This window comes from Sorghum bicolor, chromosome 1 (assembly GCF_000003195.3).
Source record: "Sorghum bicolor cultivar BTx623 chromosome 1, Sorghum_bicolor_NCBIv3, whole genome shotgun sequence".
NCBI lineage: Eukaryota > Viridiplantae > Streptophyta > Magnoliopsida > Poales > Poaceae > Sorghum > Sorghum bicolor.
The window spans coordinates 14,524,195-14,596,283 of record NC_012870.2 but is presented as its reverse complement, the minus strand read 5'-3'; the positions used below and the strand labels follow the sequence as shown (position 1 = coordinate 14,596,283).

Here is a 72,089-nt window from a genome sequence, read left to right as displayed (position 1 = left end):
CACACTGTTAATGGACCAAGACCTGCAGTGTCTGGAGTCAACCGTGGTTTCCCTCGCAACAGTAGCAACACCAACAATAATAGCCAGACGATGAAGCAACCTCAACAATCCTATGGTAGAGCCCGTGTAAACCATATTCATGCTCAGGATGCTCAGACTGCTTTAGGAGTGGTACTTGGTGAGTTCTTAGTCAATTCAGTACTTGCAACAGTATTATTTGATTCTGGAGCATCACATTCCTTCATATCATCAAGTTTTGTTGAGAAGCATCAAATACCCACAGTACTACTAAAGTTACCCCTAATAACCCGAACACCTGGGTCTGACATCAAATGTCATCTAGGATGTTCAAATGTAAGGATCATTCTAAGTGGGGTAGTTTTCTTAGCAGACTTAGTAGTGCTCAAGTCCAAAGGAATAGATGTTATCCTTGGAATGGATTAGTTAACCAGACACAATGGAATTATTAGTTGTGCAACCAAAGAAGTATCATTAGTTAACCATGAAGGGATTAAAGTGAAATGCCAAACCCGAGGGTCTAAAGTTAATCCAATGGTCTTCAATTTGGATGCAAGGACCATAGAGGAAGTACCAATAGTGCAAGAATACCCTGATGTATTCCCTGAGGAACTACCTGGAATGCCACCAGACAGGGATATAGAGTTCATCATTGATCTTAACCCTGGGACTGCCCCCATAGCCAAGAGACCTTACAGAATGGCTCCGGCAGAGTTAGCTGAACTAAAAGAGCAGCTAAGAGAATTGCAGCAGAAAGGTTATATCAGACCTAGTTCTTCACCATGGGGAGCCCCAGTCTTGTTTGTGAAGAAGAAAGATGGAAGTATGAGGATGTGTGTGGATTATAGGTCCCTAAATGAAGTCACCATCAAGAATAAGTATCCCCTACCAAGTATAGATGACCTTTTTGATCAGCTTAAAGGAGCCAAGTATTTCTCTAAGATTGATTTGAGATCAGGTTATCACCAGCTCAAGATCAAGAATAGTGATGTTCCCAAGACAGCCTTTGTAACCAGATATGGACAATATGAGTTTACAGTGATGTCTTTTGGATTAACCAATGCCCCTGCCTATTTCATGAACCTCATGAATAAGGTATTCATGGAAGAGTTAGATAAGTTTGTTGTAGTCTTCATTGATGACATACTTATCTACTCTAAGAGTGCTGAAGAACATGTGCAACACTTGAGAGTAGTGTTGGAAAAGCTAAGAAGACACAAGTTGTATGCTAAATTCAGCAAGTGTGAATTTTGGCTTGAGAAGGTTGCATTTCTAGGCCATATCTTGACAGCTGAAGGAGTTGCAGTTGACCCTGAGAAAGTAGAAGCTGTCTCCCATTGGCAGCAACCCACCAATGTGAGTGAGGTTAGAAGTTTTTTTGGATTAGCTGGATACTATCGAAGGTTTATAGAAGGATTTTTCAAGATAGCCAGACCCATGACAGAGCTTCTTAGGAAGGATAAGAAATTCACTTGGACAGAATCATGTGAGAAGAGTTTCCAAGAGTTGAAGAAGAGACTGACAACAGCACCAGTGTTAACTTTACCAGACATTCACCAAGATTTCATCATATATTGTGATGCCTCAAGACAAGGTTTAGGATGTGTTCTCATGCAAGGAGGAAAAGTGGTTGCTTATGCATCCCGTCAGCTTAGACCTCATGAGCAAAATTACCCTACCCATGATTTGGAGTTAGCAGCTATAGTACATGCTCTCAAGATTTGGAGACACTACCTCATTGGAAACAAGTGTGAAATCTACACTGATCACAAGAGTTTGAAGTACATCTTCACACAGTCAGACTTGAACCTAAGGCAAAGAAGATGGTTAGAATTAATCAAGGACTATAACCTTGAGATTCATTACCACCCAGGAAAGGCCAACGTGGTAGCAGATGCCCTAAGCAGAAGGTCATATGGTCAGCAGTTGGTGCCTAAGAACACTCACCTACAAGAAGAGATAGCACAGTTGAACATGCATATAGTACGCCAACCTCAAAATGGCAGTCTGATGGTGCAGCCAACTCTTGTGGAAGAAATCAAGCAGACACAACATAAGGATAAGGATCTGATGAAGATTCATGAGCAAACTGGAGAAAATAAAGCTCCATACTTTAGAGTGGATAACAAAGGAGTATTGTGGTATAAAAACAGGATTTGTGTGCCCAAGGAGGGAAAGTTTCAAGAATTAATCCTTGATGAAGCCCATAACTCAGCTTATTCTATCCACCCTGGTGCCACCAAGATGTACATAGACCTAAAAGAAAGATATTGGCGGAATGGCATGAAAGCTGATGTGGCACGATTTGTTGCACAATGTGATGTATGCCAAAGGGTTAAAGCAGAGCATCAGAAACCAGCAGGCTTGCTCCAGCCATTGCCTATTCCTGTTTGGAAATGGGATGAGATAGGCATGGATTTTGTGAATGGATTACCCAAAACTCTGAAAGGAAATGACTCAATATGGGTAATAGTGGACCGCCTTACCAAGGTTGCTCACTTCATACCTGTACGCACCAAATATAGTGGAGACAAGTTAGCCCAGCTATATGTGGATAACATAGTCAAATTGCATGGTGTGCCAAGTAGGATTGTATCTGACCGAGGTACCCAATTTACCTCTAAGTTCTGGAAAAGTTTGCATGAAGCTATGGGAACCAAGCTAGATTTTAGCTCAGCTTATCATCCTCAAACAGATGGTCAGACTGAAAGAATAAATCAGATTATGGAAGATATGCTAAGAGCATGTGTGCTCACGTATGGTAAAGATTGGGAGAAAAGCCTAACTTATGCAGAGTTCTCCTATAATAACAGTTACCAAGCTAGTTTGGGCATGTCACCTTTTGAGGCCCTGTATGGAAGAAAATGTAGAACCCCATTGATGTGGTCAAAAGTTGGAGAACGAACCTTGCTTGGACCAACCCTTATAAAGGAAGCAGAAGATCGTGTAGCTGAAATCAGAGAAAAATTGAAAGAGGCACAATCACGTCAAAAGAGCTATTCTGATAAAAGAAGGCGAGAGTTATGTTTTGCAGTTGGAGATTTTGTGTATATCAAAGTCTCTCCTATTCGAGGAACTCGAAGGTTCCAAGTTAGAGGCAAGCTAGCACCTCGGTATATTGGACCATATCAAGTATTACAGAGGATTGGAGCTGTAGCCTATCGTGTTCGGCTACCTGAAGAAATGTTAGATATACACAATGTGTTTCATGTCTCCCAATTGAAGAAATGTCTCAGAGTACCAGAGGAACAAATATCGCCAGATACAGTTGATTTACAAGATGACCTAAGATATCAAGAAGTGCCAATAAAAATCCTAGACACAGTCACCAAGCAAACTCGAATGACAACAGTCCGAATTTGTCGTGTTCAGTGGAGTAGACACACTGAAGCAGAAGCAACATGGGAAAGAGAAGATGCCCTGAGAAAAGAGTTTCCCCATCTATTTAGGACCCAGCCGAATCTCGAGGACGAGATTCCTTTTAAGTGGGGTAGGTTTGTAACATCCCAAAAATTCACATTCAAAAATCACTCGCATTAAAAATTATTTTCAAAATATATTTCAAAAACTATAAAATAATTTGAGCTCTATAGTATCTCCATCTAATCCATCCATATTTATTTTTCGCGCACAAATAACAGCAAGGACCAGCAAGCTTACATGCAAGAAAACATAGCAGTGCACCTACACGAATATATATCTCATGCATGCATGCAGGACGAGCATGCACCGTCCATTTACATGCACCTGTATGCAAGGACACGGTGATTAGGCACCGTCCATTTGCATGCATCGTGCATGCAAATTAGGCACCGACCATGCGCTACAGTAGCATTTTAATGGCAACGAGCTGAGCACTCTGGTCTATAAAAAGGCACTCTCGGGTGCTCACTCTCACCACCCGAGAAACACGTTCACTCACTCGCTCACTCGCTCTCACTTCGCGTATACCGTATACGACCATACGCACAAGCCGAGCTCGACTGTCGTCGCAAGACGAGGTGAGCAGCTCATGAGCATCTCCTTGCTCTTCTCTGTCTTTCTGTAGTATTTTTCTGTATTTTTCCTTGTATTTGTCTGTACCGATTCACTGCCAAGAACTCCACGAGTAGAACCATGACATACAGAAGAGCTCTAACGACCCCTGCTAATTTCTCTCTAACCATGCACGTGTGGGCCATAAGCATTAACTCTAAATAGTACATGCATGCATGCAACATGCACTACCAGCCAAAATTCATCTTGTGAAGCATGTATTTCTTAATCATCGTTAGCCTTTTTCGCATGATTAAAGTCCGGCCATTTCACAAATGCCACATGCTAACTCTGATTTTAATAATTCTTTTTCCTAAATTAATCTAAAATCATGATCTACTGTAACACCCAAAAATTTTATTTATTTCAAATAGATGAATTAAATTTAAATAAATTTATTTTGTGAGCATTTTCAATATAGGAGAATAAATAAATTTGGAGAAATTAAAATTTAATGTAAGCTTAGAGAAACATTTATGTTGCAATCATGCTGGAGCATTTCTTTTGTGATGATTGTTTTAAAAACCAAAATATCTTGCTCAAGAAAATATTTGAAGAAAAGAAATTCATTTGGAAATTGTGTATAAAAAAAGGAATCCTTTCCCTCTCTCCCCCTTCCTCTTTTCGGCCTTGTAGCCCAGCAAACCCACCCCGCGCGCCCCATCTCCTTCCTGGGCCGCGGCCCAGCCGCCTCCCCCTCCCTTCCCCCTCTCTGGCTGGTGGCTGACGGGTGGGGCCCACCCACCCGTCAGGACCATCTTCTTCCCCAACCGCCGCCCCCGCTCTTTCCTCTCTCGGATGGAAACCGCAAGGCCGAAGCCCGCGCCCACGATTCCCCCCCCCGCGCCCACGATCGTTCCCCTCTCCCTCGCGTCTCGGTTAGAAGAAGAGGACGCCCGCGCTGAATCGCCTCTCCCCCTCCCTCATTCGCCTCGCCTCTCTACTCACGCGCGAGCTCGGTGGTCCGCCGCAAAAACGCCGCTGCGTTTCTCCGAGCGCCGGCAAGCCAACCGAGCCGTCTTCGTCCTCTTTCTTCGCGTCGGTGAGCGCGCCTCGTCCTCCTCTACCTCTTAGGCTTTCTCCCGTGCGTTGCGGTGCTCTTTACGATTGTTTCCGCGAGCTCCGAAGGTGCCTTCCATGGCGGCTCCGTCGGACGCCTTGCGGGGGAAGTTTTTGGGCCATTCCGAGGCCGGGGATGCCTTCCCCTCGCCCTCCTCTCTCTCTGGGAGTTTTTGGATTGGGAAACCGAGCTTTGTAGCGGGATTTAGGGTGTCTCCGGCGAGCTCGGGCCGGCCGGCCATGGAGCCCCGCCGCCTCCTTCCTCCCCTCCGGCCAGGCGCGCCGCCCCCTTCTCTCTCTTTTCCCCCTTCTCTAATCTCGGCCGTCCGTTCGCGATCGAACGATCTAGGGCGTCCCGTACCCCTTCGGGGGGGAATTTTGCTTAAAGAGCCCCTCCCAGATTTCCAAATTCGGCCGCAGTCCTTAACGCCTTCGAGTAAAATACGTTTTCTCTTTTAGAAAACGTATTATCCGTCGGTTAGGTCAAAATACGCTTTCGGGAAATTACAGAATTGCCACTGAACTTGTTTTGGTCATAAAATATTCGTTATAGCTCCGATTTGACCCGTTCAAATTGCGTTAGATTCATAATTAAATTCTCTACATGATAGTACCACTGTTTCTGTAGTTTGCCACTTTTTAATTTCAGGGTTAGGTTTAATTAATTAAATGCCTATAGGAAATCGCCGAAAAGTCATAACTTGGTCGTTTTAGCTCTGATTTTCGTGATCTTAGTATCTATGTGATCGTAGCAAAACGTAGGTTCTGTTTTTAAAATATTTTATTCATTTTTTATCTGTTGGTGTACTGTTCTAATTAAATGATTGTTTGCTTGTATGAATGAACCTGGATGCGTGTTGTTGTGTGGTATCGATCGAGCGCAGACGGTGACGTGTCTGTGGGTGATCCATTTTACTTCGAGGAGCAGCAGGACCAGCAGCAGTTCCCCTTCACCGAAGGCAAGTATAACATGGGTTTCCCTTGTACACCTATTCACTTAATTAATTACGCATCTGCATGTGTCTAATTTTGATTACCCTAAGGACATCCTAGCTACCTGACTAAATATTTATGACACCTATGGGAAGAATGCATGTGGGTAGTTTTGCTAGTGCTTTAATTAATTGAAACCTTGCTATCACTCTGACTTTAATGAATATGATGATAAATGTTGGGAAAAAAGGGCTATGGTGCAATTGACTTCGGTCGGGTTGACCTAGACCCTCCGTAAGAACTTCTCTGTAAGCGACAATCCGGGACTTATAGTGCAACCATGATGGTTATATGGCTCTAACTTTAGCTTAGTAATAGGATCTCATCTAGCTGGTTAGAGGTTACCCGAAAGGGCGCAAGAGGGGCTTGCCACTTTGGGTATAGAACTGCTTCTGTTCCCGTGATGGAAATGTGCCATAGGAAAGGGGGTTCTCTATATCTGCCTGCCGAGGAAACCTCGCGGCCCTAACTGGTTAGACGTGGCCTATGGAAGGCTTCATAGTGTTCTCTGCCCGCTCACCTTGGCAGTGTTAGTGGGTCTTGCAAACCCCGGGCATATGGGTAACACGACTTACGGGAAAAGTGCACACCTCTGCGCAGAGTTTGATCAAACTGGTATACTAGCCGTGCTCTCGGACATGAGCGGCCTTGGACCCTTACGGAATAGTTGGGTGTTGATGGTTATGGGAAATAACTTATGAAAATCTGACGCATTGATCGTGATTATTAATGTGGTTTAACCGTGATGGTGATGGTGTTAGCCGTGAAGGTTAACAGTGTTATTATCGTGTACTCATTTGGGCTAATCGGGAGCTTAAGCATAATTGATGATTAAATAGGATTAAAACATTGACCAATTAAAATGCTAACTGCAGTAGCCAGTGTCTGACCTTTTTGAGCCGCATAAAATCCTATGCTATGCTTGCGGAGTACGAGATGTACTCACGCTTGTCTTTATATTTCTTTTTGGACAAAATCCCGGATGGGTAACAGATGACAGCTACTACAAGGAATTCTCTGAGGACTTCTAGGTTGGTGATTCCCCAGTCGGTCGTCCCTGTGTTGGAGTTATCATATCATAGCTAGTTATGAGATATATTTTCCGTTTGTCGCAGACTTTGATATATTTGTGTTGTAATAACGTTATGTAAGACACTTGTGATGATACATTTGTAATTTGTCGACTTGTGTGCGCGACAATTCCTGGGGCGCACATGAGATTATTGTACTCAAATTTATCTTTAAATTTGGGTGTGACCTCTACCTCCCATATTAATTTCATGATTTTTGTAGCTCATTTTAATTTATATGATTATTTATCTGTGCCTGTTGTCTGTGTCGTTCGTCGCGTATTTTAGTTGACGGAGTGAACGAGCCGGAAAACGAGAACGTTGGAGACGAGTACCGCGAGTTTGACGCCGAGGACCCGGACTGTCAGCAGGAGTTTGCCGAGGACGCCGACGGAGGCAAGTCCAACCGATCCCCTTTGATGCATATTGATCCTATTTTTAAACACAACCCGTAGAAGCCGTTTTAAATATTACATGTACGATATATGTACGAAGTATTTTCGCTGCTTAGTTAAAACCTGTTGAATAGCCATCCTTGAATTGATATTACCCGGTAATTGTCTTGTTCGAATCTAGGAACAAATAATATGCTACGACAGAAATATCATTATTTAGTATGCTTAGGACTTGTTACTCATCCTGGATACTCATCGCTATATTTTTCAAATATAATGATTTTAAAAGTAAAAGATGTGAGTGGTGAAAATAAATTGTGGGTATTATGAAAGGGTTAATGAACAAGTTATAGATGTGATTACTATGGAGATGGAGCGGATGGAATCTCTTTTGGGGATGCCCTGGTGTTGTGGCTTATACCTTGCGGGGTTAAGCGTGAAGATATCCGCCTTGTCTCGATTAAGGACTGAGTTGATGATTCATCTTGCCTAACTCATTTATCGTACAACCACTTGCCTTGCATGGGAAAGGCTTAGTCTAAATCTCTCTAGTTAGTATGGCAATCACCTGGAGGCAGGTGTGCAACGGGACACTAAGTGATGTATGTGAAATTGTGGAAATATATGAAAAGAGCTTTGTGAATTATTGTGGTATCATGAGATGTGGCCTTAGTGTTCCCGTGGTGAGCGCCATTACTTAGCTATGGAGGGTAATGACTTTGATGGATCTGTGCTTGCACGACGGTGTAAGTTATGGTATCCTACTTGTGGGAAAAGTGTACAACCTCTGCAGAGTGTAAATCTATCTGGATAGCCGTGTCCGCGGTCTCGGACGGGTTATGGTTTGGTTTCAACAACTAGATGGGATGGGATGAGTGAAAACATGAGAGTGAGTGTGATTTTGGAAATAAATGGTTGACTGCCATTGTGTTGTGGGAACAAGGGTTCAACAACACTTAAAATTATGATCAAACCCCCATTTTCAGAAATACTATCATATGTAGAAAAAGAGTTCTTTTACAACAGTATTTGTGAAATGAAACCTTGCATGTGTAAAAAGATAGCTTTATGCAAATAAAACTAAGCCTCATCCTTGATTTATCCATATGCATATATATTGTTATCCCCTTCCGTAGGGTAAGGTTGGATTTGCTGAGTACTTTGTACTCACCCTTGCTTTATTAAACAGAGGAAGATCCGGACTTCGATCCCGAAGTGGCGTTCGAGTAAGGTCGTGTCTGCACCCAACTAAGCCTGTGGCATTGGGACTCGTCAGATGTTCGATGGCGATATCGTTTGTTTCTGGGTCCTTTGGACCTATGTTGTATTTTGGTGTCTTATTATTATCGCGTGCCTTCCTTGTTCACGCTTTCCAAAACTACTGCGCTGAAACTTATCTGATGTAATAAATGTGTTACTAGCCTCCTGGGACTAGTATTGTATCACATTTGAGTTCCTGGTTTACCAGAGGCGCTTCAGGTACCATATCACTAAAGCAGGAATTTTTCTCTTTGCGTAATAGTCTACTTCTTCTTTAGAACCACTTGTTTTTGAATTATGCGGGGTCTTCTTTTTGGTCTTCTTTCGCTTCTTCCCCATCGAAACAAAGGCTCCATTGTCTTCCTCATTGTAATCTTTCTTCGTCTTGTACCTACTAGCACCACAATTTGGACACTCTCCAAGTTCTTATAATCGTCACCTCGGTATAGGATACAATGATTTCTACACGCGTGGATCTTTTCGACACCCATAGTCAGCGGACTGATTAGCTTCTTTGCATAGTATGTGTTAGCACGCACTTTGTTCCCCTTTGGAAGCAGATCTCCAAGAACACGCAGAAACTCATTAAAGCTAGCATCTGACCAGCCAAATCGAGCTTTTAGCACCAAGAACTGAAGGACAGATCTCAGTGTGGTGAATTCATTGGTACAACCCTTTGACTCATCATACAAATGCTCTGTTGCAGCCTTCTTTAGTGCCTCCATACCCTTTGTAAAGAACATTGACGGATCGGAATGACGATGCAACAAAGCCTCGAAGAAATCTGCTTGTTCGCTTTCATTTATAAGTCCGATGTCGTCATCCACATCTTGGACGCCAGCTAAATCATCATCACTATCATCCCTTGTAGCTGGATCTGGGACGTGTCTTATCTCCTGCTCCGGGTTTCCTACTGCACGAGGCGTGGAACTACCCTCTCCATGTTTGGTCCAAATCAAGTAATCCTTCATAAAACCTCGGCGAACCAAATGAGAATTGATTTGGTCTGCGTCCTCAAATACAACAATATTTTTGCAGTCAACGCAGGGGCAATATATGTACTTCCTCTTCTCACTAGAAGCATGCCTCTTGGCTGTATCAATGAACCTACCAACCTCCAACTGGTATGACGAATCTAATCTTGACAAGTTATACATCCATAACGCCCGTTCCATCTCTTCAACTGTATATCAATAATAATGATAATGGTAAGACGGGTAGTCCATTCAAAATTACATGAAAATATATGAGTTAATATAATAATTTTATTTTTCGAGCTATTGGATCTTGTTTTCTTAACTTTTGAGATTGCACACATGCACACCGAAACCGGCCGCGCCGGCCCCCGCGCGCGCGCCTGGGCAAAGACATGCATATGCATGACGATATATCGCAAGCAATTAAGTTTGTCGTCGATCTATTAGCTATATATATATAGCTAAATATATGAATCCGAAATAGCTATATATATATAGCAACCTGCAGCTAATATATATATATATATATATATATATATATATATATATAAGAGCATGGAAACCCATATAACTAACCTTTCTTTAATTAGCCACGCGCACGCGCGCGCATGCGCATGCAGCCGCCCTTTTCGATCCGCTGCGCATGCAGCTGCTCAAAGCTTGTTTCGATTTCGTGTTTTGGAGCTCTCCAACAGTCCCCACAAATGGTAGCGGCCGGTCGGTCTCAGAACTCCCCGAAGAGGAAACTGCTGCAATAATTGTTGGTTGTTGGTCGTACGTAGTATGTCAAGACGACATTGATTATTACAAACGGCTCACATTAAAAAACGATGGTATAAATCTCTATTTACAAGCGAAAAATATTAGAAGCGGTCTCTCAACTACAGCCGCTAGTGTAACTTATGTTTCTTTAGGCGGTTGCATTAAAAAAACCGCCAGTAAAAACCGCCAGTGTAAATATGTTTCTTCAGGCGGTTTCTTAACGAAAACCGCTGGTAGAAAATATGAATATTTACAGCCGGATTCCTTTAACAAACCGCTTGTGTAAATTTGTTTATACAGGCGGTTTATGTCGTGGAGCCCATCTTCTTATTTCTACTGGCGCCTGGTCATCTGCATCCGCTGCTAGAAAATGAGGGTGCCGCTACTAGAAAGCTGTGTTGTACTAGTGTTCCTCTCAGAAAAGAAAAAATATATAATTTTTTTGGGTACCCGTGAGTTCCCTCTGAGAAAAAAAAGAGTTATATATTGCTGCATGGAGAAAGATGCTGCTAGCAAAGACTTCATCACCCTGTAATCACGGAGGGACTGACCTGATTTTTTATATCTCCGGGTGCATATGGTGGCCTTTTAATTTGTTCTCTCTAGCTAGTGCCCTCCCCTTTTTAACTTTGTGAAACGTGTACAATTCCTCTATGGTCCCGTACTCCCACCATGACATCCCCAATCATGAAAAAGGATACTACACAAAAGGGAAGAGCAGATAATAATTTTATCTTGCATAACAAATAGCATAAATAACTGAAATTATATATATTGCCTACCTTGATCCTTGATGCGCCTCATATCTATACATCTCTGCTAAGGCCCCTTTGGATCAAAGGATAAACAGAGGAATTTTAGAGGATTGAAATCCAATATAAAACTTTCCTATGAAGCACTCCATAACAAAGGACTGGATTTCTAAAAATTGTATAAAATTCCTATAGAACGACTTGTTCCATAGGACCAATGGATGAATTATATCAAGAGGTTCAATCTCATGTAAAGTTTCTTTTATGTCATTCTCTCTCATTGAATTTCTATATTTTTCATGTCCATCCAAACAATCGATTTTGCAGTTTTCTATATTTTTTCCAATCCATAAGATCCAAGATATTAGAGTTCTGTATTCATACGTTTTTCCTATTCCTATATTCCACATAGGCCCTAAGCTCCCTTTTGAAATGGAGGATTTTTATGTTTATATTTTTTTAATAAAAATAAACTGATTTCTGTGAAATGACTGTACAATTTATAAAAAAAATCATAGCGTTACAAAGGATCCCTTAGTCAGAGCACTAGAGCAGGTTCCACTACCGGGTATCCTCATGACCTGGAGGTACTCCCTGCCACACTTTTAACAAGGACATATTCATCTTCCTTGATATATGTACTACCACTATTTAAATGATCCTTTTTTCCTATAAAACATCAACAGTATAGATCATAATTTTTTTTATGAACAGGAGGGGTTGACTGCCAGTGCATGTTAATATTAAAAAAGAGGCTACAAAGAAAATAAACATTTCAATGAAAAGTAAACAAAGAAAATAAGCACGATTACATGAGATTTTATAGTGGGCTCTATACAGGGAAAATATATGCTTCATTTTTGCATGATGGATGACTAGAGCAAATTCCTTCTTGAAAGTGTGAAAGTCTTGGTTGTTTTTCTTTAAATATTCATTTCTTCGAGAGCAAGTGCTCCAACTCATGAGGATGATGATCTATGAAAAAAGGAACAAGCTGAAATCCTCTTAAAACTTTCTAGGATACCGGCTATCGAGGATCAGCATCCTTTTTTTTTTTGAGAAGAATCAGCATCCACTAGCTAGTAGCTGAAGATTCACTAGGCCCGGCCCAATAATTCCGAGCAAAGACACATCGAAGCAACAAATATGCATGTTTAGAATACATATATATGGGCTAGGCCTGACTAGGTGTGCTGACCAGGTACCTTGAGACGGCATAAAATTTCATACCTACATCCATATCTACGGGTAAAATTTTGCATCCTTACTTGCCTTAGTGTTAGCATAAACATTTAAATGGACTAAGTGAACACCTCTCGTTTAGCTATTTATTCGAACTAAATACCATTTAAATGACTAAACAATGATTAAACAGGATAAACAGACACAACAAGCATGTAGCGTGGCAAGTTGTGATGACAAACTAGAAAAGCTCTTAGACGAAAAAAAAATCGCCACGTGAGTGTTAAATAATTAGGCAGTTTTCAGATTAAAATTAGAATATAAATCATAACAAATACAAGAACTAGATTAAGCATAGTTTGTGTACTAGAAAAAGAGATGGAAGGGACCTGATTGAGTGCCTGCACCAGAATGAAAGCAAAGCAGTGACAGGAATTTTGCTGATCCAACTCATCAGAAAAGCCGTTCAAGTCGCACGATAGGGACAGGGACTTCCAGCAGATGAAGTTTAAGGTGAGCAGCAGGTTAGGTCGCTTTGGTTCACTGCATCCGGCGATATATGTGCCAGCAAGTGCGTCGAAGCCTGCCTGTCTGCCAACTTCTTTCTGAACTGTTTATTAGTTAGCCTGATAGATGACAGGCGATGTTGCTGTCATTTGGAAGCTAATCTCCCCGTTCGGTTAATAGATAGCCGTGATTCCTACGGGAACCGCATTTTCTGCTTCTTGCATTGCACGGCCCTTCATTGACACTGTTTTCTTTATTATTATCAGAATTAGAATTTCACCGACGCTGATGATTCAGTACTACTATAAAGCGGGTTCAGTGAATGACACGGCGCGGTGACGCAGGAAGCAGCCACCAGCCGTTAGGGGAGCAGGTAACAGAATTGGCACTTTCGTATTTTTTCTATCAGTCAACAATATTTTTCTCTTGCAATAAACAGTACTTTCAGACATGACTTTTCAGACCAGCGAACATGCTAGAATTTCTCGAGTGGCACAGGGGAATGAATATTACCAAGCTACCACTTTACCTGATGGCTACCATAAGCCACAAAGGCACAATGCAAAGGCCAAAAAAGAAACTCTTAACAAGATTTTTTTTACATGTACAATATGCCATATCACTATTTGAAGTTACTTTTCTAGATACACGTGGTTCTTATGTCCAAAAAATACATAAAAATCAAAAGCCAAATGCGTACTGGAAAGTTTAATTTACCTGCAAAATGGAGTATACGTAGCGTAAGTATCTGGATGAGTAGCTAATTAATGTTGGCAAGAAGAAACAGATAACATGCCGAGACTATGTTTGAATGGAGAAAAATAGACGTTACTCTGTATTTTAAAGTATCTAACATCGATAGTGACATTCTTTCTTGTGGCATACTAGTTATTAATAGTAGTACATTCTGAACTGATGCTGCCTTGATTGCAGAATGGACGTGATTTCCCTGCTAAGTAAATACGGATTAGATTATGCGACCCCTCCCACGGCTCCACTACTCAAGAGCAACTTTTCCAGGATAATGGGCAACTTGGAGCCTGGCCGCCATCCGCAACTAAAGTGGCCGGCAAAGCTGTCCGTCCAACGCTCCAAGCAAACATTTTCCTTAGATAATGATAACAAACATTTTCTGTTGTTTGTTTGGGAAAACATCTATTTGTTAGATAATAGCCATGGAGTACACCACTGTTCCCATTCGATTTCTCCTGAAACACAGAACATTTTGCCACTCAGTAACAAAAGTATGGCTGGTCAGTACTCAGTAGGAATGAATTAAACTGAAATGACTGTTTCAGCTGGTTTACTTGGCAGTGTGGCTAGCCTACCTAATATAATGAAGCTGGCATGTACACTGACTTGGCATATTTCAGTACCTTTTAACATATTCGATATCTAAGAACTGGACGACATGTGTTGCTCGATTTGTTTTCTTTTAGCAGTAGGTGATAGAGATGCACATATCTAAGAACTGGACTTTAAGATCTATCAACCTGGTCTCTTTCTGAGACGTTTAGAGATGCGTTCATGTATTGTGTTTCAGTGTTTATCAAAAGGGACCTCTGTTTCCAACTTTTCATATATAATATAATAATTAATTTTTTGCGAGCATATATAATATAATATAAATCACTTTTTTTTCTCAAAGAAATATTTGATTCTTAATAGGTCCGCTGCTTGTCTGTGACCAGCTGGTTGACCTATCAAGCATATGGTGGGGATTAGATTAATTTGAAGATTTCAGATGGTTCACGTGTCAGTGTCCTATTAATCTAATCGCTGTTGGTAGATAAGCTAAAATGAAGGCATCAAATTGACTTGTATCAACATTAAAGAATTGCCGTCAGTATCAAATTGCTGGTTACTCATAAGCGAAGAAGAAATATTTCTCTTATAGAAGAATGGCTAGAGCACCAATTGTGATCTTCTTCTTTTTTTGTATTTTTTGGTTTCTCAAATTCTACGTTAAGCCGTGGCAGAAAGTACTGTTGGCTGATTTGTTATGAGAGAAAAACATTGTTGAATGACTTGCACATTCGGCTGATAAGCTTAAGCGCCCTCTCTTTTATTCTATTATTAATATAATTAATTAGTAGGGGGGCTACCCCTTTTGTTTCCTAAAAAAACTACACTATTGATGCTTTTTGGCCACTTTATAATTTTCTAGCTAGTACAATTTTTTTACTAGTACACCCTTCGACGCTGCAAATTCTCACATTTTTACAAAGCTACTTATCTTTTTTTTAGAACACACAAATCTACTTATCAAGCTACTGATTTTTTGGCTCTACAAAAAATAGGCTTCAGTTTTTTTTTATCTAGGATATCTGAAAAATATTTACGATACTAGCCTTCAAGATTCTTGTGTGAAATATTTTGTGGAGTTATTATGATATAATTTTTAACTAAAACATCATAATGTGAGGTCCATTACATAACGGAGACCATAAGAATGTTTATGGAAATCCTTACCGCATGACCAATCTTAGATAATGCATAATGTCATTTTGGGAAAATTAAAATGACCCGATTAACACTAAAAAAATACTGTCCCTCAAACTTCTCTAGGTTTGGTCAAAATTATAAAAAAAATTACACAAACACCTATAACATCAAACAAGTTTCATTAAGTATACCATGAAATATATTTTGATAGTGCATTTATCAAAATTGTACTCCCTCCCTCTTTGACTGTCATTCTGGTCATTCTGGCAATGCAGTTCAATGCACTTGGACACACGCAATGTCCACATTTAAACAATCTTTGCTGCACCAGACTAAAAGCTAAAGCGGGATAGGGGGAGTATATGGTAATATTTTTTTGATCAAAATCGAACAAATATCACTTATGACAAATTAAAGCGACTTATGTTTAAAATGGAGGGATCATATTAAGTGAAAAAATGTTCAAACCGAGCTCTAGTCTGAACATCATGTTTTTTTCAACCAGAGGGAGAGAAAAAGTAAGTCTGTTGTCACCAAGACTCCTCTCCCTTTTTATGATTTATATTTTCTCACTCCTTTTTTTGTCACATATTCTTAAGTTTCATCACCAAGAGGAAAAATCTTTGGAAAAAATAATCCAAAGAGTAAAATACACTGGTGGCCCTTTAACTTATCGCCCTGTGCCATTTTGGTCCATGAATTTACAAACGCGAAAAAAGCCCCTAAACTTGTCAGCATGTGCCACTTTGGCCCATGAACTTGCAAACGCGAAAAAGTGCCCCTTGAACTTGTCGATCCGTGCCACTTTGATCCATGAACATGCAAATACAAAAATAACACCAGCTGCATGGCACTGTTCTGCCACGTGGCCGCCTCTGGTAGGCCATGCATGGCACCGTTTATAGTGATGATGTCAGCACTTCTTTTTAAATTTACGAAATTGATATATTTTTATTCGTAGCGTCAAATATATCAAATAATATATCAATTTTAATCGCCTCGTCGAGCTCTTTCTAATGGTGTACTCCGTTTTGTTGTTTGAGATAGTTTTATTTAAACATTTTGTACAGGTTGATATCATCATAAAATATTTATAAATCAATTTTCATAATTTTTCAATATTTATTTTGGCCTACAAAAAATCATAAAAGTTGCATTATTAATTAAAAAAAGATAATTTTAAAACAAGCAAAAATTATTCGTTTTCTAGGTTTCATATTTTTCCTAGGCAGAGTACATCATGAAATGCTACAAAACATTTCATGAAAAATTCATGAAATGCTACAAAACATTATTCGTTTAGCATCATCACCATAAAATGATATATTTGACGCTACGAATAAAAATATATCAATTTTGTAAATTTAAAAAGAAGTGTTGACATCATCACCATAAACGGTGTCATGCATGGCCTACCAGAGGGGGCCACGTGGCAGAACAGTGTCATACAACCGGTGTTATTTTTGTATTTGCATGTTCATGGATCAAAGTTGTCACACCCATATTTTAAGAACAAAATAGGATGCATAAAAGACTCATATGTGCCCCAGGAATAGTCGCACACATAAGTAGACAAATCTCAAATGTACCATTGCAGTGTTTATTACATAGCGAATTATATATTGAATCACATAGTCTCATACAAAAATGATAGCATAAAGTAAACAACGCTCTCGACGGAAGCTCCACACAGGGACACTGTTGACTGGTTGACTCCAAACCTAGTACTCATAACGATAATCTTCATTCCAGTCATCTTCATTATCATATCCTGAGGTGTTGGAAAATTGCAAGAGTGAGCACATATCGTACTCAACAAGTATAACCAAGGGTTCATGAGGCTCAAATAGCTGACACTGGTTTGACTGCAATTAGCTTTTAATAGTGGATAGCATGTTCATAATTAATGAGCAGTTGTCAAGGAAGCATAAATAATCCATTAATCCCATGATCAAGTGTAAGCATAATTAATCTCATAGCATAAACGATAATCAAATGAACATAATAACATAATAAGCTCATCATCTTAATGTAGATGTCCCCAAGGCCGCTCCTGACCGTGAGCTCGGCTAGTATACCAGTTTTACACTCTGCAGAGGTTGTACATCTTTACCCATGAGTCATGATTTACCCTTTCGCCCGAGGTAGCTAATCTCTTAACCCCCTTCCTAGGGAGGTCGGCAGGGATCACTATGAAGCCTTTCAAAAGTTCGTCTAACAAGTTAGGGCCGCAAGGTTTCCTTTGCGCGCAGATATAGAGCCCCCCTTCCGATGGCACAATGACTCGCAGCCTATACTCATACAGACAGAGGCCACACTATACCCAAAACGGTTCAGCCCCTCCGCCCTTTCGGGTAACCTCTAACAAGCTAGAAAAGTGCTTCATACTGAGCTAAAGCCAGAGCCATAATAGCCCTCATGGTTGCACTGTTATCCCGGGTGATCACGTACAGACAAGATCTCATACAGTTATATGTCATTCTTTTATGTTCATTGCATAGCTATTAATCATCTTACAAGATCATGGATTATATCAAGCACTAGCACATCTACACCAAATGCATATCAAGTAGGTAGCAAGGAATACAGGTAACAATCATCTATGATTTTGCTAAGGTCGACAAGGTGATAGCATGCATATGATATATATATGTATAGTTAATAGTGAATAGGTAACACGGATGATCCCAAGTTATACTTGCCTTGATCAAAGCTCTCCTGAGCCTGCTGGTCTTCAAATACTTGATCTTGAGCACCAACGTACGGCTCACCGTCTAATCCCAATCATCAATCAACAACACGCAATCCAATGTAGACAATCATACACGAAGCAAACAAGATATAATTAGAACAATACACCAAACAGTGGTAAAACAAATATAAAAGTTTATCAAAATATTCTACGCAGCGCTACGATCACACAAACGTAAAGTTCACGGAAATCGGAATTAAAACGTGAAAGATATGAATTTTCTAAGATTTCCTATAAAGAAATAATTAATTAAATACTACTGCAGAATTAAAAAGTTTCAAAACAGTAAACTAATATTTCTAACATGTAGAGATCGTAAATACGAATACAACGGAATTTGAATGGACAAAAACGGAGTTAAAATGAATATTTTATGAGCAATCTAAGTTCAGTGGCAGTTCTGTAATTAGCTGAAAACGTATTTTCGTTTAACCGACAGAGAATACGCTTTCTGAATTTGGAAAGCGTAAACCCGCTCGGGGCGCCAAGGACCGCGGGGCAATTTGTAGAATTATCCAGGGACTCTTTAACATAAGTGCCGGCGAAGGGGTAAGTTGTGTTTGGAGCCGTTGATGTCCGATCCGAGGGCTGAGATCGCCCCCAGAGGGCTTCGACGGCGGCCGGCCACCAGGGGGAAACCTCCGGTGCGGCGGCGCCATGCGAGCCGCCGAAAAGCTCGCCGGAGCTCCACGGCTTCTCGACTCCGCGCACCAAAACTCAAGCCGAGGACACCGGGGGTGGAGAAGAAGCTCGCGAACTCACCTAGGGTGTTTCTACGGCCGGAGAAGGTCCGAGGGAAGGAAGCTACGCGCGGCGGCGGTAGTTTTCTCCGGTGAGATTCAAATCTCGCGGCGGTTGCGGCTAGGGCTTAGAAAAGGTGCTCGGTTGAGGAAACGTGACCGCGGGGCGAATTTGGGACTTTATAGAGGCGCTCAAACCACGAAATCCCGGAAGAAACGGGGTTTGTTGCCTTCTACGCCGGGAGAACCACCGAGTCCGGCTCGGCCACGGCGCGCAGAGAAGAAGGAAGAGCACTGGCGCGTGGGTCCCACGTCGCAGTGAGAGAAGGGGCAGGGCCCAGCTGTCGGCCAGAGAGGGAAAAGAAAGGGGGCGCGCCTGCTGCCCGGCTGGGCCGCGGCTTGCTGGGCCGCGGGGAGGAGGAATTGGGCCGCGCCCGGCCGTGAGGGAGGGAAAAAGGGGCAGGCCGGGGCTGGCTACGGCTGTTTTTTTCTTTTTTTAAAAAAAAAACTCTTTCCAATATATTTTTCCAAAGCCTTTTCAAGGAGAGTTTTGAATGCAACTAAAATCAAACAGAAGGCAACAACACAAAATTAAATATGCACCAGCATGAAATGCACAACCATGTTTTCTAAAATTATAATAAATTTTAATTTTGACCAAAACTATTTTATTCACTAGATTCAATGCTCACCAAAATGCTTAATTAAATCAAATTAATTCCTATTGATTGAAAACAGATTTTTGGGTGTTACAAACTCTACCCCCCTTAAAATTATCTCGTCCTCGAGATTGAACGGTGCTTACTCGAACAGATATGAGTATGACTTCCTCAGATCATCCTCTCTTTCCCAAGTTGCCTCTGCTTCCGAATGCCGATTCCACAGTACTTTGCACATTCTGATGACCCGACTTCTAGTGACTCTCTCCGCTGTCTCCAATATTTTGATCGGATACTCTTCATAAGTGAGTTCACCTTTAACAGAGAGTTCTTCCAATGGTAGTTGCTCCTCAGGTACACGCAAACACTTCTTAAGTTGTGACACATGGAACACATCGTGCACACCAGACAAACTTTCAGGCAATTCCAACCGATATGCTACTTCTCCACGCCTTTCTAATACTTTAAACGGACCAACATACCTTGGAGCTAGCTTTCCCTTCGTATTAAACCTCTTCACACTCCGCATAGGTGACACTTTCAGATAGACATAATCACCCACTTCAAAAGCCAGCTCTCTCCTACGCGTATCTGCATAGCTTTTCTGACGAGATTGAGCAACTCTCAAGTTATCCCGAATAGTCCGCACTTGTTGTTCTGCATGTCTAAGCACATCTGTCCCAAACACCTGAGTCTCTCCCGTCTGATTCCAAAACAAAGGTGTCCTGCACTTCCGACCATATAGGGCCTCGAACGGTGCCATCTTAAGACTTTGCTGATAGCTGTTGTTGTAGGAGAATTCTGCATATGGCAAACTCTTGTCCCAACTAGCCCCATACTGCAAAGCACAAGCTCTCAACATATCCTCCAATATCTGATTGATCCTCTCAGTCTGTCCATCTGTCTGTGGATGATATGCTGTGCTGAAATTCAACTTGGTTCCCAACGAATCATGCACTGCTTTCCAAAAGTGAGATGTGAATTGAGTACCCCTATCTGACACAATCTTCTTAGGTACCCCATGCAAACAAACAATTCTCTCCATATACAGCTCAGCTAGGCGTTCTCCAGTGTACTTAGTTTTAACAGGTATGAAGTGAGCAACTTTAGTCAAACGATCTACTATCACCCATATTGAGTCATACCCTCTCTGTGTTCGTGGTAAACCCACTATGAAATCCATACCCACTTCTTCCCACTTCCATTCCGGAATCTTCATTGGTTGCAACAGTCCAGCTGGCCTCTGATGTTCAGCTTTCACTCGCTGACAAGTATCACACAAAGCAACATACTCAGCTACATCCCTCTTTAAACCATACCACCAGTACTTCTGTCTCAGATCTAGATACATCTTAGTGCTCCCAGGGTGAATGGAATATGCTGACTCATGAGCCTCTCTTAGAATCGTATCACGAATAGCCTTCACTTCAGGAACACATATCCTTTTTCCAAACCACAATACACCATTGTCATCTATTCTGAAGCCTGGTGCTTTGCCTAGTACCACATTCTGTGCTATCTCCTTTAGTTTCTCATCTTCTAACTGTCCTTTCAGTATCTCTTCCTCTAGAGTAGGAGTGACCTCAATTTCCATAGCATTTACTACAATTCCCAAGTTCAGGTATGCAAATTCAGCACACAACTCCTCAGATTCAGGTGTCGCTTGAAGCTCATTAGCATATTTCTTTCTGCTAAGTGCGTCAGCTACGACGTTCGCCTTTCCAGGATGGTAATGCACTTCCAAGTCATAATCCTTTATCAGTTCCAACCATCTTCGTTGCCTCAAATTCAGATCTGTCTGGGTGAAGATGTACTTCAGACTCTTATGATCAGTGTATATGTCACTCTTATGCCCAATCAAATAGTGTCTCCAAATCTTCAATGCATGAACCACAGCTGCTAACTCCAAATCATGAGTAGGATAATTCAGTTCATGTTTCCTCAACTGTCTAGATGCATAAGCGACAACTCTACCTTCTTGCATAAGAACGCAACCCAAACCCAGACGAGAAGCATCACAATAGATAGAGAAACTCTTACTCAGATCTGGCAAAACCAACACAGGTGCAGTAGTCAATCTCTTCTTGAACTCCTCAAAACTAGCTTGACACTTATCAGACCACACAAACTTAGCATTCTTCTCCAATAGAGCAGTCATAGGCTTTGCAAGTTTTGAGAACCCTTCAATGAATCTACGATAGTAACCAGCTAAACCAAGAAAACTGCGAATTTCACTTACATCTGTAGGTGGTTTCCAATTCAACACATCTTTCACCTTACTAGGATCCACTGCAATACCACCATTAGAGACAACATGACCAAGAAAAGAAACTTCCTCCAACCAAAACTCACATTTACTACGCTTAGCATACAACTTATGTTCTTTAAGTTTCTGTAAGACCAATCTCAGATGCTCAGCATGTTCTTCCTTGGTTTTAGAGAATACCAGAATATCATCAATAAAGACCACCACAAACTTATCAAGATACTCCATAAATACTTTATTCATCATGTACATAAAGTAAGCTGGTGCATTGGTCAAACCAAAAGACATAACTGTATACTCATATAACCCATACCTTGTTGTGAAAGCTGTCTTTGGTATATCTGAATTCCGAATCTTCAATTGATGATAACCAGAACGCAAATCAATCTTAGAGAACACACAAGCACCTCTTAGCTGATCAAATAAGTCATCAATCCTAGGTAATGGATATTTATTCTTGATAGTGACCTCATTAAGTGACCGATAATCAACACACATCCTCTGACTACCATCCTTCTTATCAACAAAGATAACTGGTGCACCCCATGGTGATGAACTAGGACGAATGAACCCTTTATCTTGCAATTCCTTAATTTGTTTCTTAAGTTCTTCTAGTTCTTTAACCCCCATTCTATATGGTCTTTTAGCTATGGGTGCAGTACCAGGTAGTAATTCAATAATAAATTCAATGTCTCGGTCAGGTGGCATACCTGGCAATTCATCTGGAAAGACATCCGGAAACTCATCCACTACCAGATTCGGAGGATCAACATCATCAGTTAGTTGGTTCACTTTAGCTGTGAGTGGTGCTTGCATTGTTACATCAACACTGATTCTTTCTCCCTTTGGTGTTGTCAGAGCCACTACTCTCTCTTTGCAATTAATATTTGTCGCATGTTGCTTCATCCAATCCAAACCCAAGATCACATCTATGCCTGAGGTTCTCATAACCATGGGACTGATAGGAAAATCTACCCCCCTTAAAGAAAGACTTGCTGAGGGGCAACGTAAGGAAACTGGTATAGTCCCACCCGGTGAATTAACTAGCATAGGTGTTTTCATTGCAACTAGTGGAAGGCTATGAACCCTAACAAATGCTTGTGATATAAAAGTATGCGAAGCTCCAGAATCAAATAAAACTGTAGCAGGGATAGAGTTGATGCTGAACGTACCCATCATAATCTCTGGTCCCTCCTGAACTGTCTCCGTAGCCACATTGTTCACTGTTACTGCATAAGCAGTAGACTTCGGGTTGTTCTGCTTGTTAAACTTCTCAGGACAACCGTATGACATATGCCCTTCCTTTCCACACTGGAAACACCTCGTAGGAGTGTTGGAAGCACTTCTCTTCATGGGGGTAGCGCCTGAATTCCCGGTGCGAGGCGTTTGCTGATTAAACTGCTGCTGTCGGGAGTTACGTTGTTGGAATGGAGGACGTTGGTTCCCACTCTGCGACTGATTCTGGAACCGCTGGGGTTGCTGGTTACGGTTCCACTGACTAACTGGTCCCTGGAACCTCTGCTGATGGCCTTGATGAGAACTGAATCGCTGACGGTTGTTGCTCCCAGATCCTTGTGCCAGCATCCTTCTCTTCTTATCCTGACCCTTCCGCATATTATCAAGCACGATGGCACGATTCACAAGAGCTTGAAAGGTAGGGTAAGTGTTTCCTGCCAACTGCAACCTGAGTTCATAGTACAAGCCCTTCATGAATAGACGCTGCTTATCAGCATCTTCCCTGACATCATTCGGAGCATAGCGAGCCAACTGTTCAAAGGTGTCATGATATTCTGCCACAGTCATGGAGCCCATCCTGAGTGATCTGAATTCTTCTTGTTTGAGCTCCATCACTCCTTCATTTATATGTCGAGCTCTGAAGTCCCTACAGAATTCCAGCCATGTGACAGGAAGAGCATTGTTGGAACGAGCAGCTTGATATGACTCCCACCATGTTTGAGCTGCCCCTTGAAGCTGTCCAGAAGCATACAACACCTTCTCCAAATCATTGCACTGTGCTATGTTCAGTTGCCTCTCCACGGCACGTAACCAATCATCCGCCTCCATGGGATCAGCTGAGTGTGTAAAGACTGGGGGTCTTCCCTTCATAAACTCCCCCCGCTTGTCTCTCACATGAACTGGTGGTGGTGTCGGTGGAGGTTGTTGTTGCAGGTGCTGCATGAAAACGTGCATCATCTGGCTTTGGGTTTGCATGAGCTCCTCCACGGTGATTGGAGCATTGCCACCATTGTCATTGCCATTGCCACGGCCTCTTCCTCTGCCTCTTCCCCTTGCTGCCATCTGCATTCCAAGGTATATAAACACATCTTAGTAATGTCCAACATGACAATTACAAGAGTTAACGGAATCTGAAATTTTCTGGGTCACATCCAACATCAGCAGGTCAGAACATCAGTCATATCTCGAGTTCCAGAATTCCAAAGGATAAATGCTGTACACCGTTGGAAAGATAAAGAAATTGTCTACAACTTTCATTTAGATCATATTACCAGATTCCAAAGTTAGGTTAATCAAAAACTGGGTACAACCGAAACTGTTCCAGAATTCCAGACTGCGCAGAAACCTCAACTTTAAACAGTCATAACTCACAGTTCATAACAGATAATAATGTCATCCTTGAGGCATTGGAAAGATATGGAAGTCCACTTGTTTCCAGAAAAATTTGATGAACATTGCACGAACAGATTTTGAGATGTACCAGATTTATTGCAGACTGCTCCAGAAAACAGCAAAGGACGGAAACAGAATCTTACCCAAACCCAACTATTTAATTCATTAATCCTTATATCTTAGGCCTATAAACTAAATGAAATTGTAGAGAAAGTCCACAAGATCATTACAATCATTACAAAGATCCAAATCAAGCATAAGCATAATAACAAACCAAACCAAGCATCAAAGGTTCACACTTCAAGCATTGACTCAACATGCGGTACTAACGTTCTCTTCCTATTAAGGGTAAAGATCCTATAGCTCCTATTTCAATGACGTTAGAAGGTGGTAAGAACAGTTCTAAAAGCATATTCAAAGCAAGGAGTGGGGATGAGAAAAAGTCTTTAAGATAAGCAACAAGGTGAAGATGAATAGGATATAGTGTAGAAGAAAATATCAAGGTTTATAGAACAAGGATTTTATAGCAATTTCAAAACCTTATGACGGCCAATTTCTAACTAGGCTTGCGTCCGACAGTCAACAAAGCTTTGATACCAATTTGTCACACCCATATTTTAAGAACAAAATAGGATGCATAAAAGACTCATATGTGCCCCAGGAATAGTCACACACATAAGTAGACAAATCTCAAATGTACCATTGCAGTGTTTATTACATAGCGAATTATATATTGAATCACATAGTCTCATACAAAAATGATAGCATAAAGTAAACAACGCTCTCGACGGAAGCTCCACACAGGGACACTGTTGACTGGTTGACTCCAAACCTAGTACTCATAACGATAATCTTCATTCCAGTCATCTTCATTATCATATCCTGAGGTGTTGGAAAATTGCAAGAGTGAGCACATATCGTACTCAACAAGTATAACCAGGGGTTCATGAGGCTCAAATAGCTGACACTGGTTTGACTGCAATTAGCTTTTAATAGTGGATAGCATGTTCATAATTAATGAGCAGTTGTCAAGGAAGCATAAATAATCCATTAATCCCATGATCAAGTGTAAGCATAATTAATCTCATAGCATAAACGATAATCAAATGAACATAATAACATAATAAGCTCATCATCTTAATGTAGATGTCCCCAAGGCCGCTCCTGACCGTGAGCTCGGCTAGTATACCAGTTTTACACTCTGCAGAGGTTGTACATCTTTACCCATGAGTCATGATTTACCCTTTCGCCCGAGGTAGCTAATCTCTTAACCCCCTTCCTAGGGAGGTCGGCAGGGATCACTATGAAGCCTTTCAAAAGTTCGTCTAACAAGTTAGGGCCGCAAGGTTTCCTTTGCGCGCAGATATAGAGCCCCCCTTCCGATGGCACAATGACTCGCAGCCTATACTCATACAGACAGAGGCCACACTATACCCAAAACGGTTCAGCCCCTCCGCCCTTTCGGGTAACCTCTAACAAGCTAGAAAAGTGCTTCATACTGAGCTAAAGCCAGAGCCATAATAGCCCTCATGGTTGCACTGTTATCCCGGGTGATCACGTACAGACAAGATCTCATACAGTTATATGTCATTCTTTTATGTTCATTGCATAGCTATTAATCATCTTACAAGATCATGGATTATATCAAGCACTAGCACATCTACACCAAATGCATATCAAGTAGGTAGCAAGGAATACAGGTAACAATCATCTATGATTTTGCTAAGGTCGACAAGGTGATAGCATGCATATGATATATATATGTATAGTTAATAGTGAATAGGTAACAAGGATGATCCCAAGTTATACTTGCCTTGATCAAAGCTCTCCTGAGCCTGCTGGTCTTCAAATACTTGATCTTGAGCACCAACGTACGGCTCACCGTCTAATCCCAATCATCAATCAACAACACGCAATCCAATGTAGACAATCATACACGAAGCAAACAAGATATAATTAGAACAATACACCAAACAGTGGTAAAACAAATATAAAAGTTTATCAAAATATTCTACGCAGCGCTACGATCACACAAACGTAAAGTTCACGGAAATCGGAATTAAAACGTGAAAGATATGAATTTTCTAAGATTTCCTATAAAGAAATAATTAATTAAATACTACTGCAGAATTAAAAAGTTTCAAAACAGTAAACTAATATTTCTAACATGTAGAGATCGTAAATACGAATACAACGGAATTTGAATGGACAAAAACGGAGTTAAAATGAATATTTTATGAGCAATCTAAGTTCAGTGGCAGTTCTGTAATTAGCTGAAAACGTATTTTCGTTTAACCGACAGAGAATACGCTTTCTGAATTTGGAAAGCGTAAACCCGCTCGGGGCGCCAAGGACCGCGGGGCAATTTGTAGAATTATCCAGGGACTCTTTAACATAAGTGCCGGCGAAGGGGTAAGTTGTGTTTGGAGCCGTTGATGTCCGATCCGAGGGCTGAGATCGCCCCCAGAGGGCTTCGACGGCGGCCGGCCACCAGGGGGAAACCTCCGGTGCGGCGGCGCCATGCGAGCCGCCGAAAAGCTCGCCGGAGCTCCACGGCTTCTCGACTCCGCGCACCAAAACTCAAGCCGAGGACACCGGGGGGTGGAGAAGAAGCTCGCGAACTCACCTAGGGTGTTTCTACGCCCGGAGAAGGTCCGAGGGAAGGAAGCTACGCGCGGCGGCGGTAGTTTTCTCCGGTGAGATTCAAATCTCGCGGCGGTTGCGGCTAGGGCTTAGAAAAGGTGCTCGGTTGAGGAAACGTGACCGCGGGGCGAATTTGGGACTTTATAGAGGCGCTCAAACCACGAAATCCCGGAAGAAACGGGGTTTGTTGCCTTCTACGCCGGGAGAACCACCGAGTCCGACTCGGCCACGGCGCGCAGAGAAGAAGGAAGAGCACTGGCGCGTGGGTCCCACGTCGCAGTGAGAGAAGGGGCAGGGCCCAGCTGTCGGCCAGAGAGGGAAAAGAAAGGGGGCGCGCCTGCTGCCCGGCTGGGCCGCGGCTTGCTAGGCCGCGGGGAGGAGGAATTGGGCCGCGCCCGGCCGTGAGGGAGGGAAAAAGGGGCAGGCCGGGGCTGGCTACGGCTGTTTTTTTCTTTTTTTTAAAAAAAACTCTTTCCAATATATTTTTCCAAAGCCTTTTCAAGGAGAGTTTTGAATGCAACTAAAATCAAACAGAAGGCAACAACACAAAATTAAATATGCACCAGCATGAAATGCACAACCATGTTTTCTAAAATTATAATAAATTTTAATTTTGACCAAAACTATTTTATTCACTAGATTCAATGCTCACCAAAATGCTTAATTAAATCAAATTAATTCCTATTGATTGAAAACAGATTTTTGGGTGTTACAAAAGTGGCACGGATCGACAAGTTCAGGGGGCACTTTTTCGCGTTTGCAAGTTCATAGGCCAAAGTGGCACATCCTGACAAGTTTAGGGGCCTCTTTTTTCGCGTTTGCAAGTTCATGGACCAAAGTGGCACAGGGCGACAAGTTAAATGGCCGCCAGTGTATTTTACTCTAATCCAAACTACTCAGCTCAATTTAGACTTATATCTGTATAACCACCTAAACTTGGTGGAATTTACTACTCTCAAACTATTTTAGTCAATCTTATTTCCCCCTTAATAATATTTGTTTATTATTTCTCTACGTACAAGTTAAGTTTTAATATCAAATATTATGAGATGAGAGTGGACATCATATAACTTATTTTAAAAACACATTATAAACTTCTCATCATCATGTTTCATACAATCTTATATTTCTAGTGTTAATGCATTATTATCCTAACCCACAAAAGATGATTTTAAAAAATATATGATATATTTTCTTACATAAATTATAGTATCAACCACCTTACAAAATTTGAAATAAACTCAAACATGGAAAAATAAAAAAGAACAAATAGTTTTCTGATACATTGGACAAACTAAATATTTGAGGGGTGCAAATCGAACAAAACGTTAATTTAGTGGGTTATCCTGAGATAGGTCGAAACTGTAGTAATTTGGATTTTTTTCTCTTTTTATTTGACAAGTATATATTCTTATAACTCTTAAGTGCAACAATTATGTCCAACATCATGGAGAACATCTCTTCTTCCTTTGTGCCAGCAGGTATCACTACAATCTAAGTGCCAATAATCAAGGAAGATCTGGACTGGACTGTAGTGTCTGGTGCCACCATCATTAAGAATGGCATCGGCACCTTCAAAAAGTGCTAGAGACAGTAGCCTTTGTTGTTGGCAAAAGCAAGGGCTAATCTCGTAATTAGTGCCAGCACCAAGATTCTTCATCCTCTTATTTTCTCTTGCTTGATCTCACTTCCTTTTTCTTTCGGTTGTGATTTTTGTTCGGTGCAACAACAAATCTGCATGTGACCTCCGATCTCCTGACCCAAATATAACCCACACGGCCACACCCTGGATTCAGCTCCACACCCAAATATATTCCAGCTATGTGAAACTTATTTCAGATTCAAGAGAAAAATATTTCAAGATTCATGAGAAAAAAATCTGACTTAATAAGATTGACTTAATTATTTCAAGATTGCTCATTTGCAAATGTTCCAATAAATATTATCATGATTCCACTAATTTAAAATCAATATTTCGCCCGCCATTGACAATGTTCGGTAATAAAAAGAATAAACACAAATTGTAGAAAGAACAAAAATTAAAAAAGAAGAAAATAAATGAATAAATAAGACAAATATGCAAAAGAATTGTCTAAAGCAATGAACCTCATGTCAAGAGGAGCCCCCCCTACGGTTTCGTTGCTCCTCGGCCAGGGGTGCAAATACTACGAATATTTTCTACCCATATCTGAATTCAAATACGTTCAGAAGAGTTTACGATTCCGTATATTTAACATCGGACATCATGTTCATATACAAATATTTAAATATAAATATAAATTGATATCAATGATATATATATATATATATTATTTAACATAGTTGAGACCATCTATAAGAGTCTTTTTTAAAATAACTCTCTGGATTATATCATTGGACGAGTCATTTGGATAAAAATTACTTGCTACTATTTATTTTCACTCTTTAATAGCTCCCTGTACGCATTAAGAGAGGCAACTTTATTTTTTTTTTATTTTTGGCTAACAAGAAATTTAGTGGATGGATGATGAGTGAATTGAAGATGCATATAAACTATCAGCATACATTAACAACTTTATTTATGCTGATATATTAAAGAAGCTGCGTATCGGAATCGCAAACCGAAAAACGAAAAATATTGAGCGTGACCGATATTAATATATATGTACTACGTATTCATATATGCGGAGGCCGGGCGAACAGAACAGAACAGACCCCCCGACTCCGACTTGGCTGGGCTATTCCTGCGTTCTCCCCTGTATACTACTGCCTACGCCGCCGCCAGATGCCCAGGTTCTCGTCGGCTCCTTCTACTTCTCCGGCAACGAGCACCCAGCAGGTAAACCCGCCCCTTCCTGCTCTGCGAATCCGAGCAGCATTCGAAGCCTAATCTAATTAAGCTGTTTGGCTATATGTAATCGAAGACCTGATCTAATTGCAAGTGTATGTATACGTGATGAATTATGCCTACTAACTCCGATTTTCTTTTTTTGCAATAAAAGAAAGTATCGATCGGGTGTTCTTCACTGGGTCTGCCGCACCTGTGTGCTAGAAGAATCCTCTGCTTGGCTGGAACTTGGAAGGGGGGAGGCGAAGGCGAGGGATGGGGTCCCTGCTTTGCTGCCTGCGGTACCCGGAGGACGGCTCGGCGCCGCCGCCCGTGTGCTGCTTCTGCCTACCGTGGCCTTTCCCTTACCATGGCGTCGACTCGGTATGCTTCTACCACTATACTATACTATAGTGCCTGTCAATCGTCTTCATCCTTCTGCCATTGCAAAAAGTTGTTGACTTGTTTTCCATCTACCGTTTTGGGTGTTGTTAGCGTGTTGCGGCGATAACTACTGAATGAATCTGTGCATCTGGCTTTGTGTTCTTCTGATGATGGCCCATGGATCCTGCAAAATATGAGTTGGGATTTGGGGATCCATGCGGGCACTGCTAGAGGGTGTTCTTCGTTTGTCTCTGTGTTCTTGGCTCTTGCATGCATTAGGCCGTTTCTGAGATCACATTGCTGCAAAGTTGGACTCCATGCTGTCTAAGGTTACAGAACTGGATAAAGAACATTGATTTGTCACACTAACTTTAGAAGGAAGGTTTATTGTTGGTTTTTACTAATTGCTATATGAAATATCATAATAATAATTTGCATGGGAGCTCATCTATTTTTTTTACTGATGCCTGACTTTGGCAACTACACTCCATATTTTGGGATCTGTTTTTATAACTTTGGCTCAAATGGCTTATTTTAGAAATTTAAGCTCGCACAACTTACTGCATGTTCTGGAGTATTTTTTTGGTCTCAGCATAATTTGATTTATATCATTCTGTCATCTCTGTTTGCTCTGTTCACATACCTTTTCTGCACTCTCTTCTAATTGCCTCCTTCTCATCCTAGGGCTCTGCTGCTCGTCACAGAGGTGATACACGTGTGGCACCTGAACGTGGAAGGATTCCTCTTGCAGCTTGCACCTCTGCTAATCAAGTGGACTCATTGGATACTTTCCGGCCCCCTCCAAGGCCTTTGCCTTACGATGATCCTCAATTCAGCCCTTGCATGCTGCAGCTCCCAGTAGTGTCATCAGGACATGACAAAGCATCAACGCATATTCAGAAACCAGGACAACCTACAGAAAGTAAGAATACTGATGCTGGATCAACAACTTGCACAGCTGCTCATAAGGTTTCTGGGACATCAGCAAAACAGCACTCAGGAGGTTCGAGAATTGATGGAATACAATTCTGTGATTCTTCTGACAATGAGGATGACTGTCCGATATGCCTAGAAGGTTGGTGGAAACAATTGCACTGCTCTCTCCTATTCACAAATGCCTTTTCTTTCAAGATATGTATACTGACTTTACAAGTTACAGGTTTTAAGTGTCTAGCATGCATGAATAGAAAGTTAATTAAACAGTTAAAAATCTTGTAGCTGTATGTTGTTGCAGAAGGAAATAGATGTTCATTCATTTGATTCATTCTAAATATGTGGACATGCCTAAGTGCTCAGTTATGGTGGTTTGTTAGATTATTGTATTTGCTTCCATGTCAATATAAAAGTAAAAACAGATGCTCTAACTATCATGCTTGTCATCATAGTTTATGCACAACACCATACATTTGTGATCTCAGTATTTCTTGTGTTCTGATTCATATACTCATTTGTCCACAGAATATGATGATGAGAATCCGAAGATTGTATTGCAATGCAACCATAATTTCCATCTTAGTTGCATTTATGAGTGGATGGAAAGAAGTGAAGCTTGCCCTGTCTGTGCAAAGGTACCTAGTTTTCTCCAGAAATCATTTCACTTGAGAAGTGATATATTACTTGTGATTTTATCAACATGGTTCTTTTAAACAGTCTGAAAACATTTTAAAGAAGATCTCTAACGTCATAATGTGAAGATCTCTAATGTCATAATGTTCCACTGCAGATTATGTTGTTCAATGAGGATGAATGACCCCTGATAGAAGCATTCACAGACGGCAAGTGGAAGACCCTAGCTAAATCCTGTGTGTTCTGTACATAGCGTTGATGAAATATCCGCTAGATCGCTTACTGAAACTTCCAGCGTTGGTTCAAAAAAAAAAAAACTTGCAGCAGTGTGAAGATTCATTTTTTTCTTTATAGAGTAGATTGTAACCCATTCTTTTTTGACAAAGTTGATGGTTTGTGCCACACTTTACATATCATATTTCAATGGGACCATTGATGTTAATGTCCACGGGGGTTGCTTACATTAGGTTTTCATGCTGAAATCTCAGGTTCTGGAAACCTCAGTTTTTTGGTTGAAGTTCAAAGTGAATTAACAAGAAATAGACTAGCGGCCAGTAGTGAGGCCCCTTGGCAATGATTTTTTTAGGAGGATCTGCCAGAAGGTTTTTGAACAGAATGTGAGATCAAATTTCAAGCCTTGACTATTAAGATGGCAGAAATTTCTCCAGGTTAAATGGTATTGAAGCAGAAAGATTGTGGAACTAATGTAAATGATAACAATCAATTTAAATGCTTGTTTTTTTATTCCTTTCACACATCGAATCTGAGTTTTCCTGTTTCTGATATCTTGCACACATCCCATCAAATCAAATATAAATACAGACTGGCCAAATCAAATATAAGTACAGACTGGGCTCTATTTATGGGACATTCTAAACCATATGCCATATCCAATCACCTAGATTTTTATTCAAAAGTGAACATCCACACCATCTTCACCACTAATTGTCACCACATCAAAATTATGGAAATACAACTGGTTCCATAACTGGAACTTTATTCTTAAATTCTGCTCTTATTCCTTTCGAACATATGTGAAGACTACTAGAGGAGCTCTTTTAAAACACCATTAAGCTCCATCTTTTGCAGCCATCTCAAACGCCCTCATGAATACATTTGGAGGCTGGCCACCACTGAGTTGATATTTATTATTGATCTGAAAGATAGTGAGGTGAACAACAAATGATAAATTGCTTATACATGGGACGGATAAAAGATGATAAATATCATCATCAATAAATCCTCATACCACAAAATGCGGGACCCCGGAGATGCCAGATGAGTACTTCTTAAGTTCTTCCTGAACCTTTAGGTAGCAAAAAGGATTTGTGAGCCCTGTCAGCACAGAAATATGGCTTTAGGGACAGACTTAACTGGAAAAAAGAATACCTCGTCGACTCCTTTGCTGGGATCTTCAAGAAGTTCTTCGGCCCCTTCTATGCCCACCTTTCTTGCAGCATCCAGCAAAACCTGCCTGCAATACATGAAATAATTTAATTAGATGGCTCAGACATTATTAGAGAAAAAAAAAACCCTACTCCAGAACATGCAAAAAAAAATATATTTTTAAATCTGTGTTGGGCTTGAGAAACCTAGGATAAAGATCACCAAACATAGAATGCTCTGAAACTTTTCACAGCTAGCATAATGTATTGAGTCTGATACTATCTCCTCTCTTCTTAATAAAATGATGTGCAGTTCTGCATGTTCGAGAACAAAAAAAGTTTGATGCATACTCACTTGTCACCAATATACTTTCCTTGGCAAAAGTAATTGAGGAATAATTCTTCAACAAGAGCATTTTGCTTGTCATAGCCTTGGTGTCCAGCAAGTGTTATGAGCCTATGACTATCCATTGTATTCCCTCTGGATCAAAATCTTTATATCAGCACACTAATAAATGATGCTGCATGACATGAATGTAAACCACAGCTTCAAAACCATGTACTTACGTCAGCCCCGACATGTCATATTCAAGCCCGAGTCCTCGAAATATCTGAAACACGAGCACATGCACGTCAAATAGGACAGCAGCTCTAAATACATTTTGCGCAAAGCAAACAAATTGTACCATAGGCAAGTTTACAGGAAGAAACCTCAGTCATGCGAGAAATTGCACGCTCATATTGAACAGGACCAAACTTCGCCCTGAAGAAGTCAGTTTTCCTGACGCCCTCCTTAGGCGCATCAGGGTTCAGAAAGAACGGATGCCAACGGACCTGCCAAGCAAGCAGATGGACACCAAAGTTAGCACTGCGTAAACAAGAATTCTGAAACTGGATCATGATGGGGATTCGAAGAAGGAAGTGGAACCTCGAAATCAAACTTGTCCTTGCTTTGCTCCATTGCTTTCTCAAGGTTCTTTTTACCGACGAAGCACCAAGGGCACACTGTATCCGAGCTCACATCGATCTGAATGAGCTTCTTGCCAGTGTCTGAAGCCATGAATTTTGCACACCTACAGTTTTCGGCATCAAAGATTCAAATTGGTCAGTGATGGGCATTTAGATGCTTGTTAGCCATTCCTTTGCACATTAGTCAGTGTAGCTGAGAGTTTAAGATGAAAGAATTTCCATGACACCCAGAAGCAAGGGCACATGCTCCCTTTCCAGAAAGGAAATGTATCTTAATCGGTCCATTCTATTTCCAGGAAAAGAACCACCTCATCCATAATATAATATACGTTGGATCACAGTTCATCCACATAAACTCAACAGTTTTAATCGCATATCAAAAACTTATTTCAACCAGTGTTGTCGAGAAAAGAATTTTTTTTAGTAGACAGCACACCAGAGTTAGGATCAAATTGTTCTTCTAACCAAAAATAAATAAATGCGGTAGCCCTCCATGATTGACCGCAAATAATTGCGCTCTATCTTTTCCCAGAATAGTGCGATACAATCGCCAGCTCCTGAAGCAAAAGGCGCCTAACTAATTAGCACAAAAGACGATTTGTGGAGGAAACAAAGAACCGAACCTGGGAGCGCCGAGCTTCGCGAGGGACGGGATGCGGACGGAGAGCAGGCGACCTGGCATACACAAGCACGGGGAGATCCTTGGTTTTCCTCCACAGCTTTCGTCGATAGAGGAGAGATTTATTATGCCATTTATTTATTTATCAGCGTGCTTCCCTCGTGCCGTAGTTCGTGGAAGGATGGAGAAGCAGGCGCCGAATTTTGGTTGGTAGGCGTTGGTGGTCTCGGTTCACGCGCCCGTGCTCTCAGCAACCTGCCAACCTCCCCTGGACCCGGTCCACGGTAGGCACGTGAGCCGCTCTGCCGTTCCTGTCCATCCTTCCAAGGACCTCGGGAGGTCCAGAAAAATCCGGTGGTCGGTGCCCACGGACAAGAAGCGTGTGCGTGCGCCACGAGCCCGACGAACAAGGGAACGAGGCCATTTCCACCGGTGGGTCAAACTAGGAGAAGCAAGCAAAGCTCCCACCTTTAGCAGAATCCGCCCAAAAGGCTGCACCGCGCTTCGGCCTCGTTCCTTCTCTCCAGGTGAGCGCTGGATGGAACCTCTGCTCGGATTTCTGCGGCGCGGTGTTTTTCTTGCGCTAATCGATTGCTGGATGAATCGCTTGTCTGATTTGAGGAACAGAGGTTGGGGAAATTGAGGACCTCGTTACGTAGGGGATAGATAGATTGGCTATTTCCTCAATTTCGGATCACGGATAGGCTTCAATTTAAGCTACTATTGTTCACTTTATCTGGATTCCTTAACCAGTTACGTGGTCGGATGGGCATTTTGTGAACTATTGGGAGGGAGGGGGAATGGTTCTCGATACCTTAAGCTTGTTCTTCATGCGGTTACCTGTTTACCCTATACGTAGTGCTGCGGTTACAGTGTTTCACAGGTTGCGACCTTGTTAGGAAACGTGATTTAATTTGCAGCTTCAATTTGCTCTGTTTGCAAAATTCTACAAACGTGGCTTGGGTGTTTTTTTTTCAAAAAACATAGCTGTGCTGTGATTTAGGGCGACATTTGCTCATCCTACCAAATTTGCTGCATCAAACTGCTTATTTGATGACGTGATTGTTCAGTTCCAAAGGGTGCTTTTGTTCTCTGTACAATGTACTGTAGTATTAGCAGGCTGGATGGTCTCATTAATGACAATTTTATCTTTTGATGAACATATTAGTAGTTGTTAATGAGAACATGAAAGAGGAAATGAACACCTCTTAATGCTGTGAATTGAAACAGTCATTCATCAAAGCTGTTTTTTTGGGGGCCGAACTGCTCTGTTTTGTCTGTTTTTGGCCTGATGGTCTCAACAGACTCACATGCAGTGTTCTATCTCTTGGTTTAATGGTTGCACTGCTCTGCTTGTTTGTTGACGTGCTTATCTTTTATTCATCATAATCAACCAGGGCCATGGATGTAGATGATGTGCTCAGTAACTTGCGTGTTGTTGGTGTGCCAACAAAGAGCGCAATTTACATATGGGGTTATAACCACAGTGGCCAGACTGCCCGAAAGGGCAAGGAGTGCCACTTGAGGATCCCCAAGAGCCTCCCTCCCAAACTATTCAAATTGGGGAATGGGAAGAGCCTCAGGTGGACCGATATTGCATGTGGCCGTGAGCACACTGCTGCAGTTGCTTCTGATGGATCACTGTTCACCTGGGGTAAGTCCTGCACAGCTCATTTGAATAGGTGCACTTTCGAGTGCCAAATAAATTAAATATAGTTTAGATGAGAGAAGTATCACCTTAATTGCAATATTGTACCAAAAGATACAATAATTGAGTTACTATATTTCTTTATTTTGCTAGTTGTACCTGGAGATGACATGACCTTCTCTGATAGTGAAAGAGCTATTTCTGTGTTCATGTGTACTTGGTGCATTCACATTTCTTAGAAATTGTTTTATGTCATGCTTCTGTTTTCAGTTATGTTATTAGTGACAAGATCCATGTAACTGTGAACTCTACTACTGTTTTTCTGAAGACACATCTTATTGAGCACTGAGATTTAAATTGTCTTCACTCAGTGAGCAATTGAGCATTAGAGCTTGATGCACCCTTCTTTTGGAGTGCTAATTCTACTGGCTCAAAAGATCTGAACTACTGACTCTTTGCCGCTGGACATAGATCAATAATCGCTGTTTGGCGATTGGGACTGTATAGTTTAATGCAAACCAAAAGTCAATTTGCTATAGCCTCTTCTATCATAATGGAATAATTTAAGGAAAAATCAAACGGTGGCTTTGGGAAAAGTCAATTCTACCATTTTTCCGAAAGTTCGGGTGGTCAGTAGGGCCTTATTTAAAAAAGATCAATCACCCGTTCCCTACTTCAGTGGAAAAGGGGGAATCACCACTAAATTGAAACCTTGTACACTAGACAATCGCTAGCAACTGATTGGTGGTTGATGGTTTCAGACTAAAGTACTGAATAGAACGGAACTGATGCCTTGACCTTCTTATCTTGACAAATGTGTCCCCTAATATTTCGGGGGCTATGTAGTTCTTAGTTCTTACTTAAGGTCCAGCATATCCAACTTTCTTTGACAGTGATAAAAAGTATTGCTTGATGTATAGCGATTTTGTTTGCGAGTAAAATGAGTTAATTAAAGCTCAACTTGAATGCAACAGGTGCTAATGAGTTTGGCCAGTTGGGAGATGGAACAGAGGAGAGCGCAAAGGAACCCAAGAAGGTCAAGTCATTGGAGACTGAGTTTGTAAAATCAGTATCCTGTGGAGCACATTGTACAGCTGCTGTTGCTGAGCCTCGAGAAAATGATGGCACGGTATCCAAAAGCAGGCTTTGGGTTTGGGGACAAAATCAGGTTTGCTGCAATACCTTGTCGCTTGGTCAACAGCCTTTGAGAAATCAATACAATCTATTCGATTCGATTAAATGTTCACTATTAGCATGCTTGTTACAGGGTTCTGATTACCCTCGTCTATTTTGGGGAGCTTTCACACCAAACACGGTAAGTTCTGTTTTTAATGACTGGTTCAAGTAGATATCTAATCTAAGGGGCATAAGTTTATCTAGTTAGACATTACAACAAAACAGTATTGGTAATATTGCAAGGCATTGATGTGCATAGTCTCTACGTTCTGTTGACCTTTAGTTTGCCTAACTATTTCGATTGAGCAGCAAAATAAATGTAGAACTTATACTAAAATGGTTCATTGCATTAACTAATTATATTTATGAGACATGATGACATCACCACCTTATATGGGAATATACGATGCCCGTTTTGGGTGGAAGAATTCAACTCTCTCATGATAGTGTTTTCTCTTTTCTTCTCTTATTCATTACTGGATTTAGTTTCAGTAGAGAATTTTTCTCACATGCTGAGCAGTGTTCTATTTTCATCTGCACCTCAAGCCTCAAGGTGTCTTTGTTTTTTTCTGTGTTTTTTTCCAGTTGACAAACTTGCCTGTGGAAAAGTTGACAATTTGTATGCTCCCTAGTCAGATTGACTGTATTTGTGTTCTGTTGATCTAGAATCCATATCTATGTGCACATCCTAGTATTTTAAATCAGTAAAGCACATATTATATAGTGTTGGGTGCATAACTAGATCAAGTATACTCAAGTTTCAGAAATTTTGGCTTCATGTTTGTTATATATTCAAGCTTCAGATATTTTGGCTTTGCTCTTCTATAACCCAGAATCTGTAACAAGAAGTTGCGGGCATATTGAAGTTTTTGTACTGTGTTTAGACTTCAGGCAATGCTTTTATGTGACATACTTAACATCTTTCATATATCCGCAGGTGATTAAGCAGGTTTCTTGTGGAGCTGTTCATGTCATGGCTTTATCCGAGGATGGTTTACTGCAAGCATGGGGTAGTGTGTGACCTTTCAGTCATAAAACACATGTTTTTACTCATGATTTTTAAGATAAACGTACTGCCCTCTGGTTCTTTATTGACTTTGGTGCAAACCTTATCAATTAGCAGTGATAGGACTTAATGTTTGGGCTAGCTTGTTGTGAGTTGTGACTGAAAATCCTTTTTTAAAAACCAACAACAGGATGCACGCCAAATTGATTTCAAAATTTCCATTCCTGACTATTGATGGGACGTGCTATTTTCTTACTAACCAGGCTACAATGAGTACGGTCAGCTTGGCAGAGGTCGTACTTCTCAAGGACTTCAGGGAGCTCGTGTGTTAAATGCTTATGCAAGGTTCCTTGATGACGCCCCCGAGCAAGTGAAGATTGTTAGAGTTTCATGTGGCGAGTACCATACAGCAGCTATATCGGAAAACGGGGAGGTGTAAGTCATCCCAAGGGAGCTGTTATCTGCTGCCAGTGACTGTTGTGTGGTTTCTCGCATGACAACATAGAAGCATTTGGAATATTGAAGGCTAACCACGACTAACTGTAGGGCTAACTGCAAAGCAAATTGGTTTATACTATAGATCTCATGTTGATCAATTAATCTCAGTATGGCATCAGTGTTACTCCAAGTAGCTTTCTGCTATTGAAGATCTTTGCGCACATATCGAAGTGGTCTCCTTCTCTTGAGCAGCCCAATCTCTCAGTGACAGCAAAGAAATGTGAAGAAACTAAATGGGTGTTGGTATAACATTATTATAGTTGAATTTGAATAACTTGTCAATCATTCGCTGAATCTATCGATTTGATAGCTTAAATAGGACACAAAAAATTAGATTTGTTAGTTTTTCACTTTCAACATGGGAAGTCAAAATCTTTCTGCTATCATATTTTTTCACTTTTTGGTCATTGAAAACCTATTCCAGGTAGGGACTTGATTATTAGTAATTATAATATCTTTGGATTTTGCAGGTATACTTGGGGACTGGGAAGCATGGGGCAGCTTGGGCATTGCTCCCTCCAATCTGGAGATAACGAGCTGATCCCTAGGCGAATTGTTGCACTTGATGGAATAGTAGTTAGAGATGTGTCTTGTGGAGGGGTCCACTCTTGTGCTGTGACTGAAAGTGGAGCTCTATATGCTTGGGGTGGAGGACATGTGGGTCAGCTGGGAGTTGGGCCTCAGGGTGGTTTCTTTTCTTGTTCCCTTAATGGATCTGACATGCTGCTTCGAAACATCCCAGTCCTGGTGATACCCTCAGGTGTTCGTCTTGCTACCTGTGGGCACTCTCACACACTTGTATCTATGAAAGATGGCCGCATATATGGGTGGGGCTATAATAGTTATGGTCAGGCGGCAAATGAGAAATCTACTTATGCTTGGTTCCCCTCTCCAGTTGATTGGTAGGTTTGGTAGTGATACAATCTTCTTTTCTTTTCTGGGTTAAATATAGGACTCTGCTGGTGCTGCTCTTGCTATGTGAAGTTTATTTGCAGCTCTAGGTCCTTGATTATCATTTGTGTGATGTAGGTGTGTTGGTGAAGTGAGAAGACTAGCTGCTGGAGGTGGCCATTCTGCTGTTTTGACTGATGCTTGTTCATTAAAAGAGCTGTGTGAGTTCAAGCTTGCAGAGACTGTGAACCTTTCAAATGCTGAACTAATAGAAGACGTTGCATCACGGACTGGTGCTGATGCCTTGGCACGCTTGTGTGGGAAAGTAAGGTATGCACACAAAAAATTTGAAGGCAGGTAGAAATGGTTTATGCAGTCCATGGAGTGTAAGCTCAAATTCAGTCTTTGGGAGCTTTCCAAAACGATGTATCAGCTTTGGTGAAAACTAATTGTCCATGAACAGTTACTCAGATAGGATACAATCTGCAATACCAATATTAGTTTGACTTTTTTTGGATTTTTCATTCATTTTGTTTCACTAATCCTAGTGGTTCATTCTGGCATTACCACAGGGAACATTTGGATAAGGAGGGAGAATGTGAGTTCTTGGAAAAGCAAGTGGCTGAAGAAGTTAACAAGCAAGTTAGGCCACTAGCAAGATAGTGGAAGCGGTCTGAGGCTGAAGCCAGTCAAGACCAAAACAGTGATTCATCTCACAATTAAAAAGATTGGCCTCCCATTGAAGTTATTGATTCAGACATTAATTGCTGTGGTCATGGAAAATCTGTGACTCCTCGATTGATTCTGATTAGTCTGTAAACCTCCATTGTTATTTGGTGGTGTGCCTCTCAGTTGTATCGAAAGAGCAGAGGCTCTGTATGTGTCATCAACTTGCTCCGGAGTGTCAGGTTGCTATAGAAACCTTTGTATTCGTGGAACTTGAAAGACATGTACTCCCTCCATACCCAGATTAATAAACGTTTTAGCCAGGATCTGAGATTTCACAAAGGTTGACGTCCACAGCGCACGGAGGCTGTTTTGGACGTGAATGCCCCTGCATGCGCTAGCCTGTTTGCATGCGCGTCGCTTGCCTTTCCATCTTCCGCGCTGCCTGCCTGCAGTTATCACGCGCGTCTCCTCGGTTCGCACCCCGTCCGTTTAGCGTCGGCACAACATAACACGCACGCTCTTCATTTACTCCCTCATCTGCAGATTGTGTCCTGAGTTATCGGTCAGGATTGCGCACCTAGTATCTGCAACTAATAAGTCTGAAAATCTGAATTCGATGCTAATGCTTCCGCTTGTTATCGGTCAGGATTGGCTGATACTGCTACTCTATAAGAATGGAGAGACGAAACTTCGTTGCCTTCTTGTTGTCATGTGTTGGGCTTATCAAAGAACTTATTGGGTTTAGTACCAACAATAAACAACCAAGTCGTTGTAGTATAGTGGTGAGTATTCCCGCCTGTCACGCGGGTGACCCGGGTTCGATCCCCGGCAACGGCGTGCTTTGTTTTTTTTTTTTGTTCTTCGGACTTTTATTTTTCTTTTCCTTTTGTTTTAATCTACTCTTTTTTGTTATTCGGACTTTTATTTTTCTTTTCCTTTTGTTTTAATCTACTCAGAAAGTCAATGGACCTGATATTGTCTCACATAAGAGGATGCTAAAGAAACTAGTCTTGTCCACTTCATTTTTCCAATTCTGGACGATTCATTCTTCCAAGTGCTGCTTCCTCATTTGTATATTCTTGTCTGTGGCACATGCTTTACCAACCGTGTTCTTCTTGTGTGGCACATGCTTTACCAACCGTGTTCTTCTTGTCTGTGGCACATGCTTTACCAACCGTTTGCCGTAGCTCAGACTTCAAGAGTTCACTCAGAGCTACTGATGTTGTGCAAGACCATATCATCATAATACTACCACAGCTTCCACAGCTCAGAGTTCAGAGCTACTCCTACTGATTCTGTAAGCCTGGGTAAGACAACACCACCAGAGGTCCAGAGCTTCCACAGGTCAAAGTTCAGACTTCAGAGCAACTGATGTAGTAAGCATAGACAGAGCAGATCAATGGGCATTCAGGCTGACAATCTGAAATCTGAACTATCGCCTTGGCAACACAAGGAGAGAAAAAAAAGGCAGCAGTGCACATTCATAGAGATGCTATAACACAAACAGTGCTTTGATTCTCAAAATTACACAATATAAATTATTGTCTGAATTATGTAAATGATAGTGACGACAAATCCCTTTCATCAACTACAAAAGAACCACCTGCTTCATAACAACAAAGAATTTATAAAAGCTGCTGCTGAATTAATCTCTCTTCCCTCTCAAAAAGAGCTATATCTATGGGGCCTAGGCAGGACCCAATCATACTTTCTTTTCACTTCAGTGGGCAGTGAAGGCACCCCTGGAACTCCCATCTACTTGGCCTTGCCATTCTCGGTGGCAGGGGTAGCTGGGTTCAGCTCATCCCAGGCCTCAATCCAGGTGACCATGGCGTCGGCGAGCTTGACAAAGTAGGGGTCAATCGTGCCCAGCTTCTCCTTCACCTGTCCAGAGAGGTAGATGTAGCACTTCTGGACAGTGTCGCAATCCTTGGGGATGGTCACGTTCTGGAAGAAGGGGATGATGTCCTCCTGCCAGAAGATGCCCTTGTATTCCTTCCTCAAGTTGACAAAGGGGTTGCTAGCCTTGCTGTGCCAGATGTATGGCAGACCGGTCTTGACTCCCAGGCTCAAGTGGTCGCAGATGACCTAATTTATTGTTTCAGTTGTAAAATCATCATCAGTCCAATGGACATTATGTTTTGGGGACAAAGTAAACAACTGTAGAAGCAAAGAACAGAGCAACCACACACCTTGACACACCATCCTGCCCACATGTCGTCGTAGCGACCAATGGGCTGGCCATCACCCATGAGACCAAAGTACATAGCAGGGCCAATGAGATCCCTGTCGAAGCAGAGGTTCATGCCGCACATGGGGAACAAGGTTCCCTTGGGGATTGTCATGACAGCATCAACATACCTAAAAGGAGAGTTAGACCCAACCCTTGATGCAGCAGGACAAGTTGCCAGAATGTCAGATTGAAAACAGGAACAAAATGCAATACCTCTCGTTCCTCTCCTTAGGCTTGACCAGCTGTGTGGGAGCATCATAGTCAGGGATGTTCAGCCACAGGCCATGGGAGACAGCAGTGTGGGTACCCTCCCTGAGGCTGAAGGGGTATCCACGCACAAAGTCAGCACCCTCGCGGTAGGGGTCATACAGGGTGTTGAAGAAGAACGGGGTGGATGGGCTCATGATGTTCTTGATGTGCTGCTCAAGAGCATTGATATCCTTGCCAGTTGGGTCCTTGGCAACCTAAATGACACAGATATTTTGTTAGTGCAGTAAAATAGCAGGTGTGCAATGATGTAGCTCTATGTCAGATCGTGGCACCTGCTGCCTAGATGGTAAAATTCATAAGGTAAAATTCATAATTTGATCACATAGCTGGATATTACTGCTAATGTTTCTGACAGATCACAGTGCTGCTAGCTCAGGTGATCAAAATTCAGAATTTGATTGGACTGCTGGATACTACTTCCAAAATCATGATGCTGCTAGTTCCATTATCAGAATTATGAATGTAGTGATGTGGATCTTACATGGAGGATATAAAAACTGAACTAATGTGAATTACAAAAGTTGTCACTGCTCGGATCTGATCTGAAGCAACCATCTAGTCCAGATCCAATGACATTAGAGCATTCTGGCACGTTTTGGTTATTAAGTAAATGACAAACTGAATGTGCCAAGGTTGTGATCCGCGATGGGATCACATAAACAAGGACCCCTGGCCAAGATGAAAAGGACCCTTGTAACCGACAAGGCACTAACTACCAGTACGAGGTGGCAACCATCTAGCAACCCCCGAGCGTAGGTATGGCTAGCTGGCAGCATCCCCTGTTTCCTGTCGGAACGAAGGCACTAGAGCTAGCTACTGAGCACAGCCAGCTGCTACGACGGATCCAGATCCGTAATGCTAGACTACGCCCAAGCTCCTACGGATCAACGCGTTTGACCGCGCGCGGCTAGATCCAGATCTGATCCGGGCGGATCTGGGCCAATTCGATCGAATTTGACCCAGATCCGGCGTCAAGACCTTCGGATCCACGCGGAATTGAACGAACGAGACGAAACGAGAGAGAAGAAGGAGGCGGGGGCTTACGAAGCAGTCGTCGTCGATGGTGTAGATGTACTTCTTCTTGGAGACCATGTAGCCGAAGCAGCGGCACGCCGAGTCCTTGAAGGAGATGCAGGAGGCCTTGGGGCCGAGGATGCGGTTGATGTCGTTGCGGTTGTAGAGCTCGTAGTCGAAGCCCTCGGGCACCTTGATGGTCTTGGTGGGGTCGCCGTCCTGCACGATGATGAGGTGGTAGGGCTGGAAGAAGGGCCTCCACATCTCGAGGAAGTCGAGGTTGCGGATCGTCGGGATCACGATGTCCAGCTCGTCCTTGAGCAGCGGCGTCGAGGGGACCGACGCCCCCGGGACCGTCACCGTGCCCGCCATTGCCGCAGGTCGTGGTGGTGGTGGTGGTGCTCGCGCCTCCGGATCTCGATCTCTCTGCCCCCTCTCCGCTCTCTGCTACCGGACCGGACCGGGAGGTGGGTGGGGAGGAGATCTTGGGAGCAGAGGAGGTTGGGAGGCGTGGGAGGAAGCGGTGGGAGGACCTGGTCCTTATATAGGAGGAGGACGCGGATGGCCCCTCTCCCTCTTCGATTCTTTTTTTTTTTCCCTCTCCCATCTATTCTCTATAGTTGATCTCAAAAAAAAAAATCTATTCTCTATAGTCTTCGCTTTGCCTTTGTTGTTAGCTTTGAGAATTTTCTTTTTCTATACGTCATATACGTTTGATGAATGAATGAATTTTCTAATGGATCCAAAAACTGGCTTGGATCTGGGAGTAGACATGTCGGTGCGTTGGAAGCTACTGGAGGTGCAGTATTATGTACTACATACATGTGGTGGAGACATTTTTAAAATGTGAATGAATTTCTTTTTACAAAATTTATTAGCCATGTGCATCTACCACTCCACTAACAAAATTCTACCACTTCAAGAGAAATTACAATAAAAAAATGGTTAGTGAAACAATCCAGATGAATAAAATGATTATTTAAGGTCTTGTTGATAGAGCTTAATTGTACATCCTAAATGCATTGTAGCTATTATATACGAATAATAAGTCATCATCTTCTTAAGATGAATTAGGAGCTAGTGAAATTGTTAATTTGGGTTTTACCAGCTCTAACTTCTTTGTGCACTATATTCAAGAGTCAGAATCATACCAAACAAACCACTTAATGCTCTCCTCGTATAGGATTTAGAAGACGTTTTGGATAACGTTTGGGTCAAACACTGGAAATATAAATCATCAATAACTTTTAAATTGTTGAGTTTGTAAATGTGAAAATTATATGAATAGTTTTGTCTTGAAAAATACTTTCATAAATGTATACATATATCTTTTTTTCCTATATATTTTTTATAAAATTAAGAGGTCAAAGTTGTGTTTTTGGAGACTGTGTCGCTGTCTTAAACGACTTCTAAATCCTATATGGAGGGAGTATGTTCTAAGAAAGTGGTTGAGCATATTTAAGTAGTAAATTACTATGTCAAGAGTCAGAATCATACCAAATAGACCCTCAATATGTTATAATAAAGTGGTTGAGCATATTTAAGTAGTAGTTTATTTATATTAAAGGAATAACTTGTGTATTTGTGTACATGGTTGACCATATTTTTCTCTTGAAACAGTTGTGTTACCATTTAAGCATTCTTCCACATAGCGTGGTTTAAATATGTGATCCTCAAAGGAATGATGTTAATGGCTAAGGTGATATCTTCCTACTGGAGTCCCTCTTCTTGGTAAGAGTGGAATTTCTAAACGATTTCATCTTTATATATGGTATTCCCAAAAATAATTTGATTTAGGACAATATACATCATCAAGGTAAATACATTTATTAGAATTAGAGTAATAATAAACATGCTACTACCTTCTTCGGCAATAAGAACAATAGTAAGGAATGACTCTCAACAATGACTATGAATGGAGAGGTTAGAGTTTTAAGGCAACAACAAAGGGTTATTGTTTGGTACCAAAGGACAACAATGACTATTGGGGGTTAGGCAACAACAAAGGGTACCGAAGGACCAAATGTTGACAACACGAGATGTTGAAAAGAGTGGGAACTTTGTTTGGTTATATTAAAAACTTATTAACAACAAAGACGCTATTATAAAAATTTCATTTCTCCTTGCCATAATACAACAAAAAATATGGAAATTTCTTCTTTGCCTAGAAAAGCGTGGGAACTTTTTTTTGCCTTGAAAGCAATTAGGGAATATTAGCCACTGTAATAACACATTATCAGCATATCCATAACTTTAGCACAAATTGATTTTAGATTTCTAGGTGTTCATTTTATAAGCCCAGTCTTAATGGAGTTCTTGAGAGTTTTATAAGCACTAAATATGCTAATTTGACGTAGTATTAATGAAGTCATATATGATAAAAGTTTCATGAGGTGAATGGAGTTTCATGAGAATGAAACTTGTCCACACTATTTCCAGTGGAAACGAGAAACAGTTAGACTATCCTAAGATATGAAGGAAAAATATATCTATATTTATGTCTATATTTATACATCTATTTCTATATCTATTTCTATATATATATATATATATATATATATATATATATATCTATATATATATATATCTATATCTATAATCTTAAACCCCACTATAGTTCTATCGTGGCATGCAAATTGTTCACATCAACAGTCCATATCAGATTCAATTACAACCCACTAGTATATAAAATTATGATATACATATCAGCGAGATACATCATCCACTATATATTTATCCACGCCACATCAATTTATAATAGTTTATCCTATTGTATAATTAATTATGCACAGTCTATTTTCATCCTAAATCATCCACAATTCTCGCAGCAACACACAATGTATGCTTCTAGTTGTCACTACTTCCTTTTCATTATAGTCGTGTAAAAGATCAATAGTCGACTGTAATTGTAGCAAAAGGCTAAATTTCCAATTTGCAACTAGATGGATCATTGTTGTGCGAGATCGTCCACAACCTAGAAGTTGAATTGTGACTGTGTAATACTGTTGATTGTAAATGAAGTTCTAGCGGTTTTACCTTAAATAAAAATTAAAATCCCATTGCTGTGCACGCCAATGGTTTAGGCGTGCCAGGAAAAAAAAATAGGCATGGTATGCTTTAATTTTTATTTTACAAGACGTTTTGTGCTGAAGGATGTTTAAAACAAGGAGGAAGAATGCCTACGTTTTGCTTATCCTCGGAGAAGACTGTAGGCGTATTCCTTTCTTTTTCTACTAGCACCGCTAGTGAATCAGTGTGATTAATAAGATATGTTTAGATACAATACAATACAATTAGCTAAAATTAATTATAACGTATCCAAAACGCGGGAGGGTAAATAGATGGATTAATTTATTAGTCAAGTTTTTAACTAGTTGTTTATAGTAGCTAATTTAGGTTAATCAGTAATTAGGCATGTCGCCTTGTTCGTTTGGCTAATAAGCCATGACAGAAAATACTATTAACTGATTTATTGTAAGAGAAAAATACTATTGAATCGCTGACAACAGATTTGATTAATAAAACTAAGCGATCAAGAGGCCGAGTTGACGGCGAGGACGAAACTGAGACCGGAGGCGGAGACCCGGCAGTCCTCCGGCTGTGCCTGTGAGAGGAAAGCAGCCAGGTAAACAAACGACGGAGGCGTACCGCGTCCGCGTACGCGGCGTGGGTGCGGGTGCGTGTGCGGTGAGATGCGAGTGAGCTGGCCGGGTCAAAACGGCATGGAGCCTGCCTGCTAGTGCTAGTGCTAGTGCTAGTGCTAGGGGAGCATCGGCGTGGGAGGCAGCCAGCTCGTCGGCGGCGCTTGCTAGCTGTGCTGTGCTGTGCACCCCCATCCCAGTCCCAGTCGGTGGCACGCGGCCGATCGACCTGGCCGCCTCCGCCCCCACCTCCCCACTGGTTCGGCGGGAAGGGTTCGTTCGACTTGTTGGACTCGGCCCGCACCCGCACCGTCACCGCGCGTCGCGGACCGGTGGAAACGGGGGGATGATAACGGGTCAAACGCCCACGGGCCCACCGTGGCCAAACGTCTCCGATATCTCTAGTACTAGTAGCCTACCACTACTAGTGCCACTTGACTCGTAACGAGACGGTCGCTTGCAAGCTGCAGCTTCTCTGAGACGGTCGCTGGCGTGTCTGGCCAGTTGCGCACCCCGGGCGCGGGTCGTCGCTATCGCTATCTCTGCAGACCTCGTCGTCGTCTTCTTCCGCGATCCGTGCTATTCGTTGACCGTGTATGCTAGCGTACATGCTACTACTGCTACTACTAATATATTCTTTCGTTTTTGACTAAACGTATACAACTCCGTATAAACTTATACTAGTATCTGCCAAGTCCCAAATATACTTTTAGTTGTGCTTAAATTTCGGAGGCATGCCACCATCTTAATAATCCCTTAATCCCTTCCGCGATAGTACAGGACAAACAAGTAGCCAGGTTATCAGCAGATTTTTCTTATAACCGGAGCTTCCGATCGAGCTTCTCAAAGATTACGTTAGCCAAGTTACCACAATTTCACGTCAAGTGTTCTGGATTCAATTTTTCAATGCGAAATGCATCAATCCTATTGTAAAGATGCATATTAGCTTCTATCAAATCCACCAACAAACGATGAAGGAAATGACCCAACGAACGGAAGTTTGACATTAAGAGATCATCAGTAGGGTTTCTCCTCAGCTCCGGCTACTCCAAACATATTGTAGGAGAGGTGTCTTTTTCCGGTGAAAAATAGAAGAGCCAGAAGCATTTTGAAGGAGTCTTGCCAATTTGCCAAATACCCTCTAATGGCCTAATATAACATGTAATTATACAGACAAAAAAAAGATCTTATCAATGGAAGGCGAAGATCTACGGGTGTGCTGAAGTAAAAATCTTCTTTCCACCATCATTTTGCCGATGCAGACAGTGTGCCCCCTCGAATAGTACCTCTAAAAGGGACATGGATTAAAATTTGTGTAAAAAAATATTACTTCATTCCTATTGAGCAATATTTTAATAACGATCACAAAGCTGAAAACCCCTGATTCAACATTTAAGTCTAATGCTAGACCCTTGTACGCATGCATAGTGATTGACCATGCATATCGAACATATTAATAGACGGTGTAATGTTACAAACATACACTAGCATAATGCCAATAAAACAAAATGTTGTAGACTGATTGTCCCCCCATTTTTCTTCTAGACAAAAAAACTGCAATTGTTTTTTTACTTTGATTCTGGTTTCTTCTAGATAGATTATTCTTGGTACGAATAACTCTTCTTTTTATGAACCTCATAAATATTTGATGACTTCATACGCCAAATTTCATTGTTGATAAGGAACTAATATCAAGAATGTACTGAATAGCTAGTTCCCATTTTGGTTTAGACCCCAAATGAATATGTCACCTATTATCTCATTTACAATTGAATATTCATGACAGTGCTACCATCACACAAAAAAAACCATTGAATTGTTAATGGTGGGATGGACAAATAAAGCAAATATACATAATCAAGTTAACTCAATTGTTAGAGATGATTGAGTGAGGGGAATTCAGTCGGCACACGCACCCTAAAGGTGGGAGCAACACACTATTACGAGAAGTTTCGTTTGATGACATATTATCATAAGTGGAAGATATTTTCTATAGTACCCACATGTCACATCCTTAGTCGTAGTCGAATAAAAAACGTTATTTTTAATCAAGCGACGCAAATGGAGCTTGGTTCTCCGTCTTCGTTCGGATATCTGAGCCAACACAAGTAAACTATATTTTGTCGTATATAAAATATAAGTACTGCAAGTACGTACAATTTATAGTTAGGCTGGAAACAAAAGCGACGTAGCACCATGCACCTCCCTGTGAACGGTCCCGGGCAGGCCTAAACCCAACGTACGTATACCAACCAAACTCCCAATCCCAAAGTCAAAGCGTGCCCGCCCCGTCCGGCCGGCGACATGCATGCATGCGCGCCACCGACGATCGACCGTTGGTGCCACCTCCAGCCAAACCAAGCTCACAAGCTGTGTGTAATTATATATAAAAAAGGTAATGTAAAGCCCCCTTCTCATGCATTCTTGGATTGGTTGTTGACGGCCGCGTGGTGGAATCAGTACACCATGCACGGTTCGTTTTCGTTTTCAGATGCACGTACGTAATACGCGTAAATGCAAAAGAGGAATCATCCTGTGTGCCAGCCTTTGCTGGTGGGTGGTGGCCATCGAACCACGATCAGACCTGGATCGGGGGTCGGCTTCCCTCTTGCTCTTCTCTCGGTAATACTCCCTCCATTCAGATACATAATTTTTCACAATTATTGTATTTCAGTGTCTGAAATCAATCTCGATTTTGGCCTCCCACACCTCTTCTTCCTCCCCCACGCCTTTCCTCTTCTGCCCCTCCCCTACCGGTGCCTGCGCCTGTGCCCATGCCCTTGCCAGAGAGGAGATGAAGGCGCTAGGGTTCCGACGAGGCAGGTCATCTCTCTCTCTCTCTCTCTCTCTCTCTCTCTCTCTCTCTCTCTCTCTCTCCTTCCCTAACTTTGGTAAGCTTAGACGAGAAGGGGCTCAGGGGAGATAGGACGCCAAGGCAGTGGGGACAGTGAGAGGATGACATTAAGGTTCTAATAGCGGTGGAGACGGTCGGACTAAGACGGGTTGGAGGCCATGATAGCCAATGGTGGTGGCGGGATAACTTAAAATCATCTCGGCGTTATACTCCATTTTAGGTTGGAGGGAGTAGGTCGCTAGATTTTTCATATGTTGCTCGGACGCTAGCTAGCTACTAGCTTAGTACCGGTTTGGTCTTGGCATGAGACTATTAGAGGGAGAGGTCACTCCTACTACTATGCGCATATGCATGTTGCCATGCTGGATCGGGCACGTAGCACTCTATTACAATATATACTAAAACAACAGTAATGACACATCGTCGATGGGCTGGTATGGGTACGTACATATATATTATTCTATAAACGGAGTGGATTTATTATTCCAGACAGTCTCCTAGTCCACACATGGAGGCAAGGAAAAATGCAGACAGGCAGCTTAACCGCGCAAGGTCAACCGACATGTCACAACCAGATTTTTCAATTTCTCCTAGTAGCGAGGGGTTCTCCTAGTATTTTAGCATTCAAAAATTAGTATAAACTTTCCCTAGTAAATACCTCCTAGTGAGGATTTCCTAGTGTTTTGACTAGTGGTAGTGTTTTATTACCAACTAAAAACACTAGGAGAACTCCACCACATTGGTAGTTACGTAACCACAGGATCATCTACTACCGACTACTACCTTGCTAGGGATGATCCAACCAAACCATGCATAATGAGGTCAACAAGTACACTCAACACCCCTCATCATAAGCACACACAGCACTCCCTCTAACGACGCACGCAGTAGGCAGTAGAGGGATCAAGTATAGCAACAGCAAGTCCTAGCTAGCTAGCTACCTACTCAAGAGTTTAATATATAGTACTACTAGTAGTTTGTAATCATCATCTAATAAGTATATATTTTTTTTTTTTAAAAAAAGAAAATCTTGGTTGAGGATCGGAGATGGATAGATCAGATCACACCCGGCCTCCATCATCATATCACCTCGGCACGGCAGTCAGGTACCCACAAGGCCACAATGACATTTATGCCTTTGTTTAGTTTCTTGCAAAAGCTTTTCGAACTACTATAGCACTTTTGTTTATATGTGATAATTATTGTCTAATTATAGACTAACTAAGTTTAAAAAATTCGTCTTGCAAATTGCAGACTAACTGTATAATTAATTTTTTAATCTATATTTAATACTCTATTCATATGGCGTAAGATTCGATATGACGGAAAATCTTAAAAAGTTTTTGGCTTTCTATTCAAGACCTTAGTTGGGGCCTGCAGTGTGCCGCGTCACTCACGATGCATGCATGTGCGCCTCGCTGTGCTGTAGTACCGGTGGTGTGGTGTCTCTCTTGGTCTCGCCGTTGAAGTAGATAGATCCAGCAGCACAAGCTAGTATATATATGCATATATGTATATCCAGGCCGGCTATATATAGCTTAGGTAGCTAGCAGCAGCTTCGTTCGTTGTTTCTTGTTTGCCTTTGCGCCTTTTCCACGTTGTAAGGTTTACATCTACGTGCATGCACGTGGATCGGAATCACAAACAACGACGGTGGTGGTGGCTACCACCACTCCGGCCGGCCGGCCGGATCGAGCCGGCAGCACATGCTCAAGTGAATTACGCACCGATCGAGCTACTGCTCTCCTCGACTCCTCCTCGTCCCTGTCCCTGCTGGTGCTGGTGCTGGCTGCCGATCCAGAGCCGGCCGCCGGGTCCTCAAGTGAAACGCACATGCTTCTCACCGCCTAGCTGGCCTTGCCGCTCGGCGCCCGCCGCTAGGGTTTTTTTTTTTTTAATTGTCCACCGACACCCCAGCAGGGCTCTCTCTGCTCATGCATCGTCCACCGTTTACTACCCATGTAATTTGGCCCTGCCGACACCTCTGATTAGTGATTACTACTTGCATCGCTAGCCGCTGCATGCATATGGTGTGTTTGGAACAAATGAATGTAAGGGCACCTTGAGCAGAGTGTTATATTGTGACCTCGGTTAATCCCGAGATTAATTAAGCCTTAAGTTTTGGTCCACTTGTCAAAACGTATCTAACAAGTTAGATTTGTCGTGACTGGTGACATCATTACTACATAAATGATTTTGCAAGACACCCCCCAAAACTTAAGCGAGGCGGGCATCCATTTTGCCCATCACGGTTAATGCCCCGATTAAGAGAGGCGGACACCTTTTATTTACCGATGTGGACACTTTTGTCTGCCTCGAAAAAACGATTTACCGTTGCGGGTGTCTTAAGATGATCACCTCAGCAGTTAAGACGGCCACTTCGGTAAATTTATTAACCAAGGCAGGCACAATATAAGACCCGCCTCCATAAATCAGGCCTAGCCCACAAATCCACGGCAGTCCACTACTTCGCCACTGTATATGTATGCGTGTGTTAGGGTTTTGGCAACCCCGTAGCCACTCAGCCACTCTTTCGCGCCTCCTTCCCTCCTTCCTCTCGTGACACAATGCCTCTGCCTTCCTTTCCTTCCCCACCCATCGTGGCACCTCCTTTCCCTTCTCACCCGACGACGCCTCCCTCCCCTCCCCCTCCCCTGCCTCCCTTCCCTCCTCTCCCCTCTCCTTTCCTACCCGGAGCAGTAGTGGTGGCGAGCGCAGGAACCACCACAGTGGTAGGGGGCTATGTCCTAGACGACGCCCCTCTCCCTCCACGACGATGGCGAGGTGGAGGCCGGATCCGGCCCCGGCGAGGGTAGATCTAGTGATGGTGGAGGTGAGGCCCTAATGGCGGCGTGGAGGCCTAGCGGTTCATGGATTCGGTGCAAGGAGGTATGACCCCCTCTCTTCTCTCTCATATCCAAGGTGGATCCCATCCCTCACACTCCCACCCTTGTAGATCCGCGACGATAGGTCTTTGGCGACCTCCTCCAGCTACGGTGGCGTGGTTAGTTGCTACGGTGAGGATCCGACGAGGAGGCGGCCACACCGTGCATGGATATGGCGAGGAGACAATTAGATGCGGTGGCCTCTCCTCGTTCGGTGGTAGCGGCGAACGCGGATCTGACGAGGAGGGCAACGACGACGTAGGGCCGCACGACGCATGGTGTAACATCCCAAAAATTCACATTCAAAAATCACTCGCATTAAAAATTATTTTCAAAATATATTTCAAAAACTATAAAATAATTTGAGCTCTATAGTATCTCCATCTAATCCATCCATATTTTTTTTCGTGCATAAATAACAGCGAGTACTAGCAAGCTTACGTGCAAGAAAACATAGCAGTGCACCTACACGAATATATATCTCATGCATGCATGCATGCAGGACATGCCACCGTCCATTTGCATGCACCTGCATGCAAGGACACGGTGATTAGGCACTGTCCATTTGCATGCATCGTGCATGCAAATTAGACACCGACCGTGCGCTACAGTAGCATTTTTAATGGCACGCAGCTGAGCGCTTTGGCCTATAAAAAGCCAGCCTCGGGTGCTCACTCTCACCACCCGAGAAACACGTTCACTCACTCGCTCACTCGCTCTCACTTCGCGTATACCGTATACGGTCACACGCACAAGCCGAGCTCGACTGTCGTCGCAAGACGAGGTGAGCAGCTCATGAGCATCTCCTTGCTCTTCTCTGTCTTTCTGTAGTATTTTTTTCAGTATTTTTCTTTGTATTTGTCTGTACCGATTCACTGCTAAGAACTCCACGAATAGAACCAAGACATACAGAAGAGCACTAATGACCCCTGTTAATTTCTCTCTAACCATGCATGTGTGGGCCATAAGCATTAACTCCAAATAGTACATGCATGCATGCAACATGCACTACCAGCCAAAATTCATCTCGTGAAGCATCCATTTCTTAATCATCGTTAGCCCTTTTCGCATGATTAAAGTCCGGCCATTTCACAAATGCCACATGCTAACTCTGATTTTAATAATTCTTTTTTCTAAATTCATCTAAAATCATGATCTACCTCCCATATTAATTTCATGATTTTTGGAGCTCATTTGAATTTATGTGATTATTTATCTGTGCTTGTTGTCTGAGTCGGTCGTCGCGTATTTTAGCTGACGGAGTGAACGAGGCGGAAAACGAGAACGTTGGAGACGAGTACCGCGAGTTTGACGCCGAGGACCCGGACTGTCAGCAGGAGTTTGTCGAGGACGCCGACGGAGGCAAGTCCAACCGATCCCCTTTGATGCATATTGATCCTATTTTTAAACACAACCCGTAGAAGCCGTTTTAAATATTGCATGTACGATATATGTACGAAGTAGTTTCGCTGCTTAGTTAAAACCTGTTGAATAGCCATCCTTGAATTGATATTACCCGATAATTGTCTTGTTCGAACTTAGGAACAAATAATATGCTATGACAGAAATATTATTATTTAGTATGCTTAGGACTTGTTACTCATCCTGGATACTCATCGCTATATTTTCTCAAATATAATGATTTTAAAAGTAAAAGGTGTGAGTGGTGAAAATAAATTGTGGGTATTATGAAAGGGTTAATGAACAAGTTATAGATGAGATTACTATGGACATGGGGCGGATGGGATCTCTTTTGGGGATGCCCTGATGTTGTGGCTTATACCTTGCGGGGTTAAGCGTGAAGATATCCGCCTTGTCTTGATTAAGGACTGAGTTGATGATTCATCTTGCCTAACTCATTTATCGTACAACCACTCGCCTTGCATGGGAAAGGCTTAGTCTAAATCCCTCTAGTTAGTATGGCAATCACCTGGAGGCAGGTGTGCAACGGGACACTAAGTGATGTATGTGAAATTGTGGAAATGTATGAAAAGAGCTTTGTGAATTATTGTGGTATCATGAGATGTGACCTTAGTGTTTCCGTGGTGAGCGCCATTACTTAGCTATGGAGGGTAATGACTTTGATGGATCTGTGCTTGCACGACGGTGTAAGTTATGGTATCCTACTTGTGGGAAAAGTGTACAACCTCTGCATAGTGTAAATCTATCTGGATAGCCGTGTCCGCGGTCTCGGACGGGTTATGGTTTGGTTTCAACAACTAGATGTGTTGGTATGAGTGAAAACATGAGAGTGAGTGTAATTTTGGAAATAAATGGTTAACTGCCATTGTGTTGTGGGAACAAGGGTTCAACAACACTTAAAATTGTGATCAGACCCCCATTTTCAGAAATACTATCATATGTGGAAAAAGAGTTCTTTTACAACAGTATTTGTGAAATGAAACCTTGCATGTGTAAAAAGATAGCTTTATGCAAATAAAACTAAGCCTCATCCTTGATTTATCCATATGCATATATATTGTTATCCTCTTCCGTAGGGTAAGGTTGGATTTGCTGAGTACTTTGTATTCACCCTTGCTTTATTAAACAGAGGAAGATCCGGACTTCGATCCCGAAGTGGCGTTCGAGTAAGGTCGTATCTGCACCCAACTAAGCCTGTGGCATTGGGACTCGTTAGATGTTCGATTGTGATATCGTTTGTTTCTGGGTCCTTTGGACCTATGTTGTATTTTGGTGTCTTATTATTATAGCGTGCCTTCCTTGTCCACGCTTACCGAGACTACTGCGCTGAAACTTATCTGATGTAATAAATGTGTTACTAGCCTCCTGGGACTAGTATTGTATCACATTTGAGTTCCTGGTTTACCAGGGGCGCTTCAGGTGGTATCAGAGCCGTAGTTGGCTGTAGGACGCGACCTTAGGCTTTTCTGGACCAGTATTTTACTAAATAAACGTATTTTACAAAAGTTCTTACCCTCTTCCCTCTATTTGAAAAAATATTTACTCTCATCTATGTCTCTCAGATGGCAGAAGGAGTTTGGACCAGCAGTTACTGTCTAAGTGTAGAAGGCTTTCCCAAGCTCTTGTATGCTACCATGCAGAAACTTGGAATCAAGGATCGCCCAGAATATGAAGACAGAGAATATGAAGAGCATGAGACCGAGCGGTGTGAAGTTTCCGTCTATATTGGGAAAAGTGAGGACTTCCCTAATATAGCTGAAGCTTGGAGCATGACTGCGACCGGATTTCGGTTTGCAGATACATATCAAGTCGTCGCCCGCAAAGCCTTGAGGTACCTATGCCAGATCTACGAGAAGCCCATCACCCGTACACCCATGAGGTTCTTTCCACCCGACGAAAAAGACCGACCAGTTTGGAGGACCCGCATGGAGCTCTTGCAAGGACGTTACTCACTTGAAGATGACCCAACTGTGGTATTTATGACCACATACCTACTTGCTCTAGATAAGCAATATGATGAGCAGGCCTCAGAGTTAAGGAAGTGCATCCATCGTGCGGAGGAAGCCGAGATCATAGTTAGAAAGCTCCATATGCAGCTCGCGGAAGCTCAGGCCCAAGCAGCTGCAGCCGAGAGTCGTGAAACTGCCATTGCTGAAGTCTTGAAGGCAGCTGAAGACCGCCATGCTCAGGAGTTGAAGGATGCCTACCTTATCACCAGGATCAAAAGAAGGATGTTAGCAGAGGAAGACCAAGAGCCCATAGTCCTAAAAGGTATCCCAATCATATCCCTAAAAACCAAAAGAAAGATGGACATAGAAGGGCCATCAGCTCCCCCACCCACAGAAGCCTCTCATGAAGCTTTAGAGTTGGAGTCCACTAAGGAAGAAGGATTTTCCCTCCTCACCCAGCCAGCACCAAAAGAAGACAGTGACCCACCTCTTAGTCCAAAAGAAGAACCACAAATGCCGAAAGCGTGATCCTCCTCAACACCAAGGGAATGAAGTCGTTCTGTCCGAAGAAGTTGAAGAATAGTAGCACCTAGTTCCTCCTTATGTCTTGGGGAAGTGAAGTTTACTTCACTTTTGTTCAACCCTCAAAGTAGATGAACCGTATTGTAGTACGCTTATTTCCTCCATTACTATGTTGTAAACCGTCCTCTTATTCAAAATATATATTTGTGCTTGTTGGTTGTGCTAAATAATTGAGTGCTCTATGTTGTTCCCTTACAGGATAGCAAGTGTTAAAACTTGCACCTTTTTAAAATATAACGCCGTAATAAAAAAAAAACAACATCACTCAATAGATCTAACCCTTATCTAATGCTTTCTCATCTTAACCAACAGATGCCTCCCAAACCAGCTACCCGCTCTCAACCAAGTGGTCGTGCAGCTAGTAGACAAAGCCAAAATCCAAATGGAAGTCAAGCCAATGCAAATGTGGATGGTATTCATGAAGATGAAGTGAGTCAGACTAGGAACCATAATGAAGGAGATGACTTGCCCCCTCCACCAGCAATTGACTTAGCACAAGTCATGGCAACTCAGACTCGCCTTCTGGAGACCTTGGCTCAAGGCATGAACCGCCCTAGGAACAACCGTGGAGCCGGAGTCCAAGACAAGATGACTGAGTTCATGAGGCTTAAGCCACCCACCTTTACTGGATCTGACAACCCCATGGAAGCAGATGATTGGCTTAAGGTGATTGAAAGGAAGTTGGACACAATCCACTGCGATGGAAGGGATAGAGTTCTGCTAGCATCTCATCAGCTGACAGGAATTGCCCTTTCTTGGTGGGAAGCCTATAGTGGAGTTGTGGACAATGCCAACACGATCACATGGGAAGAATTTGTGGACGAATTTCGCCGGTACCACATTCCCGATGGGATCATGAAGCTGAAGGCTGATGAATTTCGCAACTTGAAGCAAGGAAATAAAACTCTGAGTGAATACATCTTCCAATTCACTGAGTTGTCTCGCTATGCCCCAGAATTGGTCAACACTGATGCCAAGAAGAAGACAAAGTTCATAGAAGGATTGACTTGTGAGCTTAGAACCCTCATGACCCCACAGATCTATCCAGACTTCAACACCTTGATGAACAGGACCATTCTGACTGATGTGGCCAAGACCGAAGAAAGAAAAGAAAACAAGCGCAAGTTTCTAGAGCGCAAGGTTCAAGATGGTGCTAGATCCCAGAGGCTGAAAACCTTTAGCCAACCAAGCCAGCGGACTCAAGCCCCAATGCAGTTTCGCTGTCCTGCTAGTGTCTCCAATAACCAAATGCAGTCATCATATCAGCCTAAGACAACCTATCAAAATCAAACTTATGGCAAGACTCAACAGAACAACACTGGTCAAGTCACAAACAATGTTAGGACTTGCTTTAATTGCCATGAGACTGGACACTACATCGCCAACTGTCCCTACACGAACAACCCACCAGCAGTATCCACTCAGTCCCACACTGTTAATGGACCAAGACCTGCAGTGTCTGGAGTCAACCGTAGTTTCCCTCGCAACAATAGCAACACCAACAATAATAGCCAGATGATGATGCAACCTCAACAATCCTATGGTAGAGCCCGTGTCAACCATATTCATGCTCAGGATGCTCAGACTGCTTCAGGAGTGGTACTTGGTGAGTTCTTAGTCGATTCAGTACTTGCAACAGTATTATTTGATTCTGGAGCATCACATTCATTCATATCATCAAGTTTTGTTGAGAAGCATCAAATACCCACAGTACTACTAAAGTTACCCCTAATAACCCGAACACCTGGGTCTGACATCAAATGTCATCTAGGTTGTTCGAATGTAAGGATCATTCTAAGTGGGGTAGTTTTCTTAGCAGACTTAGTAGTGCTCAAGTCCAAAGGAATAGATGTTATCCTTGGAATGGATTAGTTAACCAGACATAATGGAATTATTAGTTGTGCATCCAAATAAGTATCATTAGTTAACCATAAAGGGATTAAAGTGAAATGCCAAACCCGAGGGTCTAAAGTTAATCCAATGGTCTTCAATTTGGATGCAAGGACCATAGAGGAAGTACCTATAGTGCAAGAATACCCTGATGTATTCCCTGAGGAACTACCTGGAATGCCATCAGACAGGGATATAGAGTTCATCATTGATCTTATCCCCGGGACTGCCCCCATAGCCAAGAGACCTTACAGAATGGCTCCGGCAGAGCTAGCTGAACTGAAAGAACAACTAAGAGAATTGCAGCAGAAAGGTTATATTAGACCTAGTTCTTCACCATGGAGAGCCCCAGTCTTGTTTGTGAAGAAGAAAGATGGAAGTATGAGGATGTGTGTGGATTATAGGTCCCTAAATGAAGTCACCATCAAGAATAAGTATCCCCTACCAAGGATAGATGGCCTTTTTGATCAGCTTAAAGGAGCCAAGTATTTCTCTAAGATTGATTTGAGATCAGGTTTTCACCAACTCAAGATCAAGAATAGTGATGTCCCCAAGACAGCCTTTGTAACCAGATATGGACAATATGAGTTTACAGTGATGTCTTTTGGATTAACCAATGCCCCTACCTATTTCATGAACCTCATGAATAAGGTATTCATGGAAGAGTTAGATAAGTTTGTTGTAGTCTTCATTGATGACATACTTATCTACTCTAAGAGTGCTGAAGAACATGGGCAACAATTGAGAGTAGTATTGGAAAAACTAAGAAGACACAAGTTGTATGCTAAATTCAGCAAGTGTGAATTTTGGTTTGAGAAGGTTGCATTTCTAGGCCACATCTTGACAGCTGAAGGAGTTGCAGTTGACCCTGAGAAAGTAGAAGCTGTCTCCCATTGGCAGCAACCCACCAATGTGAGTGAGGTTAGAAGTTTTCTTGGATTAGCTGGATATTATCGAAGGTTTATAGAAGGATTTTCCAAGATAGCTAGACCCATAACAGAGCTTCTTAGGAAGGATAAGAAATTCACTTGGACAGAATCATGTGAGAAGAGTTTCTAAGAGTTGAAGAAGAGACTGACAACAGCACCAGTGTTAACTTTACCAGACATTCACCAAGATTTCATCATATATTGTGATGCCTCAAGACAAGGTTTAGGATGTGTTCTCATGCAAGGAGGAAAAGTGGTTGCTTATGCATCCCGTCAGCTTAGACCTCATGAGCAAAATTACCCTACCCATGATTTGGAGTTAGCAGCTATAGTGCATGCTCTCAAGATTTGGAGACACTACCTCATTGGAAACAAGTGTGAAATCTACACTGATCACAAGAGTTTGAAGTACATCTTCACACAGTCAGACTTGAACCTAAGGCAAAGAAGATGGTTGGAGTTAATCAAGGACTACAACCTTGAGATTCATTACCACCCAGGAAAGGCCAACGTTGTAGCAGATGCCCTAAGCAGAAGGTCATATGGTCAGCAGTTGGTGCCTAAGAACACTCACCTACAAGAAGAGATAACACAGTTGAACATGCATATAGTACGTCAACCTCAAAATGGTAGTTTGATGGTGCAGCCAACTCTTGTGGAAGAAATCAAACAAACACAACATAAGGATAAGGATCTGATGAAGATTCGTGAGCAGACTGGAGAAAATAAAGCTCCATACTTTAGAGTGGATAACAAAGGAGTATTGTGGTATAAAAATAGGATTTGTGTGCCCAAGAAGGGAAAGTTTCAAGAATTAATCCTTGATGAAGCCCATAACTCAGCTTATTCTATCCACCCTGGTGCCACCAAGATGTACATGGACCTAAAAGAAAGATATTGGTGGAATGGCATGAAAGCTGATGTGGCACGATTTGTTGCACAATGTGATGTATGCCAAAGGGTTAAAGCAGAGCATCAGAAACCAGCAGGCTTACTCCAGCCATTGCCTATTCCTGTTTGGAAATGGGATGAGATAGGCATGGATTTTGTGAATGGATTACCCAAAACTCTGAAAGGAAATGATTCAATATGGGTAATAGTGGACCGCCTTACCAAGGTTGCTCACTTCATACCTGTACGCACCAAATATAGTGGAGACAAGTTAGCCCAGCTATATGTGGATAACATAGTCAAATTGCATGGTGTGCCAAGTAGGATTGTATCTGACCGAGGTACCCAATTTACCTCTAAGTTCTGGAAAAGTTTGCATAAAGCTATGGGAACCAAGCTAGATTTTAGCTCAGCTTATCATCCTCAAACAGATGGTCAGACTGAAAGAATAAATCAGATTATGGAAGATATGCTAAGAGCATGTGTGCTCACGTATGGTAAAGATTGGGAGAAAAGCCTAACTTATGCAGAGTTCTCCTATAATAACAGTTACCAAGCTAGTTTGGGCATGTCACCTTTTGAGGCCCTATATGGAAGAAAATCTAGAACCCCATTGATGTGGTCAGAAGTTGGAGAACGAACTTTGCTTGGACCGGCCCTTATAAAAGAAGCAGAAGATCGTGTAGCTGAAATCAGAGAAAAATTGAAAGAGGCACAATCACGTCAAAAGAGTTATTCTGATAAAAGAAGGAGAGAGTTAAGTTTTACAGTTGGAGATTTTGTGTATGTCAAAGTCTCTCCTATTCGAGGAACTCGAAGGTTCCAAGTTAGAGGCAAGCTAGCACCACGGTATATTGGACCATATCAAGTATTACAGAGGATTAGAGCTGTAGCCTATCGTGTTCGGCTACCTGAAGAAATGTCAGATATACACAATGTGTTTCATGTCTCCCAATTGAAGAAATGTCTTAGAGTACCAGAGGAACAAATATCGCCAGACACAGTTGATTTACAAGACGACCTAGGATATCAAGAAGTGCCAATAAAAATCCTAGATACAGTCACCAAGCAAACTCGAACGACAACAGTCCGAATTTGTCGTGTTCAGTGGAGTAGACACACTGAAGCAGAAGCAATATGGGAAAGAGAAGATGCCCTGAGAAAAGAGTTTCCCCATCTATTTAGGACCCAGCCGAATCTCGAGGACGAGATTCCTTTTAAGTGGGGTAGGTTTGTAACATCCCAAAAATTCACATTCAAAAATCACTCACATTAAAAATTATTTTCAAAATATATTTCAAAAACTATAAAATAATTTGAGCTCTATAGTATCTCCATCTAATCCATCCATATTTTTTTTTCGTGCATAAATAACAGCGAGTACTAGCAAGCTTACATGCAAGAAAACATAGCAGTGCACCTACACGAATATATATCTCATGCATGCATGCAGGACATGCCACCGTCCATTTGCATGCACCTGCATGCAAGGACACGGTGATTAGGCACCGTCCATTTGCATGCATCGTGCATGCAAATGAGGCACCGACCGTGCGCTACAGTAGCATTTTTAATGGCACGAAGCTGAGCGCTTTGGCCTATAAAAAGCCAGCCTCGGATGCTCACTCTCACCACCCGAGAAACAGGTTCACTCACTCGCTCTCACTTCGCGTATACCGTATACGGCCATATGCACAAGCCGAGCTCGACTATCGTCGCAAGACGAGGTGAGCAGCTCATGAGCATCTCCTTGCTCTTCTCTGTCTTTCTGTAGTATTTTTTTCAGTATTTTTCCTTGTATTTGTCTGTACCGATTCACTGTCAAGAACTTCACGAATAGAACCATGACATACAGAAGAGCTCTAATGACCTCTGCTAATTTCTCTCTAACCATACATGTGTGGGCCATAAGCATTTACTCCAAATAGTACATGCATGTATGCAACATGCACTACCAGCCAAAATTCATCTCGTGAAGCATCCATTTCTTAATCATCGTTAGCCCTTTTCGCATGATTAAAGTCCGGCCATTTCACAAATGCCATATGCTAACTCTGATTTTAATAATTCTTTTTCCTAAATTCATCTAAAATCATGATCTACCTCCCATATTAATTTCATGATTTTTGGAGCTCATTTGAATTTATGTGATTATTTATCTGTGCTTGTTGTCTGAGTTGGTCGTCGCGTATTTTAGCTGACGGAGTGAACGAGCCGGAAAACGAGAACGTTGGAGACGAGTACCGCGAGTTTGACGCCGAGGACCCGGACTGTCAGCAGGAGTTTGTCGAGAACGCCGACGGAGGCAAGTCCAACCGATCCCCTTTGATGCATATTGATCCTATTTTTAAACACAACCCGTAGAAGCCGTTTTAAATATTGCATGTACGATATATGTACGAAATATTTTCGCTGCTTAGTTAAAACCTGTTAAATAGCCATCCTTGAATTGATATTACCCGATAATTGTCTTGTTCGAACTTAGGAACAAATAATATGCTATGACAGAAATATTATTATTTAGTATGCTTAGGACTTGTTACTCATCCTGGATACTCATCGCTATATTTTCTCAAATATAATGATTTTAAAAGTAAAAGGTGTGAGTGGTGAAAATAAATTGTGGGTATTATGAAAGGGTTAATGAACAAGTTATAAATGAGATTACTATGGAGATGGGGCGGATGGGATCTCTTTTGGGGATGCCCTGATGTTGTGGCTTATACCTTGCGGGGTTAAGCGTGAAGATATCCGCCTTGTCTTGATTAAGGACTGAGTTGATGATTCATCTTGCCTAACTCATTTATCGTACAACCACTCGCCTTGCATGGGAAAGGCTTAGTCTAAATCCCTCTAGTTAGTATGGCAATCACCTGGAGGCAGGTGTGCAACGGGACACTAAGTGATGTATGTGAAATTGTGTAAATGTATGAAAAGAGCTTTATGAATTATTGTGGTATCATGAGATGTGGCCTTAGTGTTCCCGTGGTGAGCGCCATTACTTAGCTATGGAGGGTAATGACTTTGATGGATCTGTGCTTGCACGACAGTGTAAGTTATGGTATCCTACTTGTGGGAAAAGTGTACAACCTCTGCAGAGTGTAAATCTATCTGGATAGCCGTGTCCGCGGTCTCGGACGGGTTATGTTTTGGTTTCAACAACTAGATGGGTTGGTATGAGTAAAAACATGAGAGTGAGTGTAATTTTGGAAATAAATGGTTAACTGCCATTGTGTTGTGGGAACAAGGGTTTAACAACACTTAAAATTGTGATCAGACCCCCATTTTCAGAAATACTATCATATGTGGAAAAAGAGTTCTTTTACAACAATATTTGTGAAATGAAACCTTGCATGTGTAAAAAGATAGCTTTATGCAAATAAAACTAAGCCTCATCCTTGATTTATCCATATGCATATATATTGTTATCCTCTTCCGTAGGGTAAGGTTGGATTTGCTGAGTACTTTGTATTCACCCTTGCTTTATTAAACAGAGGAAGATCCGGACTTCGATCCCAAGTGGCGTTCGAGTAAGGTCGTGTCTGCACCCAACTAAGCCTATGGCATTGGGACTCGTCAGATGTTCGATTGTGATATCGTTTGTTTCTGGGTCCTTTGGACCTATGTTGTATTTTGGTGTCTTATTATTATAGCGTGCCTTCCTTGTCCACGCTTACCGAGACTACTGCGCTGAAACTTATCTGATGTAATAAATGTGTTACTAGCCTCCTGGGACTAGTATTGTATCACATTTGAGTTCCTGGTTTACCAGGGGCGCTTCACATGGCCACAGAGGTGCTGGATCCGCCATCGTAGCGGGCTTGATTGGGCCTGACAGCGGCTCGATTGGACTCGCTAGGTTTTTTTGTTTTTTCCAAAAGATTAACCAAGGCGGGCATCCTAACGTGCCCACCTCGGTTAATCGATTAACTGTGATAGGCACGGGCGACCGCCGAGAAGAGTCATGATTAACCATGACGTTTCAACCGCGACGGACGCCTTTGGCCCACCTCTGATAACTAAAAGTGACCACCACGTATAAGATTTTTGTAGTAGTGCATGCAACCCTTAGATTTCTAGGGTTTGGCCCTAACCCACAATGCATCTATAAATAAAGGAGAAGCCCCTGCCGCCGCCACCCATGTGAAACTAATCACACAAACCGATCACTTTATTAGGCGCTAGAGGTTTATAGAAAGGTTTGTTCCTTGTCCAAGTAGTGCCGGTGGCGCCCAGAAGGCGGTCGCTACCCGACTCCTCATGTTTGTTGCCTGCAGAGGGTTCCTAAACCCCTAGCCGACAATGTGTCTTCATCTACTACAGCTATGAGCAGTGCATAAGCACTAGAGGCTATGGCTGCGTCCAACTACGATCTGACACCTACTCAGTTCTTCTGCATTATGTTTATGTTGTGGTCATGTGTCAGTCTAAGTTTAGGATCCTATTAGTTTAAGGTTAAGTTCAACACATAGCTCTAAATAAATGTTTTTTGTCTTTATCGTGAAGCCCCACTAAGGGTGCCTTTGGAACACATGATTGCGAAACATAGAGGAATAAGAAAAAATAGGAATATTGCATGAATACACTTGCAAAACAGAGATTTCGAAAACATAGGGAAACAATCTAGGTAGTATAAGAAATTCATAGGAATAAGAATTGTATAATCTTCCATGGTATGACGTGATGCTTGTCTTCTAGCAGGCATTTCTATGTGATACCTTTGATTTAGCTCTTGATTTGCCTCGTTCCTATAGAAGCCATAGAAACAAAGAGGTAGCAGTGGATGGTTTTTTCCCATACTTTTCCTTCGAAATCAACTATGCAAGAATGTTTCCTATAGATTTCTTACGACGGTTCAATCCTGTGAGCCAAAGAGTGCTACAGTGTTGAGTCCAATAGGAAAGAGAATCCTCTATTTTTTTCATGAAATTCATGTAAACCACAAACCAAATGGCTTCACCTGGAGCCCTACTACAGATGGGTTTGGAAAAAAAAAGCTCTTGGGAAAATGCTATGAGAAGTTAGAGCCATTTTTTCATGGAACCCTAGATTATATTGTGTCTTACAACTTTTCCTACCGGTCCTACCAGGGATTTAATGGGAGAGATCCTTCTTCACCTTTATTTCCATTTAGGAGAGTTGAAGTGAATATTGGTGATCACTAATAAAAAAAGATTTGTTTGAGCTGATGAAGACAACTCCATCCAAACGATAGTTTTCTTTAGAAAAAAGGGATATGCTTGACTTGAGTTGCTCTAAAATGTTCAAGAAAAGGAAAAAGACAAAATCGTACTTGCATTGACCTTGTTGCTGACGCCACGGTACTACTGTGTACTCCTCTGAAATGAAAGCAGATACCTAACCTCTTTTAGAGAGAGAGAGAGAGAGGTTGGGCCTAAGCTAAGATGCCATCAAGAAAAAGATAGTGGTTGGGCCTAAACTAAGATGCCATTAGGGCACTCCCAATACTAAAAACTATATGTAATTTCTATACATACTAATTTTTATATATAGACACTACATATAGAAGCCAGGTTCCAATGAATAGTCTTTATAGTAATTCTTTTATCTACGCATTCATTTTCTTTCAATTCTCAACCAATCACATCAACTCATGTCTTGGTTCTCATGTAGATATGGTTTCTAACCTAGACCCGATCTCTATGATTTTTGTTATCTCTCTTCAATAACTAACTTGCCACATCAGCAAAATGCTTAGGTAGCAGTACAATTAATATCTATAAAAACTATGATAATTTATGCATTAAGAGCACACTTAAGAAAAAGATAAATTTGTATCGGATGAGAGAGACTAGTGGCTTAGCCCACACCTACAGGTCACCGGTCTCTAGTATACTAAATACTTAAAGTATATTTGGATTGAAGGAATGCAAATAAAGAAATAGAAAAAAAATATAGGAACTAAATGTGGAGTTCTTACCAAAATAGAGGAAAAGAATAACGTAGAAAATACATAGGAAATGGTGTTTGGATTTGGAGGAATTTGCAGAGCAGCACATGAACTCACGCTATACTTTATATCAAGGAGTAGTGCCGGTCCTAAGATGAGGGCTCTGTTGCGAACTCGTCGCGACAACCCCTCTAAAATATTATAGTATAGTGGTGCTAATTCTCATTTTTTACTCTATCCACAAAACAATGTAATTCTCATTAATTCTCATTTTTTACTCTATCCACAAAACAATGTAATTCTCATTTTTTTCTCGAGAAATCAAATAATTTAAAGTTTGATCAAAGTTATATAAAAATATATGTAACATTTATAATACAAGATACATATCACTAAATGGTTATTATGAAATATATTTTCGTAGTAACCCTAGATTGAAGACATAAATATTAATAATATTCCCATAAGCTCAATTAAAGTTAAACTAGTTTGATATGTACACAACCCATAGTTGCATTCTTAAACCTGCACGTAACCTATAGTTCGATCTACACGTAACCTATAGTTGAAGGCAACCATGCACACAATAAATTAAAAAAAGAAGAAGAGGCTGACAGGCTATTCTGTCGTGAAAATATAGTCCTTGGAAACTTTAACAGTGGCATGCAATAGTCTTATAGCTCTGCAAATAAGAAGTCTTAATTAGATGAAGTGCCATGATGCAATGGTACGTGAACGTACGTCCTACTCCTACAATTTGGGACCTCTGCTACCTCACCCACCCACCGGACGTTGTTGCTGTGAAGAGTGAATGTGACGTGAGAAATAAATCAAGGCATTGTTTAGTTGCGAAAAGATTTCAGATTTTTTTACTGTAGCACTTTCATTTGTTTATGGTAAATATTGTTCAATTATAGACTAACTAGAATCAAAAGATTCGTCTCGCGATTTACAGGCAAACGGTGTAATTAGTTTTTGTTTTCGTCTATATATAAAGCTCGCAAGATTCGATGTGACAAGAAATCTCGAAAACTTTTTGATTTTTGGGGTGAACTAAACAAGGCCCAAGAGAGGTCCCACTGATGATGCCTGCCCGATCGAACAAACAGCACTGCCACTGCCACTGCATGATTGATTTGGAAAATCATCGAGTCATCAACGAAGCGTGTTGACGTAAATGTCCGCGTCAACGAAAATTTTAAAAGTCTGGCTGGTGCACCAGCGGCCCAAATTGAAGGGCCCAACTGATCGTGTTTCGACCCCCCAACCGGACGATGGCTCATCTAATGGGCCCTCGATCATAGACCCAATATATGATAGGCATATCATACCGGCAGGGCCCAGGGATCTACCAAAAATGTCAAGCTTTTGCTTACGTAGGTTTCAAGGAACACTTTGGGCCGGACAACACAGCAACCAATTAACTAACGGATGACCGGAAAAAGCAACTCCACGTCCTCGATAATAGACTTACCAGTGAACCTACCAATTCTATAATGAATGCAGGAGCACCACTTTCCGTCTCCGTGTAAATTTAATTTAATTTGTTAGTCAGGTTTGTTTGGTTTAATTGCTGAACCAACGAAACCACCACCTTGTTCACTTGAGCTCAATCGAATCTGTCAGTAGTTTTTTTCTCTCACAACAAATTAGCTAATAGTACTAGTTACCATAGCTTATCACTTATCAGCCAAACAAACAAAAGGGCTGCTAATAATGGTGTTTTTGTGGGTTAGATAACTTAATTGGTTTCTCCCTCCAAATTAATTATGTGGCATTGTTATTCTAGTTCATTCCAATTGTGAGGGTTAAGTGGTGATCAAATTAATTATTCTATTTCACAAATGAAATAAAAAGTAAGAACTGTGAAAATAATTGATCACCCATTTCTCAAACCAAACACCCCTAACTTTACCATGTTTCCCTAATACATTACATGTAGTAACTATATGTGTTGGCTATTTTTGGCTTCCCCAAGAGCTAGCACATGTATGCGTATTTGCTCTAGCACATGTCATGCAGGGCAGGTCCAGAATTTTGAGGTTTGATATTCAAAACGTAAAGGGGGTAGTGCCATAATCTTTTTCTTCACCAGCCTACGCAACTTAGAGTCTAATAATGTTATATTTGACATAGTAGTAATTGTATATATATAGAAGGTGCAACACATAATTTGCAAATATTCGCTAATGCTGGCTTCAAAGTAGCTGTTTAAATTTAAATTCAGAGTACCTATTTAACTTGGGAACGTATCCGGTGGAAATCACAACCTTCGTGAAAACCTGTGCAAACCATGAAAAAAAGTAGTCTAAATTCACCAAAAAAATCGCACATGTAGATGTTATGATGATACACAACCTTATAAAATATCTTATACAAACTCGTATTCGTATGTGAGATATAAAAATAACAAATTTTTAATAAATCCTGTGGACACCTTTCTAGCTTGAAATTTATTATTTTTATATCCCACAAACAAAGTCGAATTTGAACAAGATATTTTATAAGATTGTGTATTCGTCATATCATCTACATGCATTTTTTTTGTAAATTTAGATGACTTTTTTACCATAGTTTGCACGAGTTTTCACGAAGATTGTGGTTTTCACCAGATATGTTCCCATTTAACTTATGAATTGAGAGTTGCTATTTGTTAGCTTGCTTCCGCACTAGTGGTACTAATATTTTTAATTTGTAAACAAAAATGCCGCCTGTATGACTAAATCAAAGAAAATTAGAAAAAAACGTAGGATTACACTCTGAAAAGCACGAGATATTTAGCTCATAATGTTGCTACAGTTGTGCATATGAATTGCTTATTCCAAAAATTTCACAGGTCTTACCGAACTGAACTGATCGGTTCTTTGATCATTTTGGAAGTTCGGTCATCTAAAAACAGAAACCGATCTGTTAGTTTTAGAACTCATGACCGCGCAAGTTTGATCTCGATTAGTTTGGTTTTCTCCCGGTCATAATCGGACTAGAGAAAAGAACCACTGAAATATTATAATCTGTAGCAAATTTTAGCAATATTTTTTTTTCTATTTCAAAGAAAAAAATAACAATACAACATATAGACTAAACAAATTGATAACAGTGATGGTTGATATAAATCCAGTAGAATAAATATTTTTTATATCACTAATAATAGTCTAAAGTACACGTTATTCTAACAAAATCCAAATGTTCGGTTATTAGTTCAGTTACCCATACCGAACTAATCGTAAAAAGCTCGGGTAGTATGGACTCGAGGACCGAACTAGTGATCGAAAACTTCGGTTTCACTTAGTTCGGTTCAGTCTTCGATCTCCGGTCAATTCTGCCCAGGGCTATTTGTAGAAAGATGTTCACGGTGTGGTCCCGCAGATGCCCACTGGTAGACATATAGTACTAGACACCGGAAAGAAGGTGATGTGGTAAAATTTATGATAATTCACTTTTATACCAGTGGAGAGATGACAAAAGGATTGTAGAAGACCTTTTAAATAGAATAGTTGCTTAGCATCTGCCTACATGAACAAAAGGGTATCATCTGTATATTCGATAATTAGGAAATTAGTAGCATGTCTCCTAGGAAGAGGTAACTCAAAGAGAGCTTGTTGATAAGTCGACCGAATTTGTGTTCGAAAACTTCAGTCTTGGTTAGTTCGGTTTGGTCTTCGATCTTTGGTCAATTCTGCCAGGGCTATTTGTAGGGAGATGTTCACTGTGCAGTCGCGTTGATGCCCACTGGTAGACGCACAATACTAGACACTGGAAAGAAGGCGATGTGGTAAAATTTATGATAACTCACTTTGAGACCAGTGGAGAGATGGCAAAGGATTGTAGAAGAGCTTTTAAATAGAATAGTTGCTTAGCATCTGCCACATGAACAAAAGGGTATCATTTGTATATTGGATAATTAGGAAATTAGTAATATCTCTCCCAGGAAGAGATAACTCAAAGAGAGCTTGTTGACAAGCCTTATTAACAATACTCTGCAAAGGTCTACTGCCAAAACAAAAAGGAGAGGCGAGAGAGGATCTCCCTTTCTAACCCCTGTCTTGCATGCAAAAGTTTTGCCTAGCACTCAGTAGCACTGCAGAAGTCCTTGAAGAGAGAATTTCTCTAATCTACTTATTCTATTTAACTGGGAATCCTTTTGCTTAGAATATATAGGATACCCTCATGTTCAACTATTTCAAAAGCCTTTTTAAAATCTAGTTTTAAAATGATAATATGTCTCTTTGAATGATGGCATTGGTGGAGATATTCAAAAGCTCATGCTAAACAGTTTAGAATTTTGGTGTAGCACTTGAAGAATAACCTTTTGCAATCTACCAGCAAGAATTTTGGTGATGAACTTCAAGGCTGAATTGAGAAGGGAAATATATAGGTCTGAAGGCCACAACTCTCTCTAGATCTACTTTTTGGATACTAGAGTGATGAAGGAGTAGTAGATGCAGTTTAAGTTGGCATTATGGTTGAAAAATCTTGGCACATGGAATAGAAGTTTTCCTGGATGATAGGCTAGCATTTTTTTTGTCAAATGTACCATTGAAGCCATCATGACTAGAGACTTTGTCAAGGGGGGGAGGTTCTTTGCTATACCATCTCACTCTTCCCTTATAAAAGGAAGCAAAAGGACATCTAAGCACAAGGACATCATCTGTGGAAAGTGTGAAATTCCCATTCTAGTTTTGAACTCCTGCTAGAAAAGAGCTGCTTACCATCATTATCAGAGGCAAGGTTTTTAATTTCGTTATCGCAAAAATTTCGGCCACCACCGAAATTACCGAATTTCGCGAAATTCGGCCAAAATTTCGCCGAAATTTTTTTAGAGACTAGCACATGAAGTATGCTTTTATTTTTTTAAAAA

At 41.5% G+C, this 72,089-nt stretch overlaps 4 protein-coding genes and 1 non-coding gene across 5 annotated transcripts; 3 read left to right on the top strand and 2 right to left on the bottom strand.

Moving 5' to 3' along the window:
* Positions 29,807-32,360, top strand: LOC8064525 (E3 ubiquitin-protein ligase At3g02290). The gene is made up of 5 exons (XM_002466801.2): positions 29,807-29,961; positions 30,125-30,333; positions 31,018-31,408; positions 31,792-31,901; positions 32,057-32,360. Exons 2-5 carry the CDS (start codon positions 30,226-30,228, stop codon positions 32,081-32,083), a joined length of 636 nt encoding a protein of 211 aa, XP_002466846.1. The 5' UTR covers positions 29,807-29,961; positions 30,125-30,225; the 3' UTR covers positions 32,084-32,360.
* On the bottom strand, positions 32,620-35,073 carry LOC8062977 (uncharacterized protein YwbO). The gene is made up of 8 exons (XM_002464216.2): positions 34,877-35,073; positions 34,213-34,357; positions 33,996-34,118; positions 33,852-33,895; positions 33,640-33,765; positions 33,289-33,373; positions 33,149-33,205; positions 32,620-33,055 (listed from the first exon to the last, which is right to left on the bottom strand). The coding sequence occupies exons 1-8, from the start codon at positions 34,933-34,935 to the stop codon at positions 32,969-32,971; spliced, it is 726 nt and encodes a 241-aa protein (XP_002464261.1). The 5' UTR covers positions 34,936-35,073; the 3' UTR covers positions 32,620-32,968.
* LOC8064524 (ultraviolet-B receptor UVR8) lies at positions 35,224-41,085 on the top strand. Its single transcript, XM_021451762.1, has 9 exons — positions 35,224-35,399; positions 36,270-36,526; positions 37,495-37,688; positions 37,788-37,835; positions 38,634-38,706; positions 38,966-39,137; positions 39,671-40,102; positions 40,230-40,421; positions 40,664-41,085. The coding sequence occupies exons 2-9, from the start codon at positions 36,274-36,276 to the stop codon at positions 40,752-40,754; spliced, it is 1,455 nt and encodes a 484-aa protein (XP_021307437.1). The 5' UTR covers positions 35,224-35,399; positions 36,270-36,273; the 3' UTR covers positions 40,755-41,085.
* TRNAD-GUC lies at positions 41,526-41,597 on the top strand. Its single transcript has one exon. It is a non-coding gene; the product is annotated as a tRNA-Asp (tRNA).
* On the bottom strand, positions 42,218-44,802 carry LOC8062976 (alpha-1,4-glucan-protein synthase [UDP-forming]). Its single transcript, XM_002464215.2, has 4 exons — positions 44,308-44,802; positions 43,207-43,457; positions 42,953-43,121; positions 42,218-42,848 (listed from the first exon to the last, which is right to left on the bottom strand). Exons 1-4 carry the CDS (start codon positions 44,647-44,649, stop codon positions 42,516-42,518), a joined length of 1,095 nt encoding a protein of 364 aa, XP_002464260.1. The 5' UTR covers positions 44,650-44,802; the 3' UTR covers positions 42,218-42,515.

Bases quoted from the DNA above. Each gene is read 5' to 3' on its own strand.
- LOC8062976 (XM_002464215.2), bottom strand. From the start codon at position 44,649: ATGGCGGGCACGGTGACGGTCCCGGGGGCGTCGGTCCCCTCGACGCCG. The intron at 43,458-44,307 runs GTAAGCCCCCGC...TGTGTCATTTAG, and splicing joins CCATCGACGACGACTGCTTC to GTTGCCAAGGACCCAACTGG. The intron at 43,122-43,206 runs GTATTGCATTTT...CTCTCCTTTTAG, and splicing joins CCTAAGGAGAGGAACGAGAG to GTATGTTGATGCTGTCATGA.
- LOC8062977 (XM_002464216.2), bottom strand. From the start codon at position 34,935: ATGCCAGGTCGCCTGCTCTCCGTCCGCATCCCGTCCCTCGCGAAGCTC. The intron at 34,358-34,876 runs GTTCGGTTCTTT...CGAAAACTGTAG, and splicing joins GCGAAGCTCGGCGCTCCCAG to GTGTGCAAAATTCATGGCTT. The intron at 33,896-33,995 runs GTTTCTTCCTGT...CTCGTGTTTCAG, and splicing joins CAATTTCTCGCATGACTGAG to ATATTTCGAGGACTCGGGCT.
- LOC8064524 (XM_021451762.1), top strand. From the start codon at position 36,274: ATGGATGTAGATGATGTGCTCAGTAACTTGCGTGTTGTTGGTGTGCCA. The intron at 38,707-38,965 runs GTAGTGTGTGAC...CTTACTAACCAG, and splicing joins TGGTTTACTGCAAGCATGGG to GCTACAATGAGTACGGTCAG. The intron at 39,138-39,670 runs GTAAGTCATCCC...TGGATTTTGCAG, and splicing joins ATATCGGAAAACGGGGAGGT to GTATACTTGGGGACTGGGAA.
- LOC8064525 (XM_002466801.2), top strand. From the start codon at position 30,226: ATGGGGTCCCTGCTTTGCTGCCTGCGGTACCCGGAGGACGGCTCGGCG. The intron at 31,409-31,791 runs GTTGGTGGAAAC...ATTTGTCCACAG, and splicing joins CTGTCCGATATGCCTAGAAG to AATATGATGATGAGAATCCG. The intron at 31,902-32,056 runs GTACCTAGTTTT...GTTCCACTGCAG, and splicing joins CTTGCCCTGTCTGTGCAAAG to ATTATGTTGTTCAATGAGGA.